This window comes from Dermacentor albipictus, chromosome 2 (assembly GCF_038994185.2).
Source record: "Dermacentor albipictus isolate Rhodes 1998 colony chromosome 2, USDA_Dalb.pri_finalv2, whole genome shotgun sequence".
Lineage (NCBI taxonomy): Eukaryota > Metazoa > Arthropoda > Arachnida > Ixodida > Ixodidae > Dermacentor > Dermacentor albipictus.
The window spans coordinates 164,936,874-164,993,865 of record NC_091822.1 but is presented as its reverse complement, the minus strand read 5'-3'; the positions used below and the strand labels follow the sequence as shown (position 1 = coordinate 164,993,865).

The 56,992-nt window shown below is 44.6% G+C and overlaps 4 protein-coding genes across 5 annotated transcripts; 1 reads left to right on the top strand and 3 right to left on the bottom strand.

The window, feature by feature from the left end:
- Window positions 1-310: 310 nt before the first annotated feature.
- Window positions 311-2,915, bottom strand: LOC135910687 (beta-1,3-galactosyltransferase 6-like). Its single transcript, XM_065442729.2, has one exon. It carries the CDS (start codon window positions 2,398-2,400, stop codon window positions 1,336-1,338), a length of 1,065 nt encoding a protein of 354 aa, XP_065298801.2. The 5' UTR covers window positions 2,401-2,915; the 3' UTR covers window positions 311-1,335.
- A 4,560-nt stretch (window positions 2,916-7,475) lies between these two features.
- Window positions 7,476-9,659, bottom strand: LOC139056258 (beta-1,3-galactosyltransferase 6-like). The gene has a single exon (XM_070534338.1). The coding sequence runs from the start codon at window positions 9,388-9,390 to the stop codon at window positions 8,332-8,334; it is 1,059 nt and encodes a 352-aa protein (XP_070390439.1). The 5' UTR covers window positions 9,391-9,659; the 3' UTR covers window positions 7,476-8,331.
- Window positions 9,660-9,827: 168 nt separating this feature from the next.
- LOC139046713 (ubiquitin-conjugating enzyme E2 J2-like) lies at window positions 9,828-40,655 on the top strand. 2 transcript variants are annotated; one of them, XM_065442736.2, is made up of 8 exons: window positions 9,828-10,021; window positions 10,516-10,646; window positions 11,325-11,365; window positions 14,253-14,446; window positions 15,982-16,029; window positions 16,162-16,242; window positions 18,954-19,054; window positions 40,364-40,655. In XM_065442736.2, the coding sequence occupies exons 2-8, from the start codon at window positions 10,531-10,533 to the stop codon at window positions 40,410-40,412; spliced, it is 630 nt and encodes a 209-aa protein (XP_065298808.1). In that variant the 5' UTR covers window positions 9,828-10,021; window positions 10,516-10,530; the 3' UTR covers window positions 40,413-40,655. The 2 variants fall into 2 exon arrangements, with proteins under 2 accessions (XP_065298808.1, XP_070390440.1); XM_070534339.1 differs by lacking the exon at window positions 40,364-40,655 and having other exon boundaries at window positions 9,833-10,021; window positions 18,954-20,196.
- On the bottom strand, window positions 26,006-56,637 carry LOC139056257 (DNA repair protein REV1-like). Its single transcript, XM_070534337.1, has 16 exons — window positions 56,402-56,637; window positions 56,132-56,270; window positions 55,479-55,644; window positions 54,845-55,377; window positions 52,931-53,189; window positions 50,602-50,756; window positions 49,639-49,758; window positions 47,061-47,281; window positions 44,348-44,449; window positions 43,502-43,675; window positions 40,390-40,587; window positions 35,648-35,742; window positions 34,495-34,690; window positions 31,963-32,071; window positions 28,810-28,915; window positions 26,006-27,612 (listed from the first exon to the last, which is right to left on the bottom strand). Exons 1-16 carry the CDS (start codon window positions 56,462-56,464, stop codon window positions 27,495-27,497), a joined length of 2,754 nt encoding a protein of 917 aa, XP_070390438.1. The 5' UTR covers window positions 56,465-56,637; the 3' UTR covers window positions 26,006-27,494.
- Between the last annotated feature and the right edge of the window lie 355 nt (window positions 56,638-56,992).

The following is a 56,992-nucleotide window of genomic DNA, read 5'->3' as shown; positions in this document are numbered from 1 at the left end:
AAGGCGTGCGTCTCTTGCTCAGGCGCACATTTCGTTGCCGCGCCGAACGCTGCTTTGCTCGACGCTCACCGCGTCCAATGCGGGACGCGTAGTCGCTGCCCTGTAGCCCATTGTCTTACACCCCTTGGCGGGTCGACGGGAACGCTGTCGCGTTCCACTCTTGAAGGCGAAGAAGTAATGCATGAGTTGTTTCTTCGTCTAGCCGAACCAAATATAGCCAAGCAACAGCAGTTCACCAGGCTAAACAGTGGTTCAACAACTAAAATAAAGGCTAGTATGCTTCGCATCCTGGGCTTAACCTTACCTAAGCCACAGCCATTTTTTTAACCTGCAGTGCTTAATACCAAATAACTTCATATATTGCAACTGCAACTTGCAGACGTAACATTACGTCAAATCGCGTATTATTTGTGCAGCTTTGTACTTCAATTATGCAACCTACTATGCTTTGGTCGCAAGCACAAGTGATGTGATGAGGCCGTTGGTTGCAGAAACATGTTGCCTCACTCGTTCGGCAATAAAGCGTCAGATTTGCAACATCTTCAATGTATTAATTACATCGTATTTTGTAACACAGAAGCATGGGTCATAATTTTAACGTCAAATTTCGTGACACCTACCTGTATCTTTTTCTTTCTTATGTGACGCAATATGTTTAGGTCACAAATGTGAAACGGCAGAAGAATCTCTCTAGCCTTCATAGTGCTGCCTGTTATGTATGAAACTGTGTGACCTCGACAAATGTAGGTAGTCCAATCGTAAGGCTTGTCACTGGTGTATATCGGAACACCTACTTTACGTTGGTTTAAATACCGTTTCTTTGAACACTGACTATGGCAGCACTGATAGTTGTGGAAAATACAGTGGTCACCATGGGTGCTCCCAGAGCAGCGAAAAATTGTAAACCGATTGTTCTGTTTGGTGGACTATTTACACCAACTGCTGCAAAATTTTACACATTTATGTTCAGCATGACATGTACTGAGGCTTTAAGTTCCATTGCATAATACCATCAAATCTTCATCGCAATTGTTCACAAGATATCGATACAATAACACAAGACTATTACAGCGCACGTCTACAGCTAATAGCCCAACACTTACACTGATGCTGTTACCAGCACCTTGGCACCTTTTATATTGGTGTTGACAGATTCACCTGCACATTGTGGTACACATTTACAAGGTCAAACTGACCACAGTTTGCAAGATGAACATTTATCATACGAACTTTCAATGTGTTTGCATGGATGCCGTGAATAAATATAGTAAAAATGACGATAATTCGGGAACGCAAGGCAGAAAGGGGTGAAGAATACCCTCTGCACGACAGGCATCACAGCAGGTTGTGGTGCCAGTGGAACCTCGGGCGACGACTTAAAGTCGCGTCTGTTACGTTGCGCATGCAGCACTTGGAAGGTGGTGCACTCCAATTGTATTCGTACGACAGCCTCGACCGCACTTCCCTCTGGCACATTACACCGGTCTGCTCGAGGTTTCGGTACTTCTCGTACATCATGGTCGCCGTCTGCTTGTGAGTGACCAGGTACGAGTTGAAGCAACCGCGTGAGCGGTACTCCGTGTCAAAGCGCCGGTCGTGTTTGCGATGGAGCCTCAGCGGTGCCGTCCACGCGCCCACCGACGCGTCCTCACTGAAGTAGTAATCGAATGCGGTGAAAGCCAAGCTTGCAATGTACCTCGCGGCGCTCTGGGGCAGCACGTATCCTCCGCCGCGCGCGTAAGGCAGGTAATACCCATCTCTGAGATACCACGTTCTTTCTGCCCACTTTCCGGACTTGAAAACCGGCGCGTTTCCGGCAAAGTAGCCCCAGTAGAGCTCCCCGTCCGGCCTTTCTCCTTTCCACTTGGCCAGCTCGTCGGCAACGACGTCCACTCTGGCGAACGAGTCGTCGTCCAGCTTCAGCACGAAGTCGAAATAGTAGTGGCCCACGATCCACTTGAGGCTATGGACCAGCTTGCTGGTTAAGTCCTCGTACGAGTCCTCGGCACCGTCGAGGATCACGACGTCGTCAAAGCTAAGCGACTCTCGCTTGAGGTTCTCCACCCACTGCAGTGGCGTACCGTGAGCACCCACGAAGAACTTGTAAACGATGCGCTGTTCGGACGCGGCTGCCAGCTTCAGCCACGTCCGGCGCGCTGCGTGGCGCAGATGTTCCGTCTTGTGCGACGACAGTATCGCCACGAACAGAAACGTGTCGCCTTCTTTGCCCCACCAGTCCCTCGCGGGGCCTTCCGCTTCTCTCGCGGAGCGCGCTGCGATGTCGTAGCTGCACCACAGTGCGAAAACGAAGCCGAGCACGAACCAAATCACTCTCACCGCGAAGGCACGTCCTCTCGGACCTAAACGACCGGACAACGCGCGTAGCCACACGGGGCTCATGACGAGACTTTCAAAAGCGCAGCGGCAAGTTGTGAACTGAAACCGCGGCTGAAAGCTTTCGTTTGACGATGCGAGCTTTCATTTTCGCAGCGCTTGATGGCGGTGGGCGTGAGCGCTTCCTTTGAACGGCCGCACGCTGTTGCGTTCTTCTTGTTCGCACTGTTTCAGCTCGCTACACATTTAACCGTAGCCGGTTGGCTAGCTCAGTTCATCCGCACTGAATCCAACTTCCCGTCCGTTCGCTGCAGGTATTGCCGTACTCCTGCAGGTTGCATCTGCCGCATCTCCATCCGGAGTGTACGGACCGTCAGTTGCGTCAATCGCATGATGCGCGGGAAAACGCGGAGGTTATACCGTCGAGATGAAGTTGGTAGCTCGTGTCCTCCAAAGTTCTTTTCGCCGGCACAGTTTGAAACGCGTTAAAGGGAATTTTTTAACAATTTATTGCACGCAGCCACGACAAGCAGACATCCATGCAATGGCAGAGTGACGTCAGGGCAGTCACGTGGCCTCCCCATTGTTGCTAGAAACAACGCTAGAAGTACTAGAAGTGAGAGGAAAACCAGCCGCTCCAAGCCACGGCCTGTCCAAGCTTGTCGGGATGCGCGATCAATTTTTTTCCTTACCCGTGTCACTGGGTGGTCTGTGGTCGAATAGATAGCACATCGGACAGCTGGGCTGAGGGAACAGGGTTCGAAACGAACCATCGGTCGAACTGGGGTCTCTGCATGATGAGAATGTGGCAGTGTGTACATGTGCCGCTATTCAACAAACCTCCAAGGTCGGAACGTCTTGCACGCCGACGTAGGTCACTGTAGATGCAGGACTGGAGAGGTAAAAGCTGAATAAAGATATTTGGCGCCCACATCAAGCACTGGGCACATGCCATTCAGTCTGGTTTTCAATGAACCTATTTGATGCCAACCTGCGTCGCTTAATTGCATGCGCCAGCTAGCTGACATGTGTGCCACGGGATGAACGTCTAACACCAACTCAAGTAACGAGACATGTGCCACTGGGAATCTACCGCTCTAGAATTACAAAAATAATTCCTTAAACTTCCCCGGTTCTGAGGGGAATCGAACGCACGCCACAATGTCTCCTCAAGGACAGCAACACTGCATATGCTTGACCGCGTAACAAGAATGCATTGCGGTGAAGCTGAATGTAACGTATTTTGCAGCGCTCGAGGCTTCTTCCGCGTTGAAGTGCTTTTCGTCGATCTTTACTGCTGTTTATTGAATAAAAATGGTAATGTACGTCTGTGTCCGTGAGTTAAAAGATTTATAGAAACTAATGGCACTTTCTTGCACTGTGTAAAAAACAGAAACCTTTTATTTACGGAGGTTTCTAATATGCACCTGTTAGCAACTACTGCAACTCATTGGTGACCATACGTATGCGGTCCGGTTCACCAGTCACAATGTGGGAGCTAAAGAGAATTAAAGAGAAGTGAGTGCATTCACTTCGGTCGGTGCAGTTGCTTCTTTATTGAAAGCAACCTTTGATTATATCATTGAATAAAGTTGCGCCATTTTGCAGTTTTACACGCATTCCTCCCGTCTTTTCTTAACCTGGAAGGTCTGGCAGCAGATGCATGTTCGTCCTCCATAAGATTTAGTGGCACAGTTTACGTCAAGATAGCCAACGCAGTTCCAAAATCATAGGATATTGCGCGTGATCCAGTGCAAGCGAGCACACTGCAGCGAATTCTGTTACTTTTACAAAACACCTAATTGCTGCTCACAAGGCTAAAACTGCACTGTGACTGAGTTGTCCACTTGTGGAGAGTTCTTGGCATATTTGCTGTGCATGCAGTGTCAAGGCCTCTGCAGACAGTTTCAGAAACCACGACCTCTTGCCTGGCATGCATGAAGCCTGACCGTGTCTCCATTTTTCCTCCGCGTTTAATTGCGATATCAATTGTTTGGACACACCAGGCGCATTGTCGCCGTCATCGTCACTAGTTGTGATGTTCCGTATAATGACCAAGAACAACGCTTAATTTCGCCGCAAACGCGCGAGGGGAGCCGACTATGGCTCGATCTGGCGCGCGCAAGGAAGGAAAACGGGGAGGATGCGCGCCATCTTCCGTCGCGCGAAAGGCCCTGGAGGAGGGCGGCGTTGTGCTCCAGCAGCAACAGCGCATTCCGCGGCTGCGTGCAAAGGGAACCGACGATGGCGACTATTGCGCGCGCAAGGGAGGCAGCGCGAGAGGCAGGGGGCGTTGTGCTCCGGCAGCAACTGCGCATTGCGCCCAATCTTGAAAGTGATCTGCAGAGTGTATAGATAACTTTCTGCATTCTCGCCTCTCAGTTTGCGTTGAAGCGGCAGACAGCACGAAGGTCACGTCGTTCGCTGCTTCTGCAACGCATCCACGCGCCAGTGTTTTGACAGCGAGTGTCCGAATATTCGCCTTTCGGGCGGAACTGCGACGTTTTAATGACATCACATGTGACATATCGTAACATATTTGATAGGCTTACAGTATTTTATTTCTAGAATCGTTTTTATCAAAAAAGGAACACACATTCACCCCTGTTGGCACATTCTTTCTTGTATGTCAAAAAGACAACTGTAAATTCTGAACAATATTCTTACTTGCAACAACAGACACAAATATACGACACAATGCACTTCTGAACACAGCTGGCACATAAATATTTGTTCTCTTGATCGTTCTGTATTGTACATGAAATACAGTAGCATGGCCAGGAGGGACACACTGGGAATGCTTTCCCCTCCCCCTAAATTTCTGTAAGCCACACTGTGACTTGTCTAGCACTTCTCTTCTCCGGTCAAGTGCATGAACCCCTCGAAAAAAGATTTCTGGCTGCGCACGCCACTGAGGAAAGACTCCAAAATCAAAGTGAGGTTTTGCTCTACACAACTGATATGCATTTATGCAGATTCAGCAAAGGTAAAATAAGAAAAGACTGCCTATATTGTAAGTACCAAAAGTTCAGGTAACAAAAGTACACACGACTGACAGTGTGGGAGTGCAACCAAAGACTGCAAAGTATGAAAACATGGCTTTCGAAAAACTACAATGAAATAATAAAAAAAGCCTTCTGCTTTAAAAGGTACACTCATGCTCATTTTTTGGCTTGCACATCGAACATAAACAATACTGCTTACTAAAGTTCTACCATGGTCTCACGGCTTACAGAATGATGTCCTATGCTATTAATAGTTTGCTGATGGGCTAGTTGATACTTCGCTAGCATTACGCTGTTTTCATTCCAAGCTCATTACTATGTTTTGCAATTTTCTTCTTGGGCAGAAAATTACCAATTTTTGGCACTTTATATTTTTGTAGATTTTAAAAGGATCTTCATGTTTGTGCAGTATGCTCATTCTGTACATTACTTCTTGTCAGTCTGCTCTTATGCACACCTCACTAATGGCGTTTTTCACTGGTCGATTCGGAGCAGGATTTCTTGCTCCGTGGCAACGAATCCGAATTTCACTGGTCGATCTGGAGCGGGTTCGCGCGTTCCACTGGTCGTTTCGGATCAACTCGCTCCGCGCCGGATCGCTCTCACTTGCTCCGCCGCCGAGGTGCGGATTCGGGCGGAAATAGCTCGCGTCACTTCCGTCTTCAAGCGAAATCGGTACCGGTTGGTACGCACAACATTGTGTTGCTTCGCAAAATGGCTGCGTTCGTTGCTGCTGCAGAGCTCGCGTTTAGCGATGAGAGCTCGGACGACAGCGATTACTAGGTGACGCAGGTGCTGTACGAAGCCTTCTATGCACGTTGTCCATGCATAATCCTTGCGGGCGCTACATGGAAATGACGGATTCTGCGATTGCCGTGGTCAAATTACGCACGGGGGACGGTGAGTTTGGTTGCCGTGGAAACGTAGAGAGCAGGTCGGGCATGGTTTCCGGAACCGGTTTGTGCGACGTGCACGCAGACTTCCTGTGTGATCCCCCACGGAGCATTTTTGCGCTCCGCTGGCCGATTCGGATTCGCGAAACCCGAGCGCTCGCTCGAGGATTTCGGCGGCCGCTCCAGATCGACCAGTGAAAAACGCCATAAGTTTGCATCTTTTTCATACCTGTATTGCATACTGCCAGTCCCTTGCACGCAAATCTAGGCTAATGTTTCATTTTGCAATCTATTGTGTAAAATAAGAAATTTGACATCTGTATTTGCATGGCTTGAAAAAGAAAGGTAAACATGTAATCTTTGTGCATGCCCATTTGCAGATGCAGTTCATTAACACACCAACAAAATACTCCACTGGTGCTGTGTGCATTGCTTGCTTTGGTTACAAGCTGGCAGAAGGCAACAAGAGTCCATTAGTTACTATTGTCACAGCACACTTCACAGGCTCCCATGCATATATATATATATATATATATATATATATATATATATATATATATATATATATATATATATATATATTCTACTTACATATATACATACTACTACCCAGTTTTCGGACACATGCCACCGAAGCGGGATGCTTACTTTCTCGTTTCAAAGAAATGGGACTATGATTCTACAGTAACGTCCTTTACTAGGGCAGTTTCCTTCCTTTAAGAATTTGTTAATGTTCACTGCAATTGTGTGAAATTTCTATTTTCACTCAAATTTTGAGCAACAATTTTGACGTTCATTGACCGCTCTTCATCCTTTTCGTTAATGTGAGCTCAGGTTTTCCTTTGTTTGTTCCAAGTTTCTTTTTCATAAATTAGCATGTTTTCCTGAATAAACTATCGGTTCATAGACAGTGCTTGCCCCAAGTCACAAGTAGACCTCGAAGGTTTTCATGCTGCTTATGATGGGTGTTTTACTAAAAATATCCCAAGAAAGAAAAACTTTCCTGCATAAAACATCACTGGGTAAACTGCAGCCTGATCCATAGGTTATTGTGGCTATATATTTAGCAAGTTGGGCCCTCATGAGAAAGACTCTGACAAACAAGTCGAGGAAGAAGTGTGCGAAATGACTAGGTAGTTTTAGAAGCACTCCTCTGATGCAGAGGACTTTTTGTGATGTCCACTCGTACTAGGTTGATGCAGCCTGTGCACAGCTGAATGACACTTGACATTTGTACAACGCACAGTAGTAAAGGAACTCTTTTGCAAACTAATTATGCCATAGCAAACAGTGTCCAAGAGGCAGCTGCCATCATGCGACATTCAGTCGGTGACACTGCTGCACAGTCGCTAAAGCGTCCCTTTGTTGATATGAACACATTGGTGTGAAGGTGCCCTACGAACTTTTACCTCTGAATATGCATGCTTAATAACACAGGCAGCTACAAACTGCCCCCACAATGCTATCCAGGATGTATTTCATATCACAGATACCTTGAATGCAGCCAAACATTGCAAGTAAATACATTTTTGACATGCAAGAAATAAATTTCGGAGACTGCAATTGCTGGTTACTTTGCCAAAGCAAGGACATGTCAGTGATGCTGCAGGTGTAGCACTGGGCTGGGTGAGGTCCATAGTAACTGACTTATGGCACCTTCAGCTGAACCTTTTCCCTACAGTGGATGCCATTTTCCAGACTGTGATGCCTCTGAAATGGCTCCCGCAGGGCATGACTTGGTTTGCCATATGTCGCTGATGTGAATTTAGCACTGATCGAAGTGATCTACATAGCCGCATGCTAATCACCACCTTAGATACACCCCATTTCCACAGAAGACACCACCTTGAAGATGTGCACAGTCTCTGAAATGTCTCTTGGGTGCCATGGCTACTGCCCTTGCCTGAGCAGCCGCATACAACGTTTCTGTTGCGAGTGCAGCACTGGTCACAGTGAGCGTATGATCAGCCGCAGTTCCTTCCCACAGAAGACATCATACTAAAGATGCGCGTGGTCTCTGAAAATGTCTCTCAGGTGCCAAGGTCAATGCCTTGCCCTGGCATTCATGTGGGGTAGCAAACGATTAACCTGCAACCTGGTTAACCTCCCTGCCGTTCCTTTTCTTCCTCTATCTCTCTTGGCATCCGTATGTCGCTGACGTTGCGGACGCAGCACAGCGACAGCCGAGCTTTTTTGTTGTACACGTACGACATCCTGAGTTGAACCTCCTGTTTGCACAGCACGCCCAGTTCTACCAGGTTCTTGTACTTTTCTTCCATCGTGGCCACCGTCTGTTGATGCGTCACCAGGTAAGAGTTGAAGCAGCCCCGGGACTCGCGCTCGGTGTCGAAGCGGCGGTCGTGCGTCCTGTTCATCAACAGCGGCGCTAACCAGACGCCCACCGCGACGTCGTCGTTGGCGTACAGGTCCAAGAGCTTCGAGTTGTACCCAATGTAGACAACCGTGTACCAGGAGAGGACGTAGCCGCCGCCGCACGCGTACGGTAGATAACGGTCGCTAAGAAACCACGCCGGCTCAGCCCACGGGCCGCTGCGCGATACCGGCGCGTAACCTGCGAAGAATCCCCAGCAGAGCAACGGATTGCGGAAGTCCATCACCGAAACGCGTCCCAGCTCCCTAGCGATGGTGTCCACCCTCGCGAACGAGTTGTCGTTCAGCTTGAGCACGTACGAGCACTTGTAGTTCGAGAACACCCAGAGATACGCTTGCAGCAGTTTGAACGTCCGATTGCTGAAGGAGTCCGGCACGTTTTCGAGGAGAATCAAGTCGCCGTTGGCGCGCGCTTCCCGTTCCAGGGCGATCCGCCGCTCGTCCGGGACACCGAGGGAGCCCACAAAGAACCGGTGAACGGTGGCATGAGTGGAGAATTTGAGCCATGTGCGTCGCGCGGCGTCGCGTAGAGCGTCGTTCTGTTGATACGACAGCACTGCCACGAAGAGGAAATCCCGTTGTGGAAGTGTCACTTTGAAGTCCGTGTACAAGGGATTGTCGCCTAACGGCCTTTCGTGAAATTGCCACCATGCTAGCAAACCGCAGCAGATCCCGAAGAAGAACCAAAACGGTCTGAAGAGACTGAAGCACTGATGCGCGCGTGTTTTCAAAGGGAACAAATTTGATTTCTTTGAAGTAGATGGCATGATCGCGGCGTTGCAACTGTTGAGTAGACTATTCGGATTCAACTCGTTTTACCAATGCGCTTGAGTGTTATGGCCTGTGTTTGTATATTTTCACGATAATTACGTTATTCATGCGGTAGTGAAATCAGTTTAAGAAGACAAAAGCGTCTTTGGCGGCTACAAACATTACTTTGCTATCGTAGTTCAAAACCGTCGACCGCCGCGGCCATCATATAGAGCCACCTTGATGATCTTGAAAAGGCGATAGACACGTGAAAAAGATATCCGAAAAGAATTAAAACAAAGTAATAAACAAATAAAAATTTCAAACAAAAATAAATTTATTACCGAAAGTATGCATAAAACTGGGTTTAGTTTACACGTGATATTGTTATTTTTATCATCCAGTTCCGCTGACGTCCTTGCAACACCGCCTTTTCGATGACTGCCAGAGAACATGGCGTACTGTGTGCTGCGATTCTGCTGCTGTGCATTTGTCAAACTTCATGACGTGTAAATCGTTTGTTCTCAGATCTACGGCAACGCGAAGACATCTTCGATGTGTAGACTTACGCACCGTGCCAGCGTTGGACGCATTGTTCAGTGACATCTGCTCTCACTTAAGGTTCAGCTACTTCGTACAAATCGCTAGGTATGGCAGTGCATGTTTTCTCTTTGGCCCCGTTTAGCCTTCGCACGGATTACTGAGATATTTGTTTGTTGCAACATCGCGCGTTCCGGGTGCGCCAGAGCGGAAGTTTAAAAGGGAAACGCTTTTGACGTCATTAATTAATCTAGATCACGTTCCTCAGTGTCGCGATTGATAAGTGTGCCCTCGCATAAGGTGTCTGCGTCGGCACCTTCCCGAAGTCGCGTTTTCTAACAACAGTAAGGACGTGCGAAGAAATTCGTGCCATTCAACTATTTGTGGCGCGTGGAGTGATCTGGAAATGATAATGCACGAGTCTTGCCCTACTGGCGTTTAATTCTATGCCCTTCTAGAGCAGCGAATGCTTCTGGTCAGTGCTTCGCGTGAAAGCTAAATGAACCGATCGCGCCACCGTGCTTGTTTGGAGGGGAACAAAGCGGTCTTCGCTGCTCCGCACAGCTCGCGCATTTCAAATGGCTGTCACTCGGCCTGTGCAGGTCGCGACAGCTGGGATGAACAAAAAGTACAACACGGCCGCTCAAAGACTTCGCCAAGATTATCTGCGGCTCGTCAGGGACCCGGTACCCTACATCATAGCTCACCCCCTGCCATCCAACATCCTCGAGTGGTAAGTACGTTTTCCATTTTGTAGTTATGGCAGTACTGGGCACCTGTAAATAGAGCATTCTGAAAGACCCACGCGTTCCACGAGTTCGTCTAGCTTACGCGACCCGATCACGATGCACTGCATGTCGACATTTGTCAAAAGACGGCCGCGTCAACATTTGGCGCCATGTCGGTCCCACAGAATTGTCGTCTTTAGTGGAAAACTTCATTCGATATATCTTGAAGACTGAACCGTGTTGCAACATCCGGTTAAAAAATTGTCACCCCGCCATGAAGAGGCACTCAATGCCTCCGTGCTTTTTTTTTTTAAATTAAATTGTAAGTAAAGCTTTCTTTGGCTCATATCTCTGTCTATCTTCGCTCCCCCTCGTACCTCACACATACAAACTTTGCGTGGATGGCAGTCTGGTTAAGTAAACTGAGCCAATCCTGGAGGCAAAGCTGAGGCAATCCTGGTGTCAGTGATGTGTGCCTCATCGCATTAACCATCACAGCTAACCTATGAGTGTACCCATATTTTATCATCTCAACAGATCTACTGTGAAGCTCTTGCTTACTTAAAGAATCATCCTCCGATAGATTCTATCCAATTGTATAACTGAGCATATAATGTTGCTGTTGAGAGGGCTTGGCAGCAAATTTCGTCACAGGAACTTTAGCTTCCGATCTTCTGTTCCAGGCATTATGTTGTACGAGGGCCAGAGAACACACCGTACGAGGGTAAGCTCATTTTGTCTCTGCTCACTGTCATAGTGCACCCTGATGCATAGATTCTGTGACTTGCTCTCTTGTTACCTTTGTTTAATGTCTTTTTGCAATCCAATGTAGTAGTCAGAACTTTGAAATTAGTGCTGGGTCTTTGCTGACTTCACAATTTAGTTCTGTCTGTTTTTTTTGACATCAGCAATTTTTGACTATTTAGTTCAGTCATGTCCAGATGCAGTAACTAACAAATTAATCTGTACGACCTCCTTGAATCTGATGCTCTAGTTAAAAGCGTGTATTATAACCAGCTCACATTTGTTCAAGCTCCAAGAAGCCACATATTTGTTTTAATTGTATAAGTTAAACAAAATATGATTTGGAACAGAATTATGGCTTGTACATAAACAGGCACATACATACTTGTTGTGTATGGACCAGTGCTCACACACCTCCTTGAAGTCCTTGAGAATCCTCGAAAATAAACATGCTCCTGGAATTCCTTGAAACATTTGAGCAACTAAAGTAACAAAATCTGCATAGGGGCCATGCCATAAGAACAGTCTATTGAGAAAAAAGTCCTATGTGTTTTCTTTTGAGTGTCACTAAATGATTGCACTGTGGCTTGTTCACAGCCACCAATGAAATCGCTGCTGCCATCCTGGAACTAGACAGAGCCATATCAAGTGACCAGACTGTGCCACTATTTTGTTCTTTTGCTAATTCAAACCAGAGCCATGATGGCTCAGTTTTTGATCCCGAGGCTCTACAATTGCCTGTTGCAGTGTAAGCCTCAGCAATTTGGCTTTAATGTGACGAGTATCCTTGCACGAATTTCGTCACTATACTAACCATCATGCTAGAAGTCAATCGATGTCATTACAATGAGAGAGTTAACTGAAGACCTGAAAAACTTAAAGCATGTGTCAAACTCGGCAGCTGCTTAGCTGCAGAAAAAGAAAGCGTTCACTATTTTTCATTGTATGTGTAGGAATAAAGTTTGTTTTCCCTCCTTGAATTTTTTCTCTATCAGGTTCCTTGAGGTCTTTGAATTGTCCTTGAGTTTTGAGTCAATTGTTCTGTACGAACTTCAGTTTGTGCAGGTAACAGGCAGTTTTAGTTTTTCCGCAATCTTACCATTTGCAGATTACCAATTTGCCAGAGCTGTGGATGGCAGTGGCGAAAGCTGGTTCAGTCTTGTGGTGTTCTGTACAACTACCGTGCACTAGAAGAATTTTTGTGTTGCATCAGGGTTACTGGCAAAGCAAAATAATATAGGCACTGCATGTTGGCAGTTATGTCGGTCTTGGTGATTTGCGTGAGCAGTTATGTAGTACACAAGTCACTGCAGTATTAGCTTTGTGTGATCTCTCATTAGATTCTGCATCACCAGATGCCGCCACCAACAGTGCTGCTGCCGTATGCCTTTCCAGCAACCCGGTTATCCATAAGAAGTTTACTAACAACTTTCTTATGACCAGAACAGGCAGAGGACCAGACAGAAATGATACCTGGTTATGTTCAAGCTACAGGGTCGTTCGTGCCATATTTTAGTGGTGCAGGTTGACGTTCAGCCACCTTAATGTAAAAATTTACAATGTTCTTCTATGCCTGTCTTATGAATATTCTCCAGTCAGTTATTTACCAGTGTCCTCATGTTCAGCATGTAAAAAGGAAAAAGAAGGCAGGTAGACTTGTGCCATCTTGCAGAATCACAACTCAGTATTCAGTGAAGCCGTTAGTGCAGCTAACCCCCCCCCCCCCTCCCCTCCCATTTTGTGTGGTCTCCATGGTACGCGATGGTAGCATTGAAAACATTGTTGCTTGAATACTTTACCAAATGCTGGATTTAACTTTGGCACGCACAATGGTAGTGCTGGTTATTGTCCAAACATTGAAGACACTTTCATGTTGCTGCTGCTTTCTTGGCATAATACCATTGAAAGGGCACCATCTTGCAATAAACACTTCTAAACTAATGTATTCAAATTCCATGTGCTTTAATGCTTAGAGGGTCTGAGCTATGCGTGTGCATAGTTTCACTGCTGGATCTCTAGGTGTTACTTATGTGGACGACTTGAAAATGATTTTCAGTCATTTGGTTGCTACTCAAAGTGGTGCTTCCATGGCACTTTGTCACTTTACTTGCACTAATTGTTCCATGGCATTGATACGTTGCTATCATGTTCATCCAATCACACACTTTATCCTTACAGATTATCAACCTAATACACTGAATAGCCCTTTTATGGCAAGTACTTCGAACTCCCAACAGATGCCAAGGCACATCGTAATTCTTGCTGTTTTGACATTTTTACAACCAGCCATCACATTCTTGAAGGCATGTTACTCCGTTCATATGAGGCCTCTGCGTGACAGCATGTAGTCCTTTTGTGGTGCTTCGATACAACTTTTAAATGGGCCTGTGCAAGCACTTCCCAAAACTGACACTTTCCAATGTACCTAAGTCACTCCCATAGTTGTAATTTCGCCGGCGCATGACCCTGATCACCCCCTACATTGCCTCAAATGTTCAGAAGGCTTCAGTGTTTGCTTCTTTATGCAGGTGCGCATTTTGGCTTACGTTTTGTGTTTTTTAGGGCAAGTCCCCTTGTCAAAATGTTGGCTCTTAGCTTCAGAGCCTCCCTTGTTTGACCATTGTAGATTGCTTCAAGTCTCCATCAACCTGTCTTGTTTGGACATAGTACTCACAAGGATACCATGAAAGCGACTGTTTTTTGTGCTGCCTATAATTGTGAATCTGTGTAAATTGCCAGCTTGCATAGGCTGCAAGCATTTTCCCCATGCCATAGTCTTGTAACCTGGATCTTGTAAAATTGTGCTGGTTGCTCAAGACTCTGGAACATCATAGTGGACATCATGTTGGTCTTGCACTGTGGCACAGATGGAATCTACCACGGGAAGCTTATGTTCCCGGCTGAATTCCCCTTCAAGCCGCCCAGCATCTTGATGATCACCCCCAGCGGCCGGTTCAAGTGCAACACACGCCTCTGCCTCAGCATCTCGGACTTCCATCCAGACAGCTGGAACCCTGCATGGTCTGTTGCCACCATCCTGACGGGCCTGTTAAGCTTCATGGTAAAAAAAATATTCCAACTTAAACACAGTTAATAGCAGTAGTGTCGATGACCTTGACCCCTTCAGGCGCGAATTATCATGGGCTGTCAATAAACATGTGACATTTATACAACCTATTCCAAGGTGCTCAAGGGAGGCAAAGGGGTAGAATGTTGCTCTGTGCATCTTCAAATAAGTCGTCATAATTGGACAGTAAATAGATATCTATTAATTGTGCAGTCAGTCATATTGCTATTTTTTTATGCGAAGCATATTACGAGAGCTCAACCCAGCTCCTCAGGCGCGGCGGTGTCGCCTTGAAACCACGTGACACCGTGACGTCACGACAGAGGAGAAGTGGCTTTGGCTCAACTCTTGCAAGACGGGCTGGGTGGGAATCGAACCAGGGTCTCCGGAGTGTGGGACGGAGACGCTACCACTGAGCCACGAGTACGATGCTTCAAAGCGGTACAAAAGCGCCTCTAGTGAATGCGGTGTTGCCTTAGAAACGAGCTGTTTCTAAGGCGTGCGTCTCTTGCTCAGGCGCACATTTCGTTGCCGCGCCGAACGCTGCTTTGCTCGACGCTCACCGCGTCCAATGCGGGGCGCGTAGTCGCTGCCCTGTAGCCCATTGTCTTACACCCCTTGGCGAGTCGACGGGAACGCTGTCGCGTTCCACTCTTGAAGGCGAAGCAGTAATTCATGAGTTGTTTCTTCGTCTAGCCGAACCAAATATAGCCAAGCAACAGCAGTTCACCAGGCTAAACAGTGGTTCAACAACTAAAATAAAGGCTAGTATGCTTCGCATCCTGGGCTTAACCTTACCTAAGCCACAGCCATTTTTTTTCATAGAAGGAGCTGAATCGCATGCTCAAAGTACATGCAGAATTTAATTACTGGTTGTGTGCATTATGAGAAAAACAAACTTATTCTTTAGTCATTGCTGCAAGAATGCGTCGTGTCGAACATCCCGTCAATCACGGTCGCACCTTCAGCAATGTGCAGCACATTGAAGTGCAATGAAGTCACATTGACTGTGCAGGGGATTCAGTTATTTGAATTCAATGTCCATTGCTTTTTCTTTGCCACCACTGAATAGAAGTGTAAAAGCAAGTTGCGTCCATAAATGTGAACACAGCACTGAGTGGGTAATGTCAAATGTCACTGGTTCTTGAGTGGTCGACCTGAGTCCTTGAACGAGCTGTTGGACTTCACACATTGAAATGTACCAGAGGAAAATGAAGTGGGGCTCCTCACTGTTTTCACAGTAGAGGTTGTCATGTGCAGCCTGAATCTACCTAATGACCATTTAGTTCATTCATTCTAAAAGTTCTGGTCGCATCAGTGCTTCAGTTGTGGAGAAAGGCTATTGCACCCCAGGGAGAATTAATCCCAAATGACCAACGGAAACACAAATCCCCTCAAATTTAACCACCCGATAAAGAAATGCCTTACTGCAGAGCAAAAGAAAAAGATAGGTTTTAGGTCAACTAGTGGAATTTGCTTTGTGTTAACACTTCGGGCCATGCATGACTTGCATCTTTCAATGTTTGCAGGTGGAAAAAAACCCTACGTTGGGAAGTATTGACACCACCGACAGGGAAGTAAGTTGGCCAGCCTCCTGTCCCTATTAGCATGGTCAGAGCACGGCTTATTTGTAATGGTGCATGGCATAATGACACCTGATATAAAATTGGCCGCACTTCTTCATTCCTTCTTTTTTTTTTGTATTGCAGAAGAAGCAGCTTGCACGGGAGAGCCTAGAGTTCAACTTGAAAGATGAAATGTTTTGCGAGCTGTTTCCAGACCTGGTTGAGGTAAGAGGGAACCTGTGGTGACTGGGTTGCAGAACTTGTGTTGCTGCAGTTGCTCAGCACACCTGATCGGTACTACTAATGTGCGCTTCGTGTGTAACCTGTGAACTGAGAAAACAAGGCATTATTGGGACAGTCGTGTGCTAAATGCTGATGACGATTGCAACGCAGTTGAAACTGATAGCAATATCGAAAGCTCTTGCGCATAGTAATCTACGGTGGTTTGCTAACTTACGCACTTCTATGGCTGCCGCACTTTGAAGCCGCGGAGATAGTGAGTCCGTGAATGTTTTGGGAAAGGGAAATCAGGGAGGGCTGCTGCATGTTCCAGGAGTGGGCAACACGTGGCAACCTTCCCTGACCGGCTGCTTTCTGTAGCTAGCAGCAGGTGGCGCCACAAATTTACGCTTGTGCCGTTGCAGCAGCAGATCGCATCCCCATAAGCGAAGGCAACTTTGCCACCCCCCCCCCCCCCCCGCCCCACCTTTTCTTTTTCTTAAGAACCAGGCTATTAACAGTTGCAAATGTCACACTGAATGACGTAGACTCCAAAATGAAATTCTTCTGCATAATTTCAGCAAGAACAGTGCAGCAGTAAGCGCAAAATCTTTTTTTGAACACGTTCAGGGAAATATGTAGGACCCTGTAGATTGAAATGATTTGTGTCAGTGTGCTGCTACTTGAACTCCCTTTTTGATATACAAGAGACATTCCACAGTTTCATAAACAGGTGCTGTAAAGCCCCTTTGAGCACAAGAAACTATGTTAATGTCATTTTCATCCTGTTCATTGCCACTCCACAATCTTAATATTGATTTATTTGGAGGAGCGCTAAACACAAGGAAGGACAACAAAAATGCACTTAAGGACCACAATTGCCTGCACATTTCCTTGTTTTTTTCAGTTACTGATTTACAGTGGACTCTCTTTAAACAAAAGTCCAGGGGACCAGGAGTACAATTTACTGAAAGTTTGAACTGAAGGGTGCACAATATGCCCTTTCGAAAGGGGCATGTTGGTCTTTATTGCCAACAGCAGATAATGCCTGTAGCAAATCCGATTACTGGGCGGAATAACTTAAAAAAAAAAAAAAGAATGCAGCTGCTGACTGGAGCTGACAGCACACTAACTAGGGCACCAACAAAGGCCACCTTGGTGAGAACATTGAGAACTGGTGAGGAAACCCGAAAAGGAAAGGTGTGAGCAACAGTGCTTAGTGCGATGCTGCTGAGATTGGTGATTCAACACTGTCTTTTGGTAATGTACAGTCGAAACTTTGATTCAGAAGAGCTTTCTTGGTATCCTATGTTCATCATAATATATATTTGTCACATGCTGATATTGGAGAGAAAAATGTTAGATTTACTTCGTTTCAGACAAGAATTCGTTGTATCTGTGTTTATTACACTGAGGTTTGACTATCTCTAGCTCCGTTTACCAGGAGTTGGAAAAAAACTGTGGCTCTGCTTAATATTGTTTTTTTTCCCTGCCTTAATACACAACAAACCAACCGTAAAACTACAAAATGCAATGCCACGTAAAAAAGCAGTTTTAATGAGTGTTTAGGCAGACTTTCTTTGCACTTTGCACCATTTAGTTCCATTTTAGTTCTACTTTTTCCAGTATATTCTCAGTATTTGCAGTGTATGTTTAAGTATGATTTATAAAGTTCTGTTCTCAGCAAATGGTGCTCGTTTTTCATTATTTATTCACGGTAATATTTTATGTAACCCCTATGTAATGCCTGTAAAAGGGCCTTTAGTGTACATGAATAATAAAAAAAGAACACCTGTGCCGAAAAGGTTGGGAGCCAATCGCGAGGTGCTTGTTTCTCTAGTGTTTTGATGGTATAAGGCTGGCCGTGCATCACTTTCTCAATTGTCTAACGTGGCAATGGCGCCCCAACAACCAAATAGCCCCTACCTACCCAACACGAAATGTCTCCCCAACACACTTGCTCCCCTTCCCCCAAATGCCCTCTCCTCCTCAAGACCAGGTAACACTGCTGTTCTGTTTGAGTTCTTTTTGCCGATAAACCAGTCTACCGTGTAAACCGGAATGTAGGTCGAAATACTTTCTTCAAAGAAGCAGACAAAACTTACCTTTTGTTTTATAGCTGTCTTTAGCAGAAGGTGAGTCATCATGTGGCAACCTACAGCGTGCATGTTGGTGAATGCGTAGCCAAAGCCATCTCTATAGCCAAATGCGATTGCTGGTACTTTTTTTTTTCTTGTTGCTGTGTGTCGTGTGTGCTCCTCCATTCGACCTCGTGTGTGATTTCCCTTATTCCTTTTAAGATAAAAAGTTGTAAATTTCGTTGAAGCAAATGGCAACATGGCAGCACAACATCAGCTTAGTGTTATTGCAAAGCGTACCGTACTAGCGGGCACGAAAAGGAAAACTGTCAGCATGCAACGCACATTAAATGTCATTTCATGGGCATTGTGCTGTGCAGACACAAGATGCGCTTGCAGACTTTGTGCAGGAGCTTTCTGCAAGCTCGCTGCCAATGACAATGCAGTCAGTTTGCTGCAAAATTGCAGCACCGTTGGGACAATAAACGCGTTTCCGTGATTTCCTTCTTGTTGCTTTTTCACTTCAGGGTAAGGGGGTTGACCTATACTCCCACTGGACCTGTATTCCGGTTTATGCGGTATTTCACTTTGAACCAAAATTCGGAGAGGGTGACATCGCTGGTTTCAATGTCGGTGCAGGAAATCAAGGAGCAGATACAGAAGAGGAAAACGGAAGTGGAGGCGCAGAACGCGTACCTGGCCGAGCGCAGCATAACGGGCAGCAGCCTGGGCGACCAAGGGTACGGCCTGTTGGGCAGCACCCTAGCCAACATTTTCGTCATCGTCGGCTTTGCCGCATTCGCGTACACCGTGAAGTATGTGCTGACATTCAGCGCCAAGTGACTGCGGCCGCCGCGCGCACAAGAAGACCCAAACCCATGGGGAGTTGCGCGTGCGGACAACAAGGGACTCAAAAGAAACTGAGAAAAAAAGAACAGAGGAGGAACAGGGAAGGAAGATTGTGTCATGCCGCCAACCACTTTAGCATTATGTACATAGCTATGCGCGTTGTTTCTATGAGAGTCAGTTCTGCCTGGCGGTGACAAACAGTGGCAAAGCTTGGCCCTGACACTTTCGAAAGACGGGTGGGACGAGGGACGGCACTCATTGTCCCGGGCCTCTTCACTTTATTCCTCCCCTCGCTCAAAAAGCAGGCGATAAGTAAACGACAAAATGCTTGTGCTACTTCGGTTCTCGGAGAACTGGTTTGTCAAATGTTGCCTGAGTGAGTGTTTCAGTTTGTGTTCACCTATGAAATTGCAGCAATTTCTGGGGAATTCTTTAGGTTGGTTCTGCACTCTTGGAGCTTGGATTGCTAAAGCTGTTTTGCAGTGAAAAAAGATCTGCAACCGTTCGTTAAACATTTTGTCAGTGTTGTTGGTGTACTTGTGAAATGAACAGTTGTCACAATGGCCATATTTCATACTTTTGTTCTGTATAGCTTGCAGCACAGTATTTTAATGCCATACTACTAATAGCAGTGGTGTTCATCACGGGGCAAGTGAAAAGTTCAAAATCCATGCTAGGGAAAAATTCTTTTATGGCATTATCAGCAGCTTTTGGTGTATGTGGTTGGCGTTTTTTCTTTTTGATGAATTTCTGTATAAAAGTAAAAAAAAAATGTCGTTATATATAGGGGTCTCTGTGCAAATTGTGCACATTGTAATGGCCGTGTCGCACATTGTTTTTGTTATGGGGTAAACACTATGTACAGTTAACAAATTGCTATGAAATTGAAGCTCGATATGTTCTGGCTGAGACACTATCCACGTTTGGCATCGGATATGCGCTGTCCGATCAGAGACGTGAGAGGCCATATTCCTGAACCTTGTTAATGAAAGAAACAAAAGTGTGTATGATATTAAAATTTTTCAGAACGAGACATTTGTTTAGTGTCCTTTGTGAGCATGTTCTCTGAAATGTGCTTGAAAATAATTTACTCACCCCCTCCCCTCCCGCCCCCTTCTTTCTTTATTTACACTTTGAATACTTACTTCACTGGATGCGCTGCGAATAAGCTGTGCTAATCCGATTCCTAGCACAAGCAGCTAATGTTGCTTGCATATTCAATATCTGTGCTTGCTTATGTTGCCCCCATACCAGAGGCCATTTTTTTCCCTGTAATGCATGGTGCCCCCCTAATGAGCGGAGGACTGCTGTGCTGATGGTATTGGCACCAGACCCCTTTTCAGGACGTGTCTCTCTTGTTGATCTGCGTCATGGTTCAACCTGGTTGCACCGTACTTTGATGTCTTGAATTACTGTCTGAATCAAAGGGAGGAAAGTTTTTAAAAAATATTTTGCGGGTTTACGTGCCAAGATCACAATCCGATTATGAGGCACACTGTGGTGGGGGACTCCAGATTTAGACCACCTGGGGTTCTTTAACATGCATACGAATCGAAGTACGCATGCATTTTTGCATTTTGCCCCTTCGTAATGTGGCTGCCACGGTTGGGATTGAACCCATGGTCTCGAAGTCAGCAGCTAAACACTGTAACCACCGAGCCATTTTAAGTGTAGGGTTAATGCCTCGAAATTGCATAGTGAGCTATGAGGGACACCATAGTTAGTGTTGGATTCATATTGATTTTGCTTCCTTGAGGAGGCTAGCTTAGCAGGACACTTTTAGGTACTATCAGACATTGTTTGGGATATCATTGGCCTTAGTGAAATTAGAAGAACTGGTGAGGCTTGTACAGTGCTGACTAATGGCCATGTCCTCTGCTATAGAGGTCTCCCAGATAAGCAATATGGGGTAGGATTCCTAATCCATAGGGACACAGTGGACAACATTGACGAATTCTACAGCATTAATGAGAGGGTAGTAGTAGTCGCAATAAAACTTAATAAGAGGTATAGATTAAAGGTAGTACAAACCTACGCTCCAACATCCAGTCACGATGATGATAAAGTAGATCAGTTTTATGAAGATGTTGAATTAGTGATCAGAAAAGTGCAAACTCGGTATGCTGTAGTAATGGGCCACTTCAATGCAAAAGTGGGGAAAAGGCAGGCTGGTGATCGAGCAATGGCAACTACGGCGTCAATTTTAGGAACGCTAGAGGAGAGATGCTGGTAGAATTCAGCGAAAGGAATAAGCTGCGAATAATGAACACCTTTTTCAGGAAGCGAAGCAACGGAAAGTGAACCTGGAAAAGCCCTAATGGTGAAACAAGAAATCAAATTGATTTCATACTTTCTGCCGATCCCAGCATAGTGAAAGATGTAAAAGTGACAGGTAGGGTAAAGTGCAGTGATCATAGGGCTAGGATTCACCTCAATTTGAAGAGAGGAAGAGTAAAATTGGTCAAGAAGAAACAGGTCAACCTAGAGGCAGTAAGGATAAAAACAGACAAATTCAGGCTGGTACTTGCAAAGAAATATGCAGCGTTAGAATAGAGAGATGAAGATAACATAAAGGTAATGAATGAATCCATAACTAGGCTGGCTTCAGAGGCAGCAATTGAAGTGGGAGGCAAGGCAACCAGTAGGCAAGCTCTCCCAAGTAACAAAGGACCTATTAAAGAAACGACAAAGAATAAAAGTGTCCAGCTCAAGAGATAAAATAGAATTTGCAGAACTGTCAAAACTGATCAACAAGGCAAAAAATAAAGGATATTCGAAATTATGTGAGAAAGACTGAAGAAGCCATAAACGATGGGCACAGCCTGAAATCGGTGCGAAGGAAACTTGGCATAGGACAAACCAAGATGTATGCACTGAAAGATAAGCAGGGTAATATCATCAGCTATCTTTAAGGTATGTAACAGCAGTGGAATTCTGTACCGACTCGTACAGTACCCAGAGGAGTCGGGAAGCCTCAATTAAAAGCAGTAATGAACAGTATACAGAAACTCCTCCTATAACTAGAGAAGAGGCCAGAGGGCCTTGCAAGGCATGAAACGGGGAAAAGTGGCCAGAGAGGATGGAATAACAGTCGGTTTAATCAAAGATGGAGGAGACGTAATGCCTGGAAAATTGGTGGCTCTCTATATGAAGTGTTTATTGACTGCAAGAGTCCTATAAAACTGGAAGAATGCAAACATCATACTAATCCACAAAAAGGGTACAGAGTTGAAAAATTATAGGCCCATTAGCATACTCCTGGTATTATATAAAATATTCACCAAGATAATTTGCAATAGAATAAGGGCAACACTGGACATTAGCCAACCAAGGGAACAGGCTCGATTCAGGAAGGGATCACATCCATGTCGTCAATCAGGTAATCAAGAAATCCGCAGAGTACAATCGGCCTCTATATATGGCTTCCATAGATTACGAAAAAGCATTTGATTCAGTAGAGATACCAGCAGTCATAGAGGCATTACGTAATCAGAGAGCACAGACCGCTTACGTAAATACCATGGAAAATATCTACAAAGGTTCCACAGCTACCTTAGTTGTACACAAGAAAAGTAGGAAGATACCTATAAGGAAAAAGGTCAGACAAGGCACAATTTCTCCAATGCTCTTCACTGCGTGCTTGGAAGAAGTATTCAAGCCGTTAAACTGTGAAGGCTTAGAAGTAATGATCGACGGCAAATATCTCTGCAACCTTCGGTTTGCCGATGACATCATTCTATTCAGCAACACTGCAGACGAGTTATAACAAATGATTGAGGACCTTAACCAACAACGTGTAAGAGTGAGGTTGAAAATTGGTATGTAGAAGACAAAGATAATGTTCAATAGCCCGGCAAGGAAACAAGAATCCTGGATTGCCAGTCAGCCTCTAGAGTCTGTAAAGGAGTACATTTATCCAAGCCCATTACTCAAAGGAGACCCTGATCACAAGAGGGAAATTTACAGAATAAAAATGGGTTGGAGTGCATGCGGCAGACATTGTCAGATCCTGCCCGAGAGGCTACTACTGTCATTGAAAAGAAAAGTGTACAATCATTGCGTTCTACCGGTGTTAACATATGGGGCAGAAACTTGGAGGTTAACAAAGAAGCTCGGTAACACATTGAGGACCGCGCAAAGAGCGTTGGAATGAAAAATGTTAGGTGCAACGTTAAGAGACAGGAAGGGAGCACTGTGGATCAGAGAACAAACAGGGATACGCGACATTCTAGCTGACATCAAGAGAAAAAAATGGAATTGGCCACGCCACGTAATGCGCAGCGCAGATGACTGGTGGACCTTGAGTTACAGAATGGGCGCCAAGAGAAGGAAAGTTCAGTAAAGGACAGCAGAAAACTAGGTGGGGTGATGAGTTGGAAAATTTGCCGGTGCAAGTTGGAAGCAGCTAGCGTAAGGCAAGGGATATCGCAGGGAGAGGCCTTCGTCTTGCAGTGGACATAAAAATAGGCAGCTGTTGATGATGATGAATTAGTACGACAGTGACAGAATAAATTAAACATGAAAGTTTGAGTGCCACAAGATGCTTCAAGCGATTTCGAAACAGGTACCTTCTCTTCAGGAGGATTTGACTCGTCAGACAGCTGTGCTGTTGGAGATGCATTGACAAGGAACAACTGCCGAGAGCTTCAGTGGTTCATGAGGCAGCAGTAGTGGCCTCTGCTATGATGCACAAGGCAGTAATGAACCAACACTGGGATGAAACAAAGTTTGGGACAGCTTGTGTCGCAAAGTGAAATATTACAGGACGGCATTAAGAAGGAAGCAATCAAGTGCCATGCGACTCTGAATGTGTTCTGCAACTTTACCTGCGCAACATACTGCTAAACTGTCTGATAGCTTGTGTCAGTTATTGCTGTCTCGAAATAGGCCTTGAATATTATTTTAGAGAGATGTAACCAAAGGGCACACTTGATTCACATTCACCAATGAATGGTCGCCCTTCTTTTACTATTATTGCAAAGATACTGCCCCCATGCATATATTACTAGATACGGCTTTGATGCTATTAATGTGAAAGCGTTATGTGCCCCATAACGTGAAAATTCGGCATAGTTGGCGTGACCAACAGGTGGTACCAAAAATAGCTGACAGCGCAAAGCGAAAAAAAAAAAAGTAAAAAAAATGCTCAGATTGACATTAAATTTCTCAGGGAGGTTCCTGTAAACAAAGTAAATTAACGCCTTTGAAAAGAAAATTTGGTAGATTTCGGTCTAGGTGGGAATCGAACCAGGGCTCACAGGGTATGAGATGAGCATGCTTCCCCGACGCTACAGCAGCTCCACCGTCCTGGCTGACTAAAAGTGTGCCTAGTGCATACGTCATTAGGCACTTGATGGTGCAACCAATGGGGAAGAGTTGGCACATCTTGTGTGTATAAAATGAGAGCGTTCATGGCGTTCCGACGTTTACAAACGGTATAATGCTTTCACATTCCCTCACATAAGCAGTCTTAAAGGGGCCCTGAACCACCCCTCGTGCTTGGTGAAATAACATAGTACGCGGGTAGCATACACTGTTGTGAACATCTCAGCCAAGTTCTGTTGTCGTATGTGGTCTGCGGAGATCGCAAGCGGAGCACGAAGTCACCTTTTTCTCAAACGTTCTCGTTTCAAAAATTCCATGCTCCTCGCTCTTTTCTGTGTGCTCTATTTCATCATAAAGCACACTCCAGTATGCGGCTACTATTGGTCGCTGCGCTCAGCTACACCGCGGCTGCCGCGAGGTGGCGCCATGAGTACAGTGGCTAAGCGCACTGTGGGTCTCCGAGGACAGCCGTGTTTGGCTTACGTGTAGCGCGGCATAGGCAGCAAATAGGAAATTTGAACTGGGCACCACGGTGACGTCTCCGCCGTAGCCTTCGCAGTGCAAGGCATTGGAGGAGGAAGGAGAGCACAGCTGAGGCTGTGTTTGATTGCCGATAACTCCGCTTCTACTGAGCGCATTGAAGTACTTTTTGCGGCAAAGTGGTTCTGAAATGGCCTATCTTCACTTCAAATGTCTTTCTCCGCTTCAATAAAAAGTGGTTCAGGGCCCCTTTAGGTGTCTCTGCTGAATTTTTATCATTCAAAAGCAATGTTTTATGCGAAGCATATTACGAGAGCTCAACCCAGCTCCTCAGGCGCGGCGGTGTCGCCATGAAATCACGTGACACCGTGACGTCACGACAGAGGAGAAGTGGCTTTGGCTCAACTCTTGCAAGACGGGCTGGGTGGGAATCGAACCAGGGTCTCCGGAGTGTGGGACGGAGACGCTACCACTGAGCCATGAGTACAACGCTTCAAAGCGGTACAAAAGCGCCTCTAGTGAATGCGGTGTTGCCTTAGAAACGCGCTGTTTCTAAGGCGTGCGTCTCTTGCTCAGGCGCACATTTCGTTGCCGCGCCGAACGCTGCTTTGCTCGACGCTCACCGCGTCCAATGCGGGGCGCGTAGTCGCTGCCCTGTAGCCCATTGTCTTACACCCCTTGGCGGGTCGACGGGAACGCTGTCGCGTTCCACTCTTGAAGGCGAAGAAGTAATGCATGAGTTGTTTCTTCGTCTAGCCGAACCAAATATAGCCAAGCAACAGCAGTTCACCAGGCTAAACAGTGGTTCAACAACTAAAATAAAGGCTAGTATGCTTCGCATCCTGGGCTTAACCTTACCTAAGCCACAGCCATTTTTTTATCAGTACTGATACTGTTGGAAAGCAGATTTAAAAGTGTTAACGGTGGCGATTTTAGTGAGGCTACAATAACAGCATCTGGCTGTGTTCATATGCCGTTGTAGGTGGTGCAGCATGAAGCAATAGAGAGCAACAGAAAGTGTACGGGGCATTGCTGGGTAAATTGGAAAATCATTTTATTTTTATAAAGACAAGAAAGACGCTTCATACATACTTCACAAGTGCAATGAAATGTTTCAACAGTGTCCAAACAGTAATATACATAAATAATGTTTATATGAATAAATATAACACCATGCATGTAACTTATTACTATGAGGACAAAGAAGAAAAAAAGGCCTTCCGAATGCACAAAACTTCTTTCAAACCAAAATCAATAAACAACAAACACTCGTTACATTGAGCTTCGTGACGAGCAATCCTGTGGAAACAGCAGGATGTATAACTCCTCGGCACAAGTATACGAGGTTATTAAAATCATGTAGAGAATGCAGCAAACTCTAAGCAACACTGGGACAAACAGAAGATATAACCTCTGGGCCTGACATGCATGACATGCATTCTGTAATGGCGATAAATGTATATTAAATAGAAAATACTTTGCCCGACCGCGATGTGTTACTGTTTACAGTGACACCAGACATGTAGATAAAAGCAACAATCCTGACATCTTGGGATGTTACCAGTCAACCAAAGCACATGGAACGTTCGTTGAAACAATCTTCTCGTCTACAGCTGAGTCAAGAGGCACAGCCTTCTCTTTTGATGACAAGAGTTGCATGACACCAAAACCCTTCAAAACATTCTGGCCTTTTTTGAAAAATGTCAACAGATTTGCACGATCATGCTGCTGTTCCTGTCTGCTTCTCTGGTATTACGATAAAACAATAACAGCGTTGCATACACGTCGGGACAAATCCCTCAGAAGTCCACCAACCTAGCTAATTTGACGCTGGTAAAACACTACGCAGCTCACCGGCCCAACAAGTTTGCAAATACAGAGGCTTTCCAGTTAAATCTTCGTCAGCGGGTAAAGCAAAGCTTTGCGTGGGCTCATCTCAATTAGATTGAAATGCTTTCAATTGCACTACAGCGAATGCTGGTGATATGCACCATTGCTCGGTGCGTGGTACGCAGGCAGTGCCAGTGCCCCCAATGTTACGTCGGCTCAAAGACGCCGATCGTTCAGACAAGGCGACCCGAGCCTCGAAGAAGTGAGCAATATAGTATGTGTTTGGAATGCTTCGGGGAGAACGCATGTCACCTTCATTCAGTTCATCAACAGCCAGCATTGAAAATGCAATGAAGGATACCCGTTTTTAAACACCGGCAGCTTTTTCTTTCCCTCCATAACATTGTCTTTTAAAAAATCAATGGGGATGCGCATGTGAAAAAAAAAAAGGAAAAAAAAACACAGACATACAAAAGCTCAGACATGAGCTTGTCGTAAAGTTATAACAAGTTCTCTAGTTGATGCTAGGCCTTTCGAAACAAGCATTCCTTTTCTTTCTTTCCTGCGGCAACAATTGTTGAAATGCCTGCAACAGTGCAAAAAGTGCGTGTAAAACTAGAAAAAAAAAAGAAAAGCAAAGAAAATGTGGCTGTGGACAACTCAGCCCGCATGTAGTAGTAGTAAAATTGCCTTTTTCTAAAATATCGGCACTTTCATGAAGTGCCCAAACACCTGAAGGACCTCGCCCTGCACAGTGTTGACGACTTTCATGTATGTGTCTTGCCAAAGCTGGGCCCCATTCTTCTGGACGGTCCTGAAAAGTGCAAGTAACACGAAAGTGAAGTTGGATGCCCACTGAAGGAGGAGAGAAGCTAGTCTCAACAGAGACCATCACACAGCTTGCACTTGTCCATCACGCTGTTCTCTTTGTAAAAAGAACACCTTGCAGTGTGCACATAAGAAACAGATGTTGCAGCGCACATACACAAGCGCCCAAGAAACTTGACAGGAGGATGGCCGGTGCACTAGCCCAATTGGTAAAGCACTGCATACGTAATGCGAAAGATGTAGGTTCGGCTCCTACCTGCGGCAGGTTGTATTTTCGCTCGCTTTCATTTCCTTTGACCTTATTATTTCCACATTTCAATCAAACAGGACAACTCATTTCCTCTATGCATTCGCAGGCTTCACTGTTCTGTTACTTCGTATGGTGGTGACTGACAAAAAAATCGCGCCTTCCAGACCCCTTTATTATTCTTCCACAGGACACAAAAAGGACCTCAAGTACACACTGCGGCCACTCTTCTCCTTGATTTTTGTTTTGAGAGTTCAAAGGTGTGCCGGCCTATCACGTCCTCCTCTGATGCTCAGCAGTACTAGGCAGACTTAGTCCGGAATTCTTTTTTTCCCTGCTTTTAACTGGGTTTTAATTGAAGCGCACTTGTTTGGGGGGGGAATCTGTCAACAACTAGGTGCATTTCTTCTCCCGACATGCTTGTGCAGTTGTGGTTGTATTTTGCAATGTGTATATTTTTTTCATTGCGAAATGTGTAGGCGCGGGAAGGTTTAGGTGATGCTAAAGCCCGTCTTGCACTCTCACGTGACATGATAACACACACACACTCTGGTTACCTTCAGGCATCTTGTTTCCTGGGGAATTAACAAACTGGAAGTGATAAATTGAGAATTCCCTCAACTGCTGTTAACAGTGCTGTTGTGTCTGTTTGAGCATGCAATCATCACTTCAAGACGTGCAACTTCTTTCTATTGTCCACTGTGGAACAGTATACAATACAGACTTTCCTGACAGGTGCAGAAGGCAACAAAAGGATGTCGTATATGGCTCAGGACTTAAAGCGGCCGACACAGTAACGTAAAAAGATTAAGGGAGAAAAAGGACATTGTTACTGCGATTACAGTGTCCAGTATATTTTACCCTTTTGGCTCTTGTCTCTCCTGAAACCTTATTTTTTATAAGCACATATAGCAAAGTTGTCTCCAAATTGCTCACCTGTGAAAGAACTTGAGTAGAACATCTAGCATTTCCAGGTTTCGCTCATGGACAATGCTGCACAGGACATTTGTCCACGCTATCACATCCGAATTGAGAGCAGCATCTATGAAGAGAAAAGCGTAATTAAACAAACAGGCTTGCAGGACACTGTTGTCTATTATATTTTTCCAGTGCTCGGCAAACTGCTTACTATGTTTACTTTCATTTGTGACAATCTGAAACGGGTCAACAATAATGCGATGATTAAACAGAGCAGTCCCAAGTTCTGAAAGTGCTCTGGTCACATTTGCAGCCATGGAAAGTTATGTACAGCAGCAAGCAAAGGCTTGAAGACTATGGCATTAGCAGAAAGTACAAATGTCTTTAGCACAGCTTTGCAATGCGGAATCGCTTCAATAGACTCCATTTGTTGAACGCATGCATGCAGGCTATATTGATTTTAGCCGGCATGCCCAGGCTGCGAAGAAAATTTTTTCTTTGTGCCGCCATTCATCTTCAATCTTGTTGCTCGACACTGTGCGAGCTGTACTGGGCCAGAATGAGGCACGCATGGGAAACGGCTAAAGGCATTTTGATTGAAACTGCCTCTGGAAGGACTTGTGACAGCAAGTTTGGCTTTCTTGCACATGGTAGTGCTGCTGTTTGTGCTCTTGCCCACGGACAGCGGCATCAGGTGCACGTTGGCAAAATTGTGCTAGCAGAGCACATAAACGATGCGTGTTCAAAAAGAAAACGAAACTTTTGAAATAGCATGCCAACTGGCAACGTGAGCGCACTGCAGCTACTTAGCGCACACAGCGGCAGGTTAAGACAACAAACTGCCATTTGCCGCGTTTCACATGAGCATTAGTGCCAAAGTGACAATGAAAGAGCTTGAAGAACAGTGTGTGCGTGAAATTTTGCTACAAAGTTGGCAGAACTTTCACAGCGATTTATATTGCTTAACAAAGTGACTGTATGAGTCGCACGTAGTGAGTGGCTTAAGCGTTTTGAACGCAGCAGAATGTCGGTCGGTGACAATCCCAAGCCTGGACGACCTTCCACATCAACAGATGATGACCATGTCGAGAGAGTTCGAGCTGTGATTTGTGGAAATCATTGTTTAACTGTTTGAGAAGTTGCTGATGAAATGGGCATCAGTGTAGGATCATGGCATCAAATTTTGAGTGACAAACTTGAGATGCGTCATGTCAGTGCGAAATTCGTGCCGTGTTTGTTGACTGAGCAACAGAAACAGTCCCAGGGTGAAATCAGTCAGCAACTGCTTGCCACTGGCAATGACAATAAAAACTTCCTTAAAAACATCATAACAGGCGATGAGATGTGGGTTTATGGCTATGATGTTGAAACAATGGTGCAGTCATTGCAGTGGGTGGACAAAGGGTCTCCTCGGCAAAATAAAACGTGGTTGAGTTCGTCAAAGATCAAGGTGACATTGTTTTTTTTTACTGCAAGGGCATGGTCCATCGGGAATTTGTACTGCATGGTCAGATGGCAAACAAGGAAGTCTACCAGGGAATGCTAGAGCATTTGAGGGATGCTGTATGCAAAGACGCCTGAATTATGGGAAAACCCGAGTTGGTTGTTGCATCATGGCAATGAGGTGGCTTATGTGTTGCTCCTTGTCCTCTGCTATCTAGCAAAAGATCACAGTCCCGTTGTGCTCCATCCACCATATTTTCCGGACCTTACCCCAGCAGACTTTTTTCTGTTTCCCAAACGTGTTGAAAGGATGTCGTTTCCAAACCATAGAGGGGATTCAGGACAATGCGACAAGAGATATGCGCGTGATTACAGAAAGTGCATTTCAGGAGGCTTTTCAAAGATGGAAGAAACAATGGGAACAGTGTGTTGCCAGTAGAGGGGACTACTTTGATGGGGACAGTGCTTAAATTGGTGTACAATAAGCAATAAAGATGTTATAGCAAAAGTTCGTTTCTTTTAATACGCCTCATGCTTACTAAATGCCAGAAGTGCAATGAAGCCTTTGGCAGTGAAGATTCCTACTTGATAAAGCCTATGTGTTTGCTGCTGTATAGTATTGTGGTGCCACCTAGCATGCACTTGGTGAATCATGGCTGTCACGACAAAGTTCTGTTGCACACATTTGCAATTTGGCATTTCTTAGAGGGAGGGGGGAGGGTGTGATTAAACAGGACATATACGTACCGCCAGATGAGATATTGCAGACCAGTGTAAACACCAAGTTTAACCTGCTATCACAACTACACGTTTGCATGACTAGGCATCTTGGAGGCACGCACGGAGTCGCGAAGCTGTGTAAACAAAAGCAACTTGCTATTGCATGGAAAGATACTAGTCATAACATCTCTCAGGAATAAATCATTTGGAATGTGATATGCTCTTTGCTACGTGGCCAACTGGTAAACATTCTGTGACCCCAAAGCTTGGCTCTACGAAAAAAAACCCAAGGTGAGGTGAAATGGCAAGCATGGAAAAAAGAAAAAGCGTACCCTATTTCACTTTTCCCTATTCGCATCTTATTCCAGCCCTTTGACACACAGCCACTTCTCACACATCACCAGGGGGGAAAAATGCAAAAGTGTCCAAAAGCACCAATTCATTTAATACAAATGCATAACACATGTATTAAAACTCACTGTTTAAGCACGCTGCTAGTGTGGTAGACATTGCCAGTTGACAGTCTTTCAAATTGTCTCCTGAATACTGTAGCTCTTGGTTTTGGTCATTTCTCGCTCTACAGCTGTTCCACAGATGTTGTGTGGAATAGCTGAAACTATACATGTTGAACCCTCTGGCATGCACCAATCCTTCAGTGCAATTTTGTGGTGACTAACCACAAAGGGCAGAAACTGTGAGTGCAATAGCTGTTAGCTGTTGCTTTCACTGGGTTGATTCCTGCTTTGGTTAGAACTGCAACTTACCTCTGCAGGTGCCACGAACGAGCGTGCAAGACGCATGCAGCTCCTTTGGAAATTGTGCTTTACGAGCACTAGTTCATGTGACCTCCACAACAAGCTTGCATCTCGTGAAACAGCTTCAACAGCTTTTTTCCATGTCATTATGTCATCCTCCGATTCATGATCTTGAAGCTTGCATTGTTTCTGTTCCCTTTAGCCAACAACGACATCTCCCCAAAGGCCATCCCAGAAATGGCGCGGTACATACCGTTGGTTGTGTTAATCCACTGCTGCAGCAAAGCTTTGACTTGCTCCATCTTCTTTTCCGAGTCAATAACAGACTCAAACGTTTCTACAGCTGTCTGTACAGGTTTGGTCTAAAACGACAAAGACGAAAGAGGTTAGACACACGCTGAGGTTCCTTTCTTGCGAAAACAAGTAAATTGGCCATAATATTTCATTACATGCTCTTGTTAATTACAATTTGGTGTTTAACCCTTCCACGAGCGGAGGGAATCATACTTTCTACCTGCTAAATGTGTGTAGCAGGGCAATCGGAAGCAATGCTTCGCCATCTCACAAAAACTTTGAAGACAAAAAAGAATTTTGCAGAAACCATTGACTATTACCAATACAAGTGAATAGCTAAAAGGTTCTAGAAGCTGTCTGGTTTTGTTAAAAGAACAATGCACTGGACAGCTTGTATTATTTATTGTGAGGAAATTTAGGTAGCATTTTGCAGATTAATTGTGTAATTCTGTAGAGAACTGAGCCGTTAACCAACACATCTGCAGAAGTAGTATAGTTTGCTATACATATAGTCGACTTCCGTTAATTCGACCCTGACGGGACCGACGAAATTGATTGACTTATTCAGCGGGCCAAACTAAATGATGCAGAAAAAAACGCTGAGACACACTGCTGATTCACTTGGCAGTATTTGCTCAATTGTAACCCGACTCAAACGCGCACCCACTTTCTATGCATCTAAAGTAGAAAACTAATACAGGAATGAGATTAAAGCTCCTAAACATAGCAAAAAATTTTAACAGGCACCCAATTATTTAGCACAAGAGTGTGCTAGGGTCTAATATGCGTTTCACAGTGGCAGCTGGTTTTCTAAATTCAATTTCGCCACAATAAATTAATGTTATGCGGTAAAGTATACGAACGCCGTAAAGCAGTTTGAGTTTCGTATCCAACTGCACCGCGCAGGCAAATTTGCCGCAATTTCCTTGAAAAAAAAAATACAAGAAAAAAAGGAGAAAGCCATGCATTAGAATTGGGCAAATGTTGTAATCGGACACTGTGAGTTGCGATTATTGCTTGAAAGTTTTCGTGGGGCAGACTGAAAATAGGTGTTTTCGATGGGAGATGATGTACGTTCAATGTCAGACACTGTCCCCTAGGCTCTGCGCAGACCGTTCCAGTTTGAATTATCCATCCAAAGCCAATTTTAGGATCGAAATAACGAATGTTTGGGCCCATAGATATTCATGGGGGACAGCCGGGACCTTCGATGGGGATAAAATTAACCAAAAAGCCGAATTAACCAGAGCCAAATTAACAAAAGTTAACTGTACGAGCCAATTCACCATATGTATGCGGTCTCCAGCAGCACAAGCACTGGCGTGGAAGGCAACCTGCAAACCTTCAGACACCCCAAACCTCTTGTGCGATAGCATGCTAGTTAGTCTCAAAGAGCTTAAATAGTTGGCAAACAATGCACGCCGAAACTTGTGGAAGGAAACCTGCAAACCTTCAGACACCCCAAACCTCTCGTGCGATTGCATGCGAGTCTCAAAGAGCTTAAACTAGTTGGCAAACAATGCACGCCGAAACTCGGTTGCACAAGAGCATGGTGCCTTTGCATTGGCGCCTCTGTATCGGCGGTGACGGTCTGACCACCACAGATCACCAAACACGAAAATATGCAAAAAAGTCAAAGGAAGCTATAACCTTTAAAATTGAAGTGAATGAAGTAAAATAAATGAAAAGTGACCAAAGTGAAGTGAATGAAAAATGAGGCTGCTGCAAAAATGGGTCTACAGAGTTTTCCATGCTTTGGCCGGATCTTGGTGAGGCTGTCTTGTTGATAATTTTGTGCGAGTTGGAGCTGCGTAAAAGATTTGAAACAATTACTTTCTTAGAAAAACAAAAAAACAAGATCTTTTGAAGTGTCATTTACTTGGACTCTGTCGCAAGTCTGTTATGTTGTGAATACATACACGTGCCCGTACTGCAGCGTGAAAGCAGCCAAGAAAGCACACATGGTACCTATGCCACGGCTGCGCTGCACCACTTTGTGCAGAGGTCTTCTCGAGTCACTGCTGTAGAAAGTTTACAAAACTGTTTTTTTTTTTCCTTGCTTTCAGAGTTATGGGAAGGCATTCCAAATGTCCTATAGCTTTGTGACGAAAATCCTTTTTTTTTTTAGCTGTGCACTCTATTGGGCAGTAGGAAAAATACTTCCCTTCAAAGTACACCCTCATACATTTTACACAAGCAAACAAATCGTATTCCAGCTCCATGAGTGTGACACTGTAAAACAATGCATTCTAAAGAATCAGCATTTTTTGGTAATGAGAATGGTAGAGTGTTCCATTCCCCTATAGTGCGGGGGAAAACAGAGAAAATTTGAAAATGTTGGTTCTTGCTTGGCAAGGAATTAAATATTTAGGGTAATCACATCTGTCTAGCTTTGTAGCTAATGGATAAACATATGGAGCAGGGTGCCATGAGAATTTGTTAGTTTTGAGGATAAGGCAGATGACATCAGGCAGATGAAGTGTCTACTTACCATGTACTCTTTGAGAGAGTGGCATGCCAGGAGACGTGCTTTCTGCGGGCTGATGCTACCTTTCGGTGGCCGACCTCTTCTCCTACCCGTGGGTTGTGCTTTCGTCTTCGTTGATGCTGCTGATGATGGGGCCCCGCGATGGCTGTGGTTTGAACTTTTGGTGCTGCCGACACCACTAGTGCTAGCTGCTGTCTCTCTGCAAGATGAAAAGAAAATATCAATTTAAAATTCTGGGGCTTTATGTGCCAAGAACTGTGATCTGATCGTGGGGCATGCTGTACTGGGAGGCTCCGAATCGATCCTGACTGCCTGGGGTGTGCACCTAATGCACGGTCCACCAAGAACGTTTTTGCATTCCACCCCCAGTAGGATACGGCCGTTGTGGTCAGGATTTAACATGCATCCTTGAGTTCAGCAGTGCAACATTATAGCCACTGGGCTACTGTGACGGCTACGACAAAAAGAGCACTCACGTGCAAGCCATAACGATTTTACGAAATGTCACTGCCACTTCTAATAAATGCTGCCATTAGTTTGCTAAAAGGCTACAAAAGTTGTTCTTGTGCACATTATACATAGGCCAAGTCAAGACAAAAATCCCTTAGCTGAATGTCAGAAGACTTGGCACACTGGTGTGCCTGCCATAGCTTGTGCTAATGGTTGTGCGGGCAGAGGCACCAAGACTGAAACTGGAATTTAATAGCGCCACATATTGGATTAACGACCTTACATTGCTAAAACTGCAATTTTGTTATCGATGCTTGGTGAAACAGTGCATTAGAAAAGCATAATCACCAAGTTAATTCAATTTAGACCAAGGCGCTGTGCAATATTCAACACTATGGTGTCACGTGCAGTCAAGAGTGGGAAATTCATTGCCTTTGAGTTCATGGCAGTCGTTCCTGAAGCTACTCAGGCAGACTAAGGCAAAGGTAAAGAGTCATTAGGAATTTATTGTCGTGTTAAAGTAAACCTAGTCTAAGCGAAACTAACAAGAGTTTCCGATATCTTCATCTTCCATTTAGCAAGGTTCGTCTTAAACGGAGTCTATTGTAGTTATCTTTACACAAATGTAGAGGACAGCTATAGGAATACGACATCTATGACTCTACAACAGCACAAGACAACACAGCAAAGGTAGCCCATCACTCACTTTGAGCGCAAAGGATTTCGCCGACTTTCTCTGTACATGGTCAACACTTCATCCTTTATGTCAGGAGGTAGGCTGTCCAACACAGCTGGGTCAATCTGTAAAGGATACTTCAGTTCAAATCCAGGCCTGACCTGCCCACAGAAGTTTTAAGAGGACGCAAGTGGAGAAAAGTATTGTAGAACCCCGTTAAAGGGAGGGAAGACGGGCCTTAGAAGGCCGAAAGTAATGAGAAATCCACTTTTCAAAACTGGCATTTTCGAAATCGGCAGCTCCTTTTGCACAGATATGTAAAGTTTCTGGCTTCGTGGATTACTATTTCTGCTGAAAGATGGACTTGTAATGTGCCTATAAGGTGGTGATGATGATTTGGGATTTTAATGGCGCTGCAGCCGTGCAGACTATAATGCAGCAAGCACATAAGCATATAAGGTGAATCTGAGTCAAAATTTACACTAAATAAATCAGTGCTTTTGCCACGACACGAGTTTGTCGGACACGTGTTACTGTGGTCATCTCGGTCTCATCTGAAAGAATGGCATCTCATCTTCATTATGCTTGCTGCGTGCATGTGACGGCGGTGCGCCGTCGTCTGCTTCATGGTGTTGGCGTGAACACGTGCATGTGCCATTTTATTTGGTGTGGTCACCGGAGTGTGCAACTATCACCTGATCGGCGAAGAAGTTCTGCACTATGTGTAAATTTGGAAGACAGGTGAAGCGGTAGCTGGTTGAGAACTGCGAATGCCCCTGGTGTCCCAAGACTCAGAGCATCCACTGGACTTGCCGAGCCAGCCACGATAGGCCTAAAGCCAGACCAGTGAACTTGTCAGCTGCCAACAACATTGTGGATGCCACAACATGCAAACCTTGCTGCCACATCAGCGAGAACACAACTGGAAAAAGACAGAAGCGAGACAACAGCAGATGTCTGTTCCAGCAATGAAACGAAAATGAAACTTTCTCGCCGAATGTGCTGGCACCGCGGAACTATCACTCGATGCAACAAGGTTCCCCAGTTGAGAGTTTGGAGCTGTCAAGTGCCTTGCTTGCGGTTGTAAAGTGCAAGGTATGTAAAAGTGAAGTAAAAATAGACAAAAGTGAGCGGTAGTATGGCCTTGCCATCAAGTAGCTGCTTGTGCGTGCAAACTGTGCGGCGAGACATCATCGCGAGTTTGCCGCACGTCCATGCAAACCAGATCAGCCTGTTTATTCTGAATGTGCTTGTCGCACGTGCTATGCAAGTGACTGAAAATCAACAAATGGTGCTAAATGCTGCGCTCTCAAAAAAAAAAAAAAAAAAAGAAAGAGAGAGAGAGAGAGAGCACATCTCGGCACTCCTTACGAGTTGTGAATGTGGAAGCATTAATGTCCAATTTAACGCCACTGAGCGGTCCTTCCAGTTTTGCACTGCGAGTAATGAACTACAGCGGTACACGCTGCCTGAGCCAGCAAAGCAGCAGCAGCCTGCAGTGCGAACACTGCATGCTACCGATGTCCTGTGCGAAGAGAGACCGAGGAAGCAGCAACGGCCACCAAGGCAGACAGGTGCCTCAGCAGCTAAGCCCAGTGGGGGTGAGAGAGAGATACGGAGTGCGCCAGCTGCTGTGAGCGAGGATGACGTGGCGTTGCGGGGTGATGTCCTCTCTTCTCGCGCAACACCTGGCACACTAATGCATATCAGGTGTCCCCTCTTGCCAGCTCTGCTTCGTCGAGGCGCACCCATGACGTGGTGTTGCCGCCAATGGGAACTCCGTCGAGACATTGTCGTGACGTGGCATTGCAGCCACTAAGAATTTTCGTGCCGTTTCGCTGCTACAGATGACAGATGCTGCCTTTTTCACTCAGCGGGGCATTTGACGCTTTCGCATCAATAAACATCACACAGAACAGCCATCATATGAAAATGTGGCAGGCACATGTGAAGACCAGCCACTACTTGTGGCACACAGCTGATGAGGATCAGCGTCATTTTGTGGAATCAGCAGGCAAGTCCGCTGAAAATCAGCAGCAAACTGTGGAAAAGGGAGACCTAGGTGCAGAGAATCAATGTGACTACCGTTGAACCCAAGTACATCCAACTCAAAGGGATTGCGAAATAGTTAGATATACTATAGATAATTCGAAATATAAGATATACCTATTTGAAGCTTATTTAAAAACTCCGCACATCTCAAGTAGTCACATAAAAATGTGAAAAGCCGGAATGTACCGATCCCATGATGCTCTAGTCGCTCATTAAAAAGGTTGAGTGCCGTCCATTTTTTGTGGATCGTTTGTGTCTGGCAAGGAGCCCCTGTTGCAATCTTGAAGCAGCATGGCGATTCTCTTTCCAACAACGAATGGCTGCAGGTGGTATGTTTCACTGCCACAATGGTTAATGCTATTATTCCCACTGTTATTATGCTCCACCGCATGTGCGTCAATGTCACTGTGAGGTTCCGTATAAATTCCAAGGGCGATAACACCGTTGCTGCGCACCCTACGCTTTATGTGCGAGTGAAAGCGTGCAAGGGGAGCTGAAAATCACGGCTCAATCTTGCCCGCGTGAAAGGGACGAATGCAAAGAGGAAGCGCGTTGTCTTTTCTTGAACACGAGGCATCAAACGTCGGGGAGTGCCAAAGGGAGGGGAAGGAGGGGAGGCGGCATTCTTTCCGGCTGCAGTTGCGCATGTGGTGGCTATGTGCGGTCGTACTTTGAGAGCGATCTGTGTTGGGGGCAGTCTAGGTATGTTGGTGGCTTATAGCTTTTTACGTGCTGTGTGTCCTTGGCGCTCGCTTTGCGTTGAAGCGATAGGCAGCACGAATGTCACTTCGCTCGCTGCTGCTGCTGCGTTTCCTCACGCCAGCGTTTTGACAGCGAGTGTCTGCAGTCGTCGAGTGTGATGTGTTCATGTTTGCTGTGTGTGCCGATACCATGCTTATTAATTTAGTTAGCAAGCGAATGTTTACAGGTTGATACGGTCTATAAAAGTACTGTCCTTACTTCGTACGGCTGTCTGCTAATTTGCCATCGCAATCGATGCTTCGCCTTTCGGGAGAAACTGTCTTTTTTACTCCATGGCATGTACCGCCTTTGTATATTCAATGCCTTGACAGCATCTGCCAGAACAGTGCCGTTTCGTCAACATGAATATTTCCGATGATGCGAGAGGTGATCGCAGCTTCTTAGGAGAAGCACACTTGCAGGGGCGCAGAGCGGCACATCATTCATTATATGCAGAGTACAGTGCTACACTTTTGCATGGGATTTCTAAGGGGATGTTACAACTGTTCGTCACAGACGATAATTCAATATACCCAGCTTTGACATATCTGGTTTTAACTGCAACACCTGGAGTTTACTGTCTTACCCTCTGCATCAAGACTATGTGCCTGGCACTCACTAAGGTGTTTCAATTGTAAATATGTAAATAGATTAAGTTTTCTTTGTTCTTTCCTCAATTTTATCAAAATATGTATTTTGGTCACTTTGCTAGTTTCTAAAAGCGATGTGTTATGATATAGAGCAGCTACAGCTATGCACAAAGCCTATTATGTAGATCATGTAAGGCTGGGAGCACATTTTAAATTTGCTGTCCATAAATTTTTAAAATTCGATTTTGCTTTTTCTCCTCAGTAGCCATGATATGAACAGTGCACTTTGATAATCTGTGAAATGAATAATTATGATTTGGTTTTAGAACTACTTCTAGTACTGCATTTATTGCACATTCTAATATCTACCTATCCAATAATATTAGCTTTCTGCTGAGCATTTCTTTTTTTCTTATTGTCTCCAAAAACAATGTAGTAGCAGCTTTACCTATTTCCTGAATTACTTGACCTACAAAAAACGTAATTGCATATTTGAAATCAGCATGAAACACTTACTAATCGTATGTATTTTAACTATGTATGGCCATAAAGTACAAAAGACATACCTCCACGACCCATGTTCCCTCTTAAGGTTAAAGGGCCTGTTTGATACTTGCTGTCCATCGAACTGTCCCCCACTGTCTATAATTGCTTTGAAAATTTTCATTTTTTAATGTCTACATGTGAACCTGGCCTCTCAAAACCGTAGAAACTGAGCACCTTCATTTTGCAGTAAAGAGCTGTTGACATTGCATTTGGTGTGAATTCCTTCCTTCACACTGGCTGTCCGTGAAAGAGTATTCTCCTCTCTACTTGCCCCTACACCCTCACCTTGCTTTAGAACACATCACCAGATAGCACCACCTTCCTGTGTTGCAGTAAGGCGACTTTACATATACAGGGAAGATAGAGGTTTTAATTAAGAGAAAGAACACAAAGTAGAGATAGGCAAAGTGTTATACTGCAACAGATATTGTAAATATAGCATGCTAGCTGGCTATCAAAGGGTACGCCATTAGAAAGCATTGTCAGTAGTGGTAGCAGAATAGCGGTAACAAAGAATTGAGTCGCTGTCCCACATCGAATTGTGCTGCAATTCCACAAAGCTTCAAGGACGTCACCAACACAGCGTTGCAAGTTCCCCCAAGCTACTTTTGGTACCGTGGAAGACCTTGTGAACACAGAACCACGAATAAATAACCACATACACGCAATAGTTTGATAGCTCATGACTCATCGCTGAAACTGCAGCATAAAAGTTGTTCACTGTCTATGATGCGTGGCTACTGAAACGTCGTGCAGATCTCCCCATAATGTGTTTTTTTTACTTGTTTCTTGTTCACAATGTGGCCTTGTGATGCAGAAGAGACATCGTGCAAGCCTGCTCACCTCCGAGAACGCCGGAAGACTGACTGCCTTGGGTAGTGACTCCGCCGTGCCATTGGTCGTTCCTGCCTGTCCGGAGCTCGGCCCCGCTGCTTCGTGGTTTTCGGGTGGCCTACTAGTTGTGAGGAAGTCCAGCATGGTCTTCACACCGCCTCCTTGTCCCGATGGTAGCGGCTCCAGTCTTCCGACTTGAATGCCCACCTGTGAAACAAATTTAGTTCTGTGGCTTTTACAATGTCTTTATTTCTAATACATTGTAACTGTGCCTATTTCACGAATATTATTATTCCCAGCTCAAACAGCAGCCATACATCTGCGCACCGCCATCACGCACGTCTTGCCGAATTGGTCATCTGCTGAAAGTTTCACGCCAACGTGCCCGTACGACCACATTTTCCAAGTCATTTTTCCTCCAAACAGCAAGCGACTGGAACGACCTTCCCCATGAAATTGCAGACATCACCTGTCCATCAATCTTCCTAGAAAAAGTTACATCCCACCTGTCATCATGAAAAAAATGTTTTACTTTCTCATGTTAAGAGGAAGCTTTAGCTCGGGCCCAACTCTGACGTGGCCTATTCAAATACATGTAAAAATGCAAAAACGTTTTTCTGAGATAACCCCTGGACCGATTTTAATGAAATTTGTTGCATTTGAGAGAGCAAGTTAAATCCTAGTGACTGTTGGTCACGGAATTTCTATTTAGGTCCTGAATTTTGTTACAGAGATTTTCAAAAATACGATAGTTTGAAAAAAATAGAAGCACAAAGTTTACAGATTCATAGCTCTGCATAAAAAACAGATATCTCGGTTCTGTAAATGGGATCCATTAGATCATTGAAAGCGGACAAATTCGATACATCATTTTCTATCTTACGTGAATTTGTTACGTTGTTTACAAGGATTTTGCAAAAGCTATATTTCCATATTACTAAATTTTTTGACATTCATGTGTAACATATCAGTTTGTACACTTTAGATGTACTATTAGTATATGCAATTCACGGAATTGTATTATCAGTTTTCGTTGCTGAGTTATGGAGTTGTAAACTTGATAGTTTCGTTTTCTGAAAACTTTCGATTTTTGCCAATTTTTAATAAAAGAATTGACAGCCCAAATAAAAAATCCGAAACCAACAGTCACTAGATTTTAAGTTTTTCTTTTGAATGCAACAAACCCTTCAAATTTGGTGCGGTGGTTGATGAGAAAAACAAATTCTGCTTTTACGTGTATTTAGATAGGAGCACCCGAGCTAAAGCTTCCTCTTAACCCCACCCCTTATGTAAAACCCCGTACAAGGGGGTCTTTAAGAAAATGAAAATGAAATGAAATGAAAAACTAATCAGGCACCTAAACTATAGAAGAAATTCAATTTGAAGACCTTGTGCCATATCTCACAAATGGGGTTCTGCATGCAGCCAGGTTGCAAACCGATTTGCAATGCAATGCAATGATCAAGCATTTCACGTGGCATGGGCCCAACATTACGGTTGCGATGCTCGCACGCGTAATGAGAACACATGGGATAGTTCCCCACCTGTGGCAAGTTTCTTTTTAATCCACTTTCATTGCCGTTAATTTATCATTTCTTTAATTCAATTAGTACGTACAAGTAATTTCCCCTATGTTGTCCTTGGGTGTCTTTGTTTGTTGGCTTCTTATGATATGATTAATAAAGCATTGGGCCCCTTGGTTAACCCCCTTTCCTCTCAGTCATTACACGAGGCAGGCTTCTGGATACTCAGTAAAGCCTCGAACTGCACTTAGACTGCTATGCACAATAATGCAACCACTGGAAGCCAACTATGAACACTTTAATTAAGTCTTCCTTGTTGCCCTCCCGAAGCTGTTGTCTTCTGTGTCGTTTATATTCCCGCCACCTGGAAGCTCTTAAGAAACACTTTTTGAAAATAGTAAGAAAAAATTGCCGATCCGTCATAGAGGCTGCTGTGAACATGCAAGCCAGTATTAGGGTACTGCATGCAGCATGGAATTTACATTCTAGTGTCAAAAAAAAAAAAGAGTGAAAAATCGCTCACTCTTGTTTGCGCAATGCTGTCATGCAGCGTCATCGAAAGCAGCTGGCCTACTAACACTATTGGCTGATTTCAAGATCACGAGAGCATTCTCAGTAATAGATAAATTGCTAATTTTGAGTTAAATAAAAGAAAGATATGTATGTCTGCGACCTTTGAAAAAATATATCATTTACTCTTTGCAATGTGCGTAGCTGCATCAGCTGCATGTGGCCTCTGAGATGGCAGCGCCATGCTGTGTAGTGTAGACCACCACGGCTGCCACGGGGCACTGCAACAAACCCTTTCGCTGCCGTGACAGTTAATGTTTGGCTGGGGCGTTGCCCTCTTAGCTTCTCTACTGCGTAGCTTGCAGCGTGCTAGCGGAGACAAAAAGCGAGAGAAAGTTGAGTATCGGCGCAGCAACTTCACTTATAGTTATAACTCCGTGGTTGCAGATCAAGAACAACTGCACTGCAAGATGTACAGAGTGAGACCACTATGGTAACATTACCTGTGTAGCTTCCACAGTGTTGCCTGCTATAGGTAAAACAGAGTACAGTGCCATCCAGAAGTGGCTAATGGAGATTAACCAGCACATGGGTATGCGTGTGAATTACATGGGTATGCATCTGAATGTTACTGCAACACTCTTGTTTTTCTTTTTTTTTTTTTCAAAATTATTACACTGCGAAGTGGGGCGCAGGCCTTACACGAGTAAATATGATAATACAAGTCAAACCTCAATATAACAAGCATGGATATAGCGAATAACTGTACATAAAGAGGTAAATTTCAGATGTGTCTCGCGGATGTTAGCATGCAACGAATACATGTTTATAACGAATGTTGGATTATAACGAAGGTATTCTTGAGTCGTGTGCAATATTGGTATAATGAGGTTCGACTGTACTTTTCTGGCTGCATCTCCCGAGTTGTTCACTTCAAGCACAAACCAACTCTTCTAATTACACCAAAGAGGTTAGTTTATTTTAAAAGTGCTGATGCAACTGTCCACACACGTAGCCATGAAAGCGAAGCTGAGAGTCTCTGTTTGCCCCATGAACTATTCGTAAACTGCGGTGCGAGAGTTCCTCACCCCTCGGATATCAGAGGCCACTAGGTGCATTTGCATGGCCAGGCTGTAGCACTCCTTGGAGATGATGGCCTTGCTAGCTGTCGCTGACAACAGATGGGAAGACTTAGCCAGATTGTCGCACAAACCGTGACCCATGTACTTGGCCGGGTTCAAGGGGGCATCCTTCTGACGCACCTGAGTGCAGGAATGCACCTCATTACAAAAGAAGCAGGACAGGGCATGAAATCAAGCATATGACACACTTGCTGGCACGTATTTATCGCTGGGACAAATGTGTGATGTGACAAATGGAAAGCAACACACAAACACGGAATGCGCTAGGCTGCGGTAATGGTCCAAACATGTGAAGTTTGACATTGATGAACGATGGCATTGTCCTGGGCTAGTTGTTGTTGCTTTGTAAAAATATGCATAAGGCACAGAAAGAAGACGAAAAGAAAAAAAAAAAAACAGAGAAAGAACATATTGAACAATGCACTTCGTCCTCCATGTGGTGTCGTTTTCGCTTTTTTAAAATTTTTCACTCAATTCATTTTCTGACTGCACACTGATGCCTAGACAAATGTAGTTCAAGATAAATGTAGTTTACTTATACATTTGTTGTCTTAGACAATAAAGTAGTAGTCGGCACTGCTTGCATTGGTTTAAGTATATACTAGAGAGTTCACAATGTTATATTGATAGGCTTTTCTCACTAATGAAGTAACGATAACACTCTTGCATGTTCCAGCGCACCTAGTGCATCTTGCAGGAGAGTGATAACATGATAACAGTGATAGCTTGGTGAAAGTGAACACCAGTTAAAAGCAAAACAATGCATGCATGGCAATATGTACACAAACTCACCTTGACTTTCAGTGTGATGGTGCGCCCTTGAACACCGGCCTCCATTAGTCTCCTCTCAACTTCGGTAGACAGCTGGCCGATGAACTTTATCATGTCAGTAGGCTGAAAGAGAAAACATCTTGCTATTGCCATGTTGTTCTCATTGCTGATACTACATACAAACAAACAGAAAAAAATTCGTTGTGATGCAGGTTCACTTTTGTTTTGTTTGAAAAGAAAATCCCTCATACTTTATTGAACTTAATAATAAAACATTATGAACAGGTGGGGCTTTTAACACGAGGAAGTTGAAAAAGCAACGATGAACTGCATAATACGTGCTGCAGATGAAAGTTGTACTAGTAGCATCCCAACTGTTATCTACAGGCATGAAAATGTGCACGAACTGCAAAGTACAATATCTTTCTCTGTAAACAAACAACATGATAATGTGTAGCATAGCAAATAATTTTTTTTCAAGATTGTCATTAATAATAAAAAAAGAAACTGTGCAGTTGATGTAGACTGACCGTTTTAGCAATGTGTTAATGATTATTCAGGACAGCTGATATCAGGAAGTGCAGGGTAATGAGTGATGAGTTTATCAATTAGGCAAACTAATTTAGTATTTAATTAATAAAGCACAAGTTCAAAAGGATGTTGGAGGGATGTTGTCAGACAACTAATCTAGTTGTGCAAGAATGCGGATGTTCCAGCACTTGAGCGTGGTACCATGGAAGCTGCTACATGCACCATTTTGTCACTGACACCGAAACGTGTCAGGCCCAGCTGTCACTTATCTCGTGCCAAAGATTATTATCAGCTTTGCCGATTCTGGGGTATCATGTGCTGAGACCACCGTCTGATTATGAGGCACGCCGCAGTGGGGGACTCCGCATTGATTTTGACCACCTGAGAATCTTTAACGTGCCCCCAATGCATGGGAGATGCATTTTGCCGCCATGGAAATGCGGCCGCGGCGGCCGAGATTTGACCCTGCGACCTCATGCTTAGCAGTGCGACACCATAGCCGCTAAGCCACCATGGCCGGTGATCAGCTTTGCAATGCGCTTGACTAATTATTTACTATCCTTGCCAGGTGCCAGCTTCACATGTGGTGGTTAATCTGTACGTTTTTTTGAACCAGCCACAGAACAAGTATTACACCTGCATTTGATAAAGGACTATATGATGCCAACATTCAACAGCAGCCACTAGCGGGCATGACAAGCAGCTGTCCTTTGTCCAGCCTGTATTGCAGCAAACTTGAAAATTGGGCATGTGCATTACACATTACATTGCATTACGTTACATTACATAAAAGCAAACAATAATCACACTTTCTAAATTACTAATTTCTAGTAACTTACATACAGCAGACAACTTATGACGTAAGTCACTGGAGTTGCGAATTCCCACATTATAAGCTACCACTCTACAACCAAAACAACTTTTTTTCGAAGGCTGTACAAGTGCAAAACATGCAGACCAAGCAGATGTGTGCGTCCGGGAATCGAAGCGCATGACTGGGTGTGCCCTCACTTTCACTGGCCGTCGACTCTCAATTATATGGCACTGGTTAGGTCTAGCTGGTAGGGTTGTTGGGTGGCATGCCGTCACGGGAAGCTCGGCGTTAGTATATGTTTGTCCCTGCAGATGAATACATGGAGATCTGGTGCAAGATTATGCTCACAGGCTCAACTGACGGCACTGTGCGTGAAGCGGGGATTGTGGGCGCTGAGCCGGCAACCGTCGCAACCACGTACAGCAAGTTTATATGCGCGCATGCTGGCAGAAACGGTAAGAGCTCACGTCTGGATGTTCCAAACTGATGAATTTGCAAAAACACACTTGAAACTGGCAGCGTTGCGGAGTTGAGGTTGCATGCGTGATAGCTGCACTTTGCGGCGATGCGCATCGTGAAGGGCAAACGCAACACACACTCGTGGCCTCGACCAATTTTTTTCCGCAGTACCGGGGTTGCAAAAACAACAAATTGATTTTACCATCGAAATTTGTTTTTCTGGCCTGCTCGATAACTCGGATATTTTTGTGACCTTGTCGGTGTCCAGAAAAAAATTGGTCGAGAAATGTATTTACTTTCCGCACACAAACTGAAGAGCTGAAGAGCGACAATGCGCACACGTTCGGTTATCACTGCATGTCGCTGACAAGCGGCCATAGCAAAAGGCATTTCTGTTGCCTAGGCAACTACCGCAAGCCCACTGAGCCAGCACACTGCTACGTTTTTTTTTTTTTTGGTCCTCCGTTCTTTGTTCGCTCGCTGGCTCTGTGTCGCCTTCATCGCTCTCTCCTAAACCAGTGCACCTCATAGTGAAGCGCACTCACTGCCTTGCTTGCTGCGGGATTTTCCGGCAACTCCTTTATAGCCACTATTTCGTCTCACGTGGCTGCACTATAAGCGGTGTGCATACTCATCTAGTTCTACGGGAAGGTAAACGGGAGTACTAGTCTCAGCTGTACCACCGATCATCACTGCCATTAATTACGAGTGACACTTTACTTTTCAATTAGTGCTGAACTTCGAAAATTGCACTCAGTGAATAGAACTGCACTTGCTCATAGCCACCAGACGAGGTGTCACCCATGGCACCTCGAAGTAGTGTGACGTGTTCTTGGCGAGCACTCCTCGGAGAAATTTGGCAGATTTTGTACCCCGCGTTGATGTGCAAGGTAACCAGCAAGTGGGTCAAGAATATGCAGAATGCCTCACCTCCTTGAAGCGAATGCCATAGTTGACCTCTGCCGACACAGACTTGCGCATTCTGTCGAATTGCAGACCCCGATTGTCGATGCCCCTGGCATAGTTGTACAGGAGGGATGACGTTTTGACGCCAAACTTGGCCTTGAGCGTTTCCAGTGGCAGTGCTTGGAGCTGCTTGCATGTTTCCACACCCATCTCCGACAGCTGAGCCTGCAGCCTGTAACCGACACCTACAACCAAACCAGCACCCACATCAGATTTCCAGACGGATAAAGTTGGAAAGTGACCAATCTTTATCAATGTGCCGAACAGAAAACTATGCTTATCAATCTTTCGAACCTCTAAATACAAAAGCAAGATGAATCATTGATGACTATACAAGGACCAAAAATATGAACGAGTGAACCTATGGGTGAAAGTGGGCCTTGTAGATAGAGGGCAAACCTATTAAACTTATTTGTTGAATCAAATGAAAGTGTGATGCTTACAATCATGAGGCAATGTCTTGCCTAATGTAAAGGTGACATTTCTTTAAAAGCAACTCTGACTTTTAACTCTTGATTAGAAACCAAATTACCTCACACCGACATACAGGATCACTTCACTGTAGAAATAATTAGTACTCCAGTCAAACGAGGCACCTCCAATTGTGATTGAGCTCGATCAGAACTGATCCCGATTGAAAGTGCTTCAAGTGACCGGGTAAGACAAGCAGAAACAGCAAGGGAGCTTTCAAAAGTGCATTAGTTTCATGATGTGTTTTATTAAATCTTAGACTTTGACTTTACAAATAATTTTCGGAACTGTGCATTACTTCAATCCACATGCTAACTTTGCTCCTCTGTTAACACTAACAAATACAACGCTTTCACCTCTTAGTTCTATTTCACAACAATAGAAAATTTAGTCAACCTGTGTCTAAAGCCATGCGTTTATGAAATTTATAAAAACGTTGTTGCACTGAAAGAAAAAATGTTTGGCAAGACGACATAAGGAGAAGATGGTATTTCACTGCACATGTTGTGTTTCCTATTTTTTTTTGTTATTGTGCTCATCCTGCACCACGAACATCTAAGATTAAATTACACATTTATTCAAGATCAATCAATTCAAACTTACATAGATATGCAAATTAGTTTAAATGACACAACTTTTTAATTAGAAAATACTTGCGAAATTTATTGGCTGCGGCCCTTTTCTATAGGAAACATTTCGTGATCATGGTTGATTATGGTCATGGTCAAAGGCAGCTGCTACAACAATCTTGCGTAATGGATGCTCTGTTAAACCTGCATAGCCTTGGACTCACGCACGAAGAGTCGTTCGATGAGACAATTTGCCATGTTCATTTTAACTGTGGTTCTTGAAGCTCTGCAATGTCACTGTCCCTATCAATGCTCTCGCTCTAACGTATTGTACTCCAGGCACCATCTTGCACACATTCACATCTTCATCAATATATATTGTAACGTCGTAGTGACGGTGAAGAACGCAGTAGCAAAAACTGCGTATCACAAAACGAACTCTTTGTTAGACAAACTGGTGCCCTGAAAAAACAGGCTATACCCAAAGCGCAACGACAGCGGTGAGCACGGTCGTTGATCGTCTGAATATGATCTGCGGGTCAAGCACATCAGCTTTTATACATGAGTCGCTGAATGTTGCAGCATAATCGCTGGTGCCCGCATGTCTTCCAGAAATTACAATACAATTCTCGTCGTGCATACATTCCAATCACACAAAGTTCGGCAAGAACATACACAACAGATAGAATCAATGACAGCATTCCAGCTACTTCCAAAGGCGCATCTCGTGCTGACTGACAACATTAAGTTAGCGGGAGCAATACAGTCCCCTGAAAAAAGGATAAATAAGTCCACGTGTCAATATGTCACTGCAGCAAGAAGTGTAGGGTGAAGAAGGTGAAGATGCAAAAAGATAGAAAATAAGTATTGTCCAGTAAACTATTAAAGGGAACACTCACTGTCTTCTGCCTTGGATTATCAGCAATAAAAGGGTACTTAACACATTAGGTAAAAATGTATGTTTGGCAGGTCATATCAGTCACATTTTTCTAATAGAGGTTAGGAAATGTTCCAGTTATATTGCTTCTTTTAGTGGTTAGGTGTTCCCTTTAACACCTAACCTGTGGGCTGAGGACCACATTGTACAACGTAATGCAAACACAACCTTCCTATAACCTAAGTATTGCATTTCTTGATGTAATAGTTCACCAACATGCTGACATAGAAATACTGGTCAGGATAGCTGTTATATTCTGTCAACATCACCTGGACTTGGGGACAACCTAAGAATTCAGTACGAGCTACACCCACTAAGCCGCTCTGCCTCTCTACCCTCTGTACCTTTGTGCTCCAAAACAATTCCTAAGAGATGCCAATGTTGAAAGAAGTTTGCCTCCATCGTGACATCACAGAAATGACTAAACATAATTTGCTGGCACATCTACACAGTACTACTCTCAGTTGGACCGCAAGCTCGCCACTGTACGGGCTGTAGGGACGGTCCTTAAGGCGGTCGACTTCAATAGACTACTGGCACGCTGCCTTTCAGAGTGCCTCCTTACCCGGAAGGTCCTTAACGTTGACGTTTTCAAAGAATGTTAGAAGACTGCTGCTGTCCACAAAATGATGCCCATTTGGCTTGGCAAACCGATTGGCGACCCTTGCTGCCAGCATGTTGGGCCCTTGAAAAAAATACATTGAAATTAAGGAAGAAATTGAAGGTGAAAACAAGGACAATGGCAGTGATAGAGGGGGTTCAAAACGTGGTGGCCATGATGTGCATCTGTCTCCTGCAATCACTTTCGGCGCTTTCAGCGTGCAAGAGCATGGCCTTTGACATTAGCTTCCGTTACTGCGAAGAAGCCGTCGCTGAGGGTGCAGTTTAGATACCGAATGTTATGTCCACACCTGCCATAGTGACGTTAAATGGTACATCAATGATAAGCTTTAGAAGCACCTCCTGGGGTACCTGCATGAAGCAAGCCAGCACCCTTTATATTAATTTATCCCATCTGTTAAGTCATGTGGCACTAACTGGCTGTAGCAGCAAACCTGGAAACATTAAAGGAAATTTCTGGGTTGACAAACTTACAATTGGCATTGTTTTCATGCTGCATTGGTTAAATGGGTAGCACAATAATATGACATCAAAGACTCTTAGAGATTATTTGTGATCAGTACACAGAGCTGATTTGCTTAAAAGGTAAGCCCGCAAGTGCTCCAGTTCGCTTGAGTCAGCAACAGCACAGTCAGCAATCCCTGTACCAACACTGCTGCACTAAGTCTACAGAGAGATTGCCTGGATGCCTCAAAATATGACAGAATTGTCAAGGTCTGTTAATTTGGTTTTAACATTTCAAAAAGCATCCATGTATTTTTGAAAATATTTAAATTTTTTTTTGCAGACATTTAATAATTCAATGTAGTTTAGCACATCTCACCTGGGGCTGATTTACCGCAGGTCAACAGTACTGTGAATGTAGAGAGACAAAATTTTGTGCGAGTCATTCAGAAAGTTCACGTACCTAAACCCACTGATGCAGTGCAGAGGGTCTTCTCATTAATCTTTTTTCTCAAAAATTCCGCAAATTCGTTTGGTGAGCAGCTGGCCTGCTGCAGGACATTTGTGACATCGGCAAACATCTCGTCACAGCTAATGGCTTCAATGTCCAGCGTGAAACTGCATGGAAAAGATGTTCATCACGTGAAACAGCTTTTGGAAACGGGAAAAGACAGAGAGCTGGGGCTGCTGCACTAGCCAGTTACGTATTTTGCACAGGAGGCAAGTGAAGAATCCTTGAAATGTTCCTTCAGGTTGTCATATGAATAAACAATGAATTCATGACTGAAAGTGGTGCATGCAAGATGGGAGACACAAAGAAGAAAGACTGCACACCGCTACATATGTGAAAAAGAATAAAGAGCATGATTAGACTACAGTGCATGCAAATGTCATAAAACCTGTCATGTTTGTTCAGTGGATATGGCGTTATCTGGCTGGTGTGCATGAGGTTGCGGGTTTAACTTCCCAGCACTACAGCCGAATTCTAATGGAGGCAGAACGTAAAAAATGCTTGTGTACTTAGATTTATGTGCACATAAAGGACCCAAGGTGGTCAAAATTAATCTGGAGCCCCGCATTACGGTGTCCCTCATAACCCGCTGCGTAGTTTCAGGAGTTCAAACCCCAAAACTTGATTTGATTTGAAATGTCATGGAGGCAGGGAGAAGAATAAATTAATTTAAATAACAGAGGGGGCAGTGATAAACATCAACACATAAATGTAACGAGAGTCCATCTACACAGTGGATGATGATGATGAAGCAACTTCTACTGGGCCCGAAATAAATCGGTGGTGCACGCAGGCACCAGATGGGGTGGTTCCCTAGTTACGGGACCCATATGTTTCCAGCAGCTCCTGGCCCCAGTCCGTCAGTGCGAGCTGAATCGGTAAGGCCCTGCGTACCCTGCGGAATACGATATGCTCTGTCCTTTTTGCAGAAGAGAAAAGGGCACCCTGCCGCACGTCTTGGCAGAGTGCACAGAACTCAAGACCCCCCCTCCTCCCCTTCCCACCAACACCCCCCATCCCCAACCCCTTGAGCGATGGGAGATCTACACAGTGGATAGAATTCTAAAAACAGTCTTCGTAGGATACAGAAGTCATGTGGCTAACCACATTTACTAAAAGGTGTCCTTGTCCTGGCTGACAGGATGTTTGTTGCACCAAGGCAGCAGTGCTGGTCTATCCCGAAGCTCTCTATGATGGCGTGCTAAGCCCATTGTAAGTGTTTGTTGTCAGTGGCGTCGCCACAGAGTGCAGCACTGTTACATCTTTATGTTTTGTACGTAATACCAAAAACACCATCAGAAAGATTCCTTGGTTTGTCTTTAGTGCATGCATCATGCAAGAACATGTGCACGCAATGACATGAAACTTGGCAGTACGTATTTTAGGTGTTGATCTAATTTGAAATATTGTATATCATTTCATTACATTGTGCAGAATAAGTGATAGCATGTAAGGAACACTGTGTGCAAGGTCAGGATGGGTGAAAACAATGGTCAGAAGAACAAGGCCGGGAGCCTGTCCTGACAGAAGCCGCACACCAACGAGATTGCCCTGCAGTGTATGTTAACAGTTAGACATGCTGGTGTTTAATGGTTTGTAAATTCCCGTTAACATCATGAAATTTAGTAATGCAAAGCAACTAAAGATGGCTACAAAAAATGAATGTGTTCATGGAATGTAGCTCTACCTCAAATAGGTTAGCATTAGAACAGTGTTGCCAGCCTTAATAAACAAAGTAAACATTTTAGATGCTCAGTATAAGAACCGTCACGGTTTTGACTGCACCTGGAGTTGTCTGAATGTTTGAAGCTGTTTAAAACACAACCACAAGTGCAGTGGTTGCTGTCTGCAAATGGAAAGAACAAAATGGACTTTTAAGATTTTCTGCAAAAATGAGTGTTCATTCTTTACGCTAAAGCATGATCGCTAGTGATTACTTAACAGACCTTGCTGGCTCAGACTTGGTACAGCATGAATACTGGCATTCCATGCTACAAACTTTCAATTAAGCCTGTGCGCATCAAGCTGCCAGAGGGAGTGCACTTAACTATATATGTATTTGCACTGCAAAATTCCTCAAAACAAAAGTTCTCCTTTCACGCGTACATATTATTAATTCATCTAGTCTTTGTGCAGTAATGTTTGCAGTTCAAGTGTACCTGTATGGTTACGACTTGCCAACTAGCTTCTAGAGCTCAACTACTCAACATAGCCTTACAGAGGCATATAATGGCAAAAACTCGAGCGTGCTGTATCTGAAAGGAACAACTCTCCTGCTTACCTTGCTACGATGTCGTACAAGAGCCTGGAAACTTCGTCGTAGCTTTCAAATTCATATGGTATGGCGACTAGGCCTGGGCACAACTTTCTGGCCTGTCCCAAATACATACGGCTTTTAACACCGACCTTTCGTGCTTCATAGCTGCAGCTTGCTACTTCTGAACAAGACACCAGATCACTACGCTCAGTTTGGGAGTTCAGTGTAGCACAGCTCATGGAAGCGAGAGATGTTTTTCCATGGCACACAGCTACTGGTTTTCCTAGTAAGAGGAAGAAAGAAACAAAGAAAGGAAGTTGGCTTCATGCAAACCACATGACAGATATAACTGCAACTACAATGCACAAGGACGAACACACGTGTAGAGGCACCAATACTCGCTCACCAATATTTTCGCAGGCTACGTGCTCACTCACACTTATGTGAACTCGTGCTTATCAGCACTCACGTTCCCAGTCATGCCAACTCATACTTACCAATACTCACTTGCATTCACTATTACTGGCAACCACTCACACTCATGCCTGAGTCTGCTCCCATTCACTGGCACTCAATCACATGCATACTCGCGTCCACTCACACTTGCCAACAGTCACTCACATTCATAATCACGTCCACTCAAGATAACCATCACTGACTTTCATTTGTACTCCCCTCTGGAGTGCATTTGGGCCTTGAAGGTGCTAGTAAACGAAATGAAAACCAACACTCACTCCTGTTTGTACTCACATCTACTCAAACCCTTTGCTACTCACTAACGCTCCATCTCCCATCTGTGATCTCAATGTGGAGTTCGTATGAGTCAGTGCACTCATGAGCGAGTATGCCAACCTATGGCTAAGATAGATTCGAAAGAACAATGCTCAGATTACCATTTTACAACCTTTGAAAAATTCAATGAAACAGTCAAGAAGACAGTCATGAATGAACATGCACAATATGCATGAACTATTCCAATCACAATGTTTCTGCGCTTGATCATGTAGCTTACTTAATTTTCCATGCCATGGTAGTTGGCAGTGAAAGAAATGTATGGTCTCAGCAGTGCACATAAACTCTAGCAGTGAAAGTTGAGCATTAACTTCTTGTGAATAGCTTTCGTGAAGCAGTTCAGCTACTCTTGCTGTACGCTTGGAGTTTTCAGCTGGCATGAGCGATTCACATGGAGACATGATAAAAGTTCAAATGATGACTCGCCAGTGTGCCGTAACAAGCCTCGGCGCAGGTCCTGAGCAGTGGACAGCCCCGTAGCAAGTAAAATATGCAGAACCGTAACTCAAAAGGTCAGCCTCATTCAGAGCTACACATGGCACAAGTTACAAGGTCAGTTTTCAGTTATGCATGAAAGCCTGTCAATTAAAAAGCATTCGAAATACTTTGGCAAGCCATAAACTCCAATTACAACATCCTGCTTTCACAAATATATAAATCTAGACTGCAGTGGGCTTGCTTTTCCATGACTGCACAAGCTATAAACTGTGTACTCATGTGAATCAAACACCTCAATCTACAAGCTTCACCCTCTCCCACACATCTAAAGGATCACTCATGCAATGCACAAACCCAAGAGAGCTATAACGCTAAAACTGTGGTAAGAGAAGTCTGATGTTTCATCAGCAATCCGCATATTAAGACTTATTCTACAAGCAGAACAGAATGCTGCACATGGCAGCATTTTTTTTTTGCGTACTGCTGCTGCAGTGTCAACACTACGTCTTACCCGACAAGATTAATTTAAGGACGTATAAAATAGTACAAGAGTTTTAAGTGCCGAGCAACATCATTCAGCAAGGAAATATTTGCCTATGTAAGATATCCTGTATGCAGTAGGTATGCTTGGAGTCTAAGAGGAGATATCAATGCAAACAAATAGTTTTTTGCTTTCACGGTTGCAGGATATAGAACATGCAGGCTTACCTTTTAAGTGTGGCCTTGTACGGAGGCCAACAGAAACAAAAAAACAGTCCATGTCAATATGCATGATCACCTTATCTTCACCCACAGGCACTTGCTCTCTCGAGCTTTTTGAAGCCAAATAACATTTCAATTCTTCAATGCCATCAAATGCACCACTGCTAACAGCTCTCTTCTGAGCGACGTAGTCTCTAAGCTTAATGCTTGCCGTCGATATGTGATGCAGTCGTGACCTTCCATAAAACTGTTCGAGGAATCCGGGATCTCCTGCTTTGCGTGGTTCAATGCTGTCCTTCTTTGATTCTTGGTGTACACTGTTCTCGGCATGACATTCTGTGTGCTCATCTTCATCATGACTGTTTTCGGAGGAAAGCCAGCTGTCTTGGTCATTGTTTTGACTTGTGGAATTTTGTGGGCTGGCAGCTGAGGTTGATGGCTTCTCACATCTGACTACACTTAGCTTCTGCTGGCCATTCTTCAAATCAGGAGTGTAAAGAAGGTAGTCTTGAACAGGCAGTAGTTTCCCAGCTTGAACACTAATTGGGTGAAAGGGAAAAGGAAGGCAGTTAAAAAGACTGCCTGAAACAACAAACACGCACAGGATCCATGGCACTTCGTAAACACACATGTTACTAACCTATCGGAGATCCAATTGGGCTTGACGACATAATCTCTCAGGTCTATTAGTTTCGCCGGTGGGAGGTTTGTTGCAATCATGTAGCAATTAGGTTTGCGCTTGTAATAATGCTGGTACGTGCCGCCATGTAGCATCATTATCCTCCTGATTTCTTCTGCAGTAGGATCTGCAATGCAATATTTTTATTGGGGTGCGCAAGTCAACAAAAAACCTGCAGCATTAGTTGAGAAAGTTAATTGCACCACAGCAACTACGTTGCGCTCACGACTGTTGATCAATGGGCGCTTTTCACGCCTAGTTGTTTGTTTAAGCAAGCGTAAGTAGATATCATACGGTGCAGGGCACTTATCGCTCGCTAGTTATGTAGGAAGCGTGCTCCGATCACTACAATTTATAATTTTGCACACGCCCGGGCCACGTCATCCAACCAGTGTCGAGGTTGCCCGAATTTGAGAATGCATGCACAACGGTGAAACAGCAAAAGCGTGCGCAATGCGTCACATCGATACCGTTTACAATACAAAGAGTACTGACCCAGTGCAACATCGCTATCTGTGATGCGATCTATCACGCAGGTAACGGTGTTGCAACTGTGCAAAGCCAACCTTTTTCATTCACGGTATAGACTAAAACTGCAGCTACGGAACACCTACTTGTGTAGCCGTTGACGAACACACTGATCCCTTTGAATATAGGTGATGACTGATTCTCCTGACTGGAGTCGATTTCGTTTTGAGCACTGTTGAGAAACTGGTTCTCCAGCTTCTGTATTTTCGCGTTCATGTAGCCTCCCTGCAAAAAAGATCGGCACCAGATGCTGGTCGCACATCTGAAGATTTCGAAGTCGCAGCAGTTCACGGGGGTCATAAAAGGAATGCTCTAATTAGAGCAGCGTGCAACAAGTAAACAAGTATGCTTCTTACAAATTCCTCGAACCCCGTGGGGCCGAAGCGCTTTCGCCTTGACCGCTTGCCCATAGCTGCCATCACCGGGGGTCATTCATTGATGCGGATTGGTCATTCCTTGCGTTTCGCGCTACGAATGTGCACTGTAGTCGGTGCGTAAGGGCGTCTGCATCTTGGCAATGCTTCAATAACTCACTATATGCGCGCAGATTGCCCCGCATGCCTTTCCGCATCCCTCCAATCCGTTCATTGGTTTTCCACAGGAAACAGGAAGCGGGCGCCAACGTCGCGCCATCTAGACGGTTATTCAGCGCCAAGTTTGAATGCACCTCGAACTTGGCATCGAATGCCTCGAACTAACGAAACTCTCAGATCAGTGCAAGGGTTTTTAAACTCGGAGCAGGTAGCGTGTCCGGCCTGTACAACACCACTACATAACATCACTCCGCACGGGCCGCACTGACGTTTCAGGGGTGAGACGGCAGAGGAGTGTGTTGAGTGTGGGCATTTTAGGAAAGTGTGTCTTGGAAAGCCGTTTACGGACAGGGAAACGCGGCATAGGTTTGAGACCTCTGTCGTGGCGCGACATTTCTCTCTTTTCTTTATTAA

What these genes read in the sequence shown, in the direction of transcription:
- LOC139056257 (XM_070534337.1), bottom strand. Translation starts at nt 56,464, where the DNA reads ATGGCAGCTATGGGCAAGCGGTCAAGGCGAAAGCGCTTCGGCCCCACG. An exon ending in ATGGCATTCGCTTCAAGGAG is followed by an intron (nt 44,450 to 47,060) that starts GTGAGGCATTCT and finishes TTTCTCTTTCAG; the next exon opens with CCTACTGACATGATAAAGTT. An exon ending in CGAAATCCTTTGCGCTCAAA is followed by an intron (nt 34,691 to 35,647) that starts GTGAGTGATGGG and finishes TTCATCTTGCAG; the next exon opens with AGAGACAGCAGCTAGCACTA.
- LOC139046713 (XM_070534339.1), top strand. Translation starts at nt 10,531, where the DNA reads ATGAACAAAAAGTACAACACGGCCGCTCAAAGACTTCGCCAAGATTAT. An exon ending in CGGGCCTGTTAAGCTTCATG is followed by an intron (nt 14,447 to 15,981) that starts GTAAAAAAAATA and finishes CAATGTTTGCAG; the next exon opens with GTGGAAAAAAACCCTACGTT. An exon ending in TTGACACCACCGACAGGGAA is followed by an intron (nt 16,030 to 16,161) that starts GTAAGTTGGCCA and finishes TTTGTATTGCAG; the next exon opens with AAGAAGCAGCTTGCACGGGA.
- LOC135910687 (XM_065442729.2), bottom strand. Translation starts at nt 2,400, where the DNA reads ATGAGCCCCGTGTGGCTACGCGCGTTGTCCGGTCGTTTAGGTCCGAGA.
- LOC139056258 (XM_070534338.1), bottom strand. Translation starts at nt 9,390, where the DNA reads ATGCCATCTACTTCAAAGAAATCAAATTTGTTCCCTTTGAAAACACGC.